This window comes from Amblyomma maculatum, chromosome 7 (genome assembly GCF_055883805.1).
Source record: "Amblyomma maculatum isolate TAMU_Amacu chromosome 7, ASM5588380v1, whole genome shotgun sequence".
NCBI classification, from domain to species: Eukaryota; Metazoa; Arthropoda; class Arachnida; order Ixodida; family Ixodidae; genus Amblyomma; species Amblyomma maculatum.
Genome location: NC_139350.1, coordinates 118,192,436 through 118,259,994, shown reverse-complemented (window position 1 = coordinate 118,259,994; position 67,559 = coordinate 118,192,436). Strand labels below are relative to the sequence as shown.

Here is a 67,559-nt window from a genome sequence, read left to right as displayed (position 1 = left end):
TCTCTCAACCTTTCAGAGCCGTTTTCTCAGAATCAATTTTTTGCACGGTGTGGCTGCTAGGGAAAGTCATATCTCAAGAACCGCTTATTGAATTTTCATGAAGTTTTTTTTTTAAATGCTTACGTAAATTTCTGAGGGCAAGACAATTCGTTTTTTCAAAATATTTCATGTGTAATTAGGGGCAGTCAATTAAAATATTGTTAAGTCAAGTGTAAATTTTAACACTAAATTTGGGGCTGTACTAAAACTTTTCAGAGAGGAAATTTGAAAAAAGGGAACTGTCTTGAAAAATTTGAAAAAGGGAAACTATCCAGGATTACCATAACAAATTTCACACTGCTAGCGCATTTAGCAAATTCTCCAGGCCTGCCCCTAAGGACCCATGTAAACTATCTTGATATACTCCTCTAACTTGAGAACCGATGAGCCCAGCTCCATAAAACTTGGCAGTTCTTCAAATGTGTGTACTATAAGCATACCCTGAAAATTTCCTTCAAATATCTCAAGAGATAAATAAGTTGGTGTTCAAGGGTAGCCTCCCCCCTTAACTACGAAGTTTCTGATAAAGATGTATAGCTTTCCTGTGTAGCTGTATGGCTGCGCTTGGGTTAATGAGTAATCATTCCCTTATTATAAATCTACCCCACCTTGGGAGTTTCCCCTATAACATACCAAACAAGTACCAACTCTGCAAAAGCAGGATCCTTCATGGGCACATGTGACATTAAGTATGGCTGCCAAAGGAAAGTAAAATGAGGTGCAGACAAACAAATGAGGACAATCCTCTTCCACACCTTTCTCTACTGGAGTGCACAGCCATTAGGCAACCAGGAATCAGCTCTGGTACAGCCTACCTGTGTGCAATTCCCAGTGTGTAGTCCTGTTCTTCACACACTAATTAGTGTTTTTCATGTCGCCCTTCTGCATTCAATCTCAGCCCTTTGTAACAGAAACAATGAGGAGTTGCTTACAACAGACAGTTTCAACCCTGAACCATTTGGACCAAATTTCATTCCCAAGTTGTTCCCTTGTTGCTACTTCTGTTGTCATTAGGTATTTTGTAATTGTCTGCCTACTTGGGCTATGAATACTGCCCTGTAGTAATAATTGATAAAATAAATAAATTAGGAGTCATTTCCCAGATCGTGCTTAGGTGTAAATTTGCAACCTGAGGATGCGACCCAATATGGAGTGAAAAGCACCAACCTGTACTTCTCCCTTCCATCCTTTAGGGGAGCCTCCCCTGCAGGCGCTGCTTCGAGGAGTGGTTCAGGAACTGGTGCTTCTTCAGGGACCGCTTTGGGGACCAGCTCAGGCACTGCAGCAGACTCTGAACAGCAGTGTGCACAGCAACATTAGTTCCAGCATAGCATTTACTTACTATCATTCAATAACTTAAAGTGCCAGCAGACATTAGAGTTCAGGATGGGGAGGAGCACTGCATACCCAAACAAAAAAGGCGATACAGGTGGTATAAGCAATTACAGGCATGCAACTAATCCCTCCGTCACTTTCATGTGCAGCCCAAGGAAGGCTGCACATGACAGCCCGTTTGATGTAAATGGCAAGTGAGTGGCTTCAAACACACGGCGAAGTGTCACCCTAATCAATTCAGAGCGGTCACCAGGAGCACTTTCTAAGATTATTTGGAAATTAAAGGGCTCAAGCATAGCTTTAAATTTGAGTTGACTGAAGTACTTGCAAGACTGCCTCTATAGATATATGTTGCATTAGAATATTATCACAATTATCATTTAAGGTTCCTTTAGGAAAACTAAAGTTGGCCTGTAATGAAATAACATTTTAACAACACAGACACCATTCTCGCCACCAATGCTGCTTTTGCAATCTGGAAGAGGGAAGAAATGAAATGCAGGGGCTGCCATCACCTGATGTTTTCACAAGTAAAGAGTTGCGCGTCAACACCATTCATTGGGAGATGAGTTTGTAGGCTAGTCTCCAATGGCGTTCCCTTCAAAACTGTGATAATGAATACTTTTCAGTGGAGCCATCGTATGTTGAGTTGAGGGGGGGAGGGGGGGGTTAGCATGAAAACACTACTTCCCACGGTCTAACTACCCAAGTATCTTTGGCCGACCACTTGCGTGTGGCCGACGTTCGGAAAATGTTCGGATAGTGACCCACGGCAAGTGGTCGGCCTGGAGGTGGCCACCAGCCATTTCGGCAAGTAGTTTGCAGCGGGCGGACTAAATGCCAGGCACGGCATCAGGTTAATGGCAAGAGTGTGGCAATGTGTCGGCCCGACCATTGAGGTGTTACACTGAAAAAAGTTACGAAGAGCACGATTGCTACTTTTTTTTTAATTTGCCTGTTACTTGGCTTCGATTTTTCGTGATGCTATGTAATCTGCGCTTAGTGTAGAACAAAATGATACATGCTATTTGGTGTAAATGTTTTGTTACATTAATTAATACTATTTTTTGTTTAACTTAATTTGTCGCTCACATTTTTAGTGAACCCTAGCTATTAGTAAAATTTTTACCAACTCTCCTGATAAACAGCAAGCCACGAGGTGACCGCGCTTTCATGTGTAGATCATGTCATTATAATGTTTGCTTGTTACGAAGCGCAGAGTAGATAATGTAGCATCCATTATATTCTGGTGCACACGCACCCGCACACCCCATTTAGCCCGTATCACTCACTGAAATTCGTCTGCTATATGGCAGGGCACTTGAGTAGACTCAAATTCGCATTGTAAGAGGAAAAAAGGCCATTGTGTAAAATAAAATAAGCGGAGAGAAGAGAAAAAGCACACGAGGGCAGACATTATGCGTAGGGCACTGGTTAGCCTTGGCCAGCGAACGTTCCGGCAGGCAAGCAAAGAGACAAACTAAAAACACAACTTCGCAGCTGGAGAAGAGAAATGCATACACGGAGGGAGACCCGGACGAAACAAACCAACCGCGCGTTCGGACGTTTTGAAGGCAGGGTGGAAAAGAGGGAGGAAATGGTGGGAAGTGCGGAGCAACTGTGTCACCCCCGCCGCTCGAAAGTTGGTGGTGAGCGTTCCTGACTGGGCGAGAGAAGAGAGTGTACACGCAGACTTTGAAGAGAGCATGCCGTTTTGTGGTACAGTCAAACCTCAACATAACGAACACGCATATTATGAATTATTGAATATATCGAACTCTTCCGAAATTATTTTGTCAAACACATGTATTTTAACTTCCCACAGCGAACGCGGTTCGGCATAAAACGGATATTACGAACTTCGCAACGCCAAGCACTACCCCATCTTTAATAGCAGGAGGCAGGTTTCGTTGCACTACATGTGTGTTGTGCGGCGCAGCAAACGTTCAGGACTACCTCGCAGGCGCTGACAGCGCCACAGATGCCACGACGGCATTGGGAATTGACAGCCAAAGAAATCTATGGCCTCCGAGATCATCGCGCGCCTGTTTGAGCGCGCGGAGGTGATCTCGGAGGCCATAAGAAAGTGTTCGAATCTTACAATCGCTGACAGCGCCGCTTCAGCAGCGGCGGCAGCGGCGCGATCGAATGTTGCTTTTGTTTTTTTTTTGGTTTTTGCGTCTTTCGCGTTTTTAGTGTTAAGGCCGTTTCACATGATGCGATTCTCGCCGCAGCAGTGTGCGATTTCAGCCACACAGCGACAGAAGGGCACGCGGCTGCGACACACTTCCAACATGTTGGCTGCACTACAGTGTTCTAGAATATTGTAGTGCGCTCACATGGCGGCGGCGAGTGACGCACTTCATGTCGACACCGGCAGATGGCGCGCTTCCCGGCGTAACCTGAAGCTAGACCGCGCACCGAAGTAGAACGGGTACCGTTCACTGCTGGATTTGCCGAACGAAATGCAATGTTCATGACGTCTGATGCACGATACATCTTTTGCTGCATCTTACCAGTATGCAGTGACCTATGGGGCCGGGTAATTTTTGCACCGCAGACAATGGCGAAGGGTGCCTTCAGGATGTGCAATATCTTGATAATTTTACGGTAATGGTCGCCGCATTCTCGCAGTGAGAATACCACAGGGCCAATTTCAACGTAACCTTTTTTTTTTAACAACTACCATCGGCTGCGGAAATGCATGTTATTAAGCAGTGTTCTTCCCAAACTATGCGCGCGAAATTCGACATCAACGCATTGCTGCTTCGAGAAGCTATTTATATGCATTGCGTCGCTCTTAACCCAACAGAACATGTAAAGGAAATAAACACAAGGCACTCTTATGTAATAATGTTTATTTTAAGACTTGGAACACGTGCAGTCGAAAAATCTGGCCGAATATTTACAAGTGGACATAATCCTACACCATGCAGACTAGGAAGTTTTCGCGATCTTCTTGTGCATGGTCCTCTTTCTTTTTTCATTTCTCTCTGAGTTAATGCCCTTTGTAAAAAAAATGAAGCCGCGTTGTAAGGTAAAAGCTGATCACATTCTTGGTGAGCTCAGCTGAATGCTCACTGCAACCAATGTTGCGCATGCATCTTGCTTTCAACAGGCTGAGCACATCTAAAATGCTATCGGTATGCAACTGTTTTTTGCTGAAGCATTCCGTGAACATATCCTCAAGAGTTTTCACAAAAGAAAACAGTGTGCTGTGCGGGTATAGAAGCCCGCCTCTGTCTCTGTATCGTAATAATGCAGCCAGCCCAAGACTCTCATCTTCAGATGACACGGTCAGAGCTTTCATGCATTCCTGGCACTTAGTTTTCATTATGCACTTCCTCGCGACGTATCCTGACACATAATAAGTTAAGCGAGAGTCGCTTCTCTTTATGTGTTCGTCATGATCCACTGAAGACAACATCGCTTCAGCATCTCTGGCAAGTTCCCCGAAGCAATGAGGGCATCCACCTGGTCCCACACATTGCTGGGAGGACCACCTGCACTGCTGTGCTCAGCATCAAGCAAAGCACTGAGTGCACATGGATCTGCATTGCCATATCTCACAGTTTTGACTAAACTATAGAATGACATGCAGTTCATTGTTATGAGAAACTGAGTGGGAGTTGGATGGTCATTACAGCCTAAGGCTTGTCTCACGATTCCAAACAAATTTTCAATAGGATCCTGACTAAGCCGAGATGTCATAAGATATGCATACCCTAAATTTTCTAGGTATGACAGTAGCTCTAGAGTGCTTGAGATTGTCACACGCAGACCAGTCGCTGTTGACTCGCTTGAGAACCCTCCTGCTCCACCAGCGTGCTGCTCCCAAGACGTGATATAATTCAGAAAATCCGAGAGTGCTTTCGCTGATGAAGAAATGGGTCGCAGAGCTTCTGCCGGGAACCTAGAAGTCATGATGCTGATGAGCTGGTTGATCCTGCTGTGAAAACAATTTTCTCATATTATGAGTTCAGGTCCCTTGAGATACATGCCTTATAGTTTAAGTGGCATTATAGCTGCAACGAATATTCAGAACATTCGCCACTGGTTAGATGCGAGTACTGCAAAAAGTGTCAACACGCTTTTAGGAAATAGAGGTTCACACGGCTGTAGCCAGTTCTGCACCCAGGAGCGAAGCAGTAATTTCGACGACGGCCAGGCATTTTTCACTGACATAGCACGCTAAAAAAGCGTGAGACACAAAAGGACCACACGGATTTAGCAGGCGATAGAGGACTAACTGATCAAAAGGGGCTGTGAAAAGCAAACCGTCGTCGCCGCTGCCGCGAAGCAAAAGAAGCGACTAGCGAGATCGTTCAGGTGACGCTGGCAGCAGCGCCCCTGGCGGGCGCCGGAGATATCGACACTGAGTGCTTCACGGCGGAGCGGCGCATGGATACGGCAGTGAGCCCACTGCCCCCTTCTAGAACACTGTAGCTGCATGCCGCTCCCGTCGCAGCAAGACGGCCGCCAGTGTATGGAATTCAGCCTGATGTGACAGTTGTACGTAGTTGCGTACAAAACGAAAAATTTTAAAATGTCTATTTTGCTTTGTGTTTTATATTTTGATAAAAACCATAAATTAAATACTACATTTAATTTTACACGTGTTCTACCTTTATTGTTGGTAAAATATGATGGTGCCGCCGCTCGTGCCGCACCGACAGAAATCGCTGGTGCCGCAAGCAAGGGCTGTTGCGATTTGCGCCGCAACGACACTGCGACTGGACCGAAATTTTTCGTGCGCGTCGCATCATGTGAAACAGCCTTTAGCAGCGACGTCGCGGCATGGCCGTCGTAGCGTTGGCAGCGTTGGGCTGGCAGCGTTGGGCGGAGGCTGCGTCGGTCGTCGTGTCGAGTGTGGTGCGCGGGTGTGCGTAGTGCTGTGATGGCAGTGAACGTGAAAAAAAGACCAAGCTCAAGATAAAATTAGGGCCTTCAAGGCAGTTTACAAGAGGAGACTGATTGACACTCTTCTCGTGAAGCTTCTTATGAAGCAGGACTTGAAGATCAACTTGCTGGGAGCATTGAAGCGGCATTGGACAGCGTGAAAGGCAAAATGATTGCCAACTGCTTTGGCACGCAGGTTTTGTTCCAGCAGAGGCCCGTGCATCAAGTGACGATGGGGACGATCCCGACGAAGCAGAAGCAGAGCTCCGCGAGCTCGATGAGCCTGGAACGATTTTTCGCGTTTTGTTGGTGACATGCCCGCAGCAATGACTGTAGAGGAGTTAGTAGGCGGCGACGACAACGCGGCGACCACGGCTGTACTGACGGACGCCGAAATCGCTGTGGAAGTTTCTGAACATCCGGCAGACGAAGCTCAGGCTGACCCTGCAGACGATGAGAACATTCCGACTACACAAGAAGCGCTTGCTGCATTGGATTTACTGCACTGCCACTGCAGTGCTATTGAGAGCAGTGGGTTTACCCTTGTTGAGTGTTTGCAAACTGTGGAACAGGGCGTGATACGGAACGCGATCAACACAAAAAAGCAGGCCGCGATAACACAGTTCTTTGCGCGTAAATAAATGGACGTGACCCAAGTAGGCACCCTCCAAGTTGCTGTGCCTTCTGATTGAATTTCGCTGCTCTTGTATTTTCTACGAAATTTTATATTACGAATTATGGATAGAGCGAACTATTTTTCGATTTTTTAACTGTTTGTTATAACGAGGTTTCACTGTATTTGTATACTATTTTTGGGAGAGCTCTTTTCGAACAAAGTTGTCTTATGATCAAATACATGAAGAAAAAAATGAAGGAAAATGATTGTTGACCAGAATGTTAATCACATACTTTTCCTCAAAACAGTCTGGTAAAGCTAAGAGCCGCGAGAAAATGGGCCAGCGTCTTTGCCATTTGGTTTTTGTTTCTTTGCGTGTGGCCCATTCGTCCTCTTTTACGACCTGCTGCGGTGGGACGGGCGGCTCTTTTTTTTTTTTGGAAGTCGGAGGGGCGCATTTTCGCAGCGAGTGGTCCGATTCTACAATGGACCGGAAACTACCCCTCCTCTCCTCCCCTGCTTCTTGTCAACAGTTCTTGGAAGACTAGGCAGCTCGTGCTCGTGGGTGCGTGCTTTCAAGTTCGCTGAAAAAGCGTAGAGCCATGGTAGAGCGCGAACCAAGAGACGATCTCGAGCGCACGAGGACGCTGTACGTGCGAACGAAATGTTGGGAATATAAGCGCGTTTTCCAAAGTTGCGCGCTATTAGTGAAAATTACGAGACAGTCAAATTTGTTACTTCCAATACCTAGGCGCTGGACAACCAGACCTCTTTTTCATTTGCATTTACATATTGTCAGGACAAGTGACTGTGGTAGTTTTCAACTGCTGTATCCTTTCATTATTTCCGCTAAGCCATCCTGAAGTAACGCGCGGTGCATTTGGACACAAAAAATTGAAGATGCTCTGCTTTTCCTGTTTCTTTTTTTGCTCAAATAATGGAAGTGTGGTTTCATAGGAACAAAACAGTTGATTTTTATTTATTTTATTACTATTTTGTTTTTGTTTTACATATTATTTTGATTTATAGCTTCTATTTTGTTTGCTTGTTATTGTCCACTCCTGGTCCGCGAGAGACATATTTTCTCAACGCTTCCTGCATACCAATATAAGTTTGAGACCCCTATCCCCCTATGTTGTACAGCGTGATTGAAAATTAACAATATTTATTGACAGCTACATGAGGTACGTACAAGTAAGAAAAAGCTAATTGAAAAGAATTCTTTTCTGAAGCAGCTGCCGCAATTTCAGGTTTTTGCTGTGGCTTGCAGACCAATAATACGGAGAACTTTTAGTTAGTTTTAAGGCATGAACATGTATCGGAAGTGATTAAAGCGAATTATCTGTCGTACGTACTAAGCCGAGAGATCACTTGTAGAATAGCCCTGCATATGGAAGGAATGCTGCATAAGTCTAGAAAGTTAAGACTTCTGCCTGAAAGGTACCGGGATAAGAGAGTAGAAATGATCATGACGTCATAGGTGCTAACTTGCAACTGTTTACATAGAAGGGAACCAAAGAAATTTTATTGATAAACATGGAAATAGCAAAGCACACTGAGACAATAAATAATGTTTCAGTGAAACAGCAAACAGTACCAAACATATAAGGTAGCGGCAAGAAATATATGATGCAGTGGGTTTCTGGTCACACATTATATATCAATAGACCTTATGCAAAATTGCTGCTATCTATCGGCCGCCGCGCACGTTTCCGACATGTTCAAGGGTATACCTACATTGACAAGCGGCAAGCGGCATAGGAGGTTGCGCAGCCGGCTGCGTTAGTGCTCGTTGTTGCCGATAATATCGACATACTGTTGTGCCCCTTGATGTACGCAAAATTAAAATAAGGGTGTAGAAGAAAAGAAGCAATAAGTTACATCCCTTGAGCTTTTTTTTTTTTTCTTGAAGCTTGTGTTAATCTGCTCTCGCGTGGTTGTCGCGCTAGGTGCACTTTCGATCCACGGCGCACCTGAATTGTTAAATATCTTATTTAGCGTGCATAGGAAGATTGCAAATCAGTACCCGGTGCTAAGGCAGACGAAATATATCGCCCAGGGTATGTTAAATTTGCTATCATTTGTAGCGAGCCTTACTGCGCTTAGCAGTGAGGTTTTCTACTGCGGCTATCGCAGTAGAAGTAAGAATGAGTGCACACATGTTTTCCAACTTTATTTTGTCTAATAGTACCCAGCCCTATCCATGTATGCATCACAATTACTGTATGCCCATTGCTTGGTACATTCTACTACTTCCCTGAATTGCTGCTGGCAAATAATGTTTGTTGTTTTGCAATATGGCAAGAAACAAAAACATGCATCACAGCTCCACACTAACATTTGTGTTCTTTCTGGTGTCAACTGACTGCACGCCCCATAAATTCAGACTCTGCAAAATATGTTCGGCAGTTATAAGCTGCCATTTAAGGCGGGGGTCCCACGGTGGCCATCTTGGAATTAGTTCAAATTCTGCCACCAGGCTACACCACTGATTCAGGACTGAGAAAGTGCCTATCGCTTATCGGCCTTGCCCCCAGTTGGCCGAGGGACCCAACCGTTGCTTTGTAGAGAAGCTTTCTTTTGTTGGAGGGTGGGTTTTCAAAGCCCCATTCTTCTCCCCGCCGTGCGCAGGGGGAAGCGTTCACCTGTTCTTAGCTTGACTACTGCGGATAGCAGGACTGCGGGGTGCTAGCTTGCCTTACCACGGCTGAACTTGAGCGGCGACGCGGACCGCCGCCGCTCGATTCGGCCATGACCGAATGTGCGTAACGTAAATGAAAAGTACCACCTCGTTTTGTTGTTCACTGTTCTGGATAGAGTGGAAGCTTGAGCGAGTTGATGATACATCGTCGACATATGGTTGGTTGGTTGGTTTGTGGGGTTTAACGTCCCAAAGCAACTCAGGCTATGAGAGACATATGTCGACATATGTTCACGATAGCTAAAGTGTATACCAAAAATGGAAAGGTGCGATATGATGGAAGATATTTATTTGGCCCTTGTATACTATACTTTGACTCACAAGAGATTTGCACCACTGCTAAAGGCAGGGGCTCCCTGGCCCATTCAAATGCGCACTGTAATAGGTAATTGTGCTCCGACGCACCCCTCGAATCGGCAAGGGTGACAGTGGGAGCACAATTGCCTATTATAGGTGGTATGGATAGTGGTTATTCAAACAAAAGTAAGGAAAAGAGTGCTGCTGGCCGCTTCAACTGCTATCTAAAATCTGAAGCGCCCAAGCTGCAGCCGGCGGGAAAGCAAAATGATGGGGAGAGGAAAGCGAGGGAAAGTGCAGAGGGGAGCTATAACAAGAAATTAGAGGGGGAGCTTTGTACATTAGTTACAAAGTACAAAAAAAAAAGGGAAACGGGTTTGCCTCGCTCGCGCGCAAGTGTCCAAGTGCTCTTGGTCCATGGCGCCCCGGCCTTTCGCAGTACTAAAAACATTTTGTGAGACGAAGTATACATCTTTGGTGGTTTCGTCATGAACTCTGGCTGAAATCGACACCTGTATTGTCTTTCCTTTGATACCCATCTTTTGAGCTGTTATCACTTTTGAAGTTATAGCATTTATAGTAGGATATTCTTGCGAGCTCTCTGGTGCAGAACTACTTTTATCAAACGTTATTGCACATAATAAAATTGCAATAAAGTCGCTTTCAATCAACAGTAATCATTTTCTTTTCTCTTTTTTTTTAGTTCGTGCTTTTCTAACCATAGAAACTGACGTTGGTAACCTAATGAGCTGAGAAAAGGGCGATGGCCAATTTCATTTTACCTTAGAGAGGAGAGTCGGCATTGCGAAATAGGTGTGAAATACCTACCAAAAGGGTAAGCACCACGCAGCTGCCGCAATGCATTCAGGCTAAATTTTGGGGGAAATGAATTGGAGAGGGGAGGGTAGCAGGCAGTTATGAGGCAACGTCGCCAGTAGAAGCGGGTTAGTTTCGCAAGCGCGTTAGACCGCTCCTTCTCGACCCTTCCCCTTTGAATCTCCTCTGTACTCTTCATTGGTTAGATGTACGTCTTTGCTGCATTGCGAATCCAATGTACTTTCTATATATTTATTTACTTATTTATTTATTCACTACCAGCATCACCTGCTTTCGTAACAAGCATAGAATGACAATCACTCGCGCTAACCACGGTAAAATGCATAACTGGCTGCCATAAAGGCATTCTTTGGAGTCAAAGGATTCGTTTCTGTCGTTGTATGTGTAACAAAAGAATAATGCAAGACGCCCTTCGGTTACTTACAGCCCCTAGAATTTTTCCGGACATGTACATCCTTGCGCTGCCCTGATGTGGCCATTTTGCGTGCTGAACAGCTTTCTTTTTGTTTTTTTGTTTTAGAGCCCAGCTCCTTGGCGCCCGTTCCTGCGTTTCGCGTCGCCGTCTGCGTTGTCCCTCGTAACCAGCTCCGCAGCCAGGGCAGCGCACGCTCCTGCCACCATTCGCCTGTGCGTGTCCCCCCCCTCCCCCTACCTTTTTCCTTTGTGGCGGCGACGGTGTTTTCCGGCGTAAGTGGATCGCGGTGCATACATCCTAAGCCGAAACGCAGAGCCACGTTGACTTGACTCGCTAGCGGCGTCAGCGGCATCAGTCAGTCGCTGCTGTCTCTTCGCTGCGCAACGCTCCTACAGGTCCACACGCTGCCTTACGCGAACTCCTGATCCACAAAGCTTTCTTCATGACAGTCAAGAACTGTTAGTGGAGTGTTTTTTGAAGAAATACGTGTGAAAAATAAAATAAAAAAGTTGTCTGTAACTGTACATACATGTCTTGCTCGAAATCTTTGCCTCAATCTATCGAAAAGCTGGAACAGCCAATGAGATACGCTCAAATTTCACATTAGGAAGTAACGTAATCGTCGGTAATTTTTCTGTTGTAATAAAAGTAGAAAAAAAAATGCGCGCGCTGATATATGTGGGTGTGCGTACTTTCCTTTTCATAACGCGCTGACCGCTTTCTTTTTTCCCTGGTGGGGGTGGGGGGGGGGGGGGTGGAGGCATTTCCATTGAAACACACGAGGCTATACAGTGTTGACGGTAAGCTAACCGCCCCTCCCCCATTTTTGTTTTCATTTAGAATAGCAGCTTGGGCGTGTTGCTTATGCATCTTGAGGTGACAGCGCGGAACGTGGACGGGAGCACAAGGTCAGAAGACGACACAACGAATAGATTGATGTTTTAGATTGAGCTCCTTGTGCTATATACAGCAACATGAGCAGGTGGGCTGAAGGCGAATGCACCAGCGCTGGTAGTAAGCGTACATTGGTAATGGTACTCCAGCTATGATAACTACCGCGAGCTCTAGTTTCAAGTCGGTCTGCGCTCTTGTTGCGACATTTTTAGCTATAAGGTGCGTTGAGAAAGCGGACTGCCATACTAGCAGCACTCGAGAGCGTGAGTGCAACATGATATTTCTGAAATATATTCAAAATATATGTAATGCCTCCCTGAGGGGTAATGTATATAAAATAAATAAATAAACATATTCTGAGCAATAACACGACCAGAAAAGTGAAACATCACGAGCAGTTATCTAAATATGCGCCGCTTTGCAACTAGCACATGTTTCTTGACAATGATTTCATAATTTGAAATTTACCAGCCCTGGAATTCTTTTTACATGTCTGGGGATCGTACAATAAGATACTATTGTTGATTCATCTGCGGTTCCAATGAAGAAGGGGGGGGGGGGGAATCGCCCCATTTATACAAGTACTGGCGAACCTACACCGTTTGCAAACATTGTCCCCGCGAATGTGTGAAGGGTTTGTTTCATCATTGATGGAAAAAAGAAAAACAGCCGGAGGAAACAGTACGGAAAATCGAAGAACTGACAAACATGGCTGTCAATCCTCCCATTCCTTCTGCACGTAAACCCTCGTAACTGCCATAAATAAAGCGGGTACTCCAAAGCACTATCCATGCGCCGCGACGTCAACGCCGCCGTCACGGCAGGCGTTGCAAAAGGCGAATGCACCTGCATGTTCGTGGTGCTGGCTAGCTCACCCTCTCGCGCGGACTGAGAAAATTTGAAAACCGTGAAGAAAACTATTCTGTGAAGAAAAGAAGCAGGGGGAGCTAAGTGGACTTCAGGACGAGAAGAACGGAGTAGGGGACAGTCGCGCGGTCCCAACCCCTCGCTAGTTTTCGATGTGTGTAGCACGCGCCAGATATCTGGCAGGGACAGATCACAGCATCAGAGCTCGTGATGCATGCAGGCGCTGCGCGCATGTGCAGACCGGCTTTGGCTGACGCGTGCGACGACGTTAGCGCGGCAGTGCATGACGCATGTGTGTTTGGAGTCGGGGCTTATGTATTCCAGTAGTTCCCTTCACCCCACGCCACTTCTACCCCCAACATGAAGCAATTTTGGATGTACTTTGGGGAAGTGGTATGCCTTTATACTTTCTTCAATCGCCACACTGAGAGAAAAAACTTGACGAATGCTAAGCAGCTCAGGCATCGGAATGTATTCATTTTCATGTTAGACAAAACATTTTCCCAGTGCATGCCCAGATTATTGTGGTCAATTTTGGTCAATCTAGTCTGAATTTACTAGCTTTTGTAGGCTTACAAAAAGCGGCTGTGAGCTTTAGGCACACTGTCTCTCTGCAATGCTGTTTCTTGGGCTAGTTGGTGGAGTTTGCTCATTTTGACAAAGCGCAAAAAAGAGGCAGGGATGGTCGAGAGACATGGGACAAAGCACTTTGCCTGTCCCTCGTGCCTGTATATTTTTAGCCCTTGCTTAAAATGACCAGTCCCTGTCCTTCTCTCTTCCTCTATCTTGAGATCAATCATGGTGGCAATTCGTTGACCTCACCCCAATGTTTTGTTGTTTCACTATGCCACGCAGCGTTTCAGCAGGATTAGAGTTGAACAATGGCAGAGCTGGTTCAGGGCCACTTGTTGCACCTAACCCTTATCCTCCTGCTCTTTTTGTCCTTACAAGAACTCCTTAGAATGACTTTCCAATCAGTCGGCTGAAGTATGCTCGTGAACGCTCAAGATGCAAGTCGATAGACCCTTGAAGCAATTTCTCTAAACCAAGAAAATGGCAGATGCTGCGAATATTTATGCAGTTTCTTCTGCGGCGATGCTGTTTCAAGTCATTTTGTTTTTTGAACATTATGTTTCCATTCCCTCCCATTTATTTCCGATTTTATCATTGCAAAGGAGTGGAAATTTGCCTTCCTATCACTAAAAAAAAAAAAAAGTAGTCTGCAAGGCGTGGTCGCCATTTGTTATCTGTGCACAGCAAAAATGGGTGATGTTCGCTACACGTGGGAACGAAGCTATAGCGATAACTCGACGCGGTCAACTGTGGGTTTCACCGCAAGGTCTCGACATATAGCTGTCTACATCGAATTGACGTGGTATTGTTATCAAAAATCATTTCGAAACGGATTGAACAGGTTCAGCCCAGTTCGTGAATGTGCCTTCGTACAAGACTCGGGCTCCTATCTCCTGAGGGAAGCAACAACTGCTGCCTTGGTAGATCTTGCCGCGTGTCTTCTGCGTGTTTGCTTGGAATTGCTTTCGCACTGCTAGCTGTGCTACTACACTTATATTTCTGAATCTTTTTGAGTAAGACCACGTGGCTCCTTATGCTAAGCAGTAAGGATTACAACTAGCGTTAGTCTTTGGTTTTATTTTCTTTTACTGCTTTGCATGTTTGTTATCGGAAATGCTTTCAGTAAAAAAAGAAAAATGCCGCTGGTGACCTCGACGTCAAAACTGCGCGCCGAATCAGACTGTCATGTGATTTCCGCTCCACACATCGTCGCATATTTCATTTCGGTGGTGTCAATCGACATTCAGCCATTCGGAGGCAAAAATTCTGAGCCTCCTCTACTTACTTTACTAAAACCAATTGACGTGTTCGAAGGTGTGAAGAAAACGATGTCCTATGTCAAAACCAAACGCGACGTTTATTTACTTTTTTTTTCGGTACAAAACCGAAATGAGGTGCAAGAAACACCCAAAAAGCTTGGAATTTCACCGCGATGACTACCGTATTTACTCGCGTAATGAACCCACTCGCGTAATGAACCCACCCCCCACTTTTGTCGTCGAAAATTGAATTTTTTTTTTTTTACGTCGCGTAAATAACGCGCACCCGCCCGCAGGGTCGGTGTTCAGCATGTTCGCGTTATCTCGGCTCAATTGGCCGGCGCTGTCGACTGTCGACGATCATAAAATTGTCTGATCGCGCAGTGATAAAATAAACATCATTTGAAGCCAACGATGCTGAACACCGGCGACGCGAACGCGGGTGACGCGGGCGTCGACTGCACGCTTTCGTTGATCGTTCATTGACCTTGCATGATTCGTTGGTGGATGCGCAAAGGGCTTTACTGGGGCGTCCTCTTTGAAATGGGGTGACGGCAGTTTCCACCACGCTCGGCTATTTTCTTTGTATTTCTCGAACCAATTTGTCAAACTTCTCTAGATTTTTTTTTTACAATGATGATGATGATGCAGGTTGCCGAGTGCCATCTATTAAATGCAAAGCAAACCTCTGCTTATAGCGCCATGCATGCGCGGCGGCGGCAGAACGAAGTAAAGACAACGCACTTGGACAGCGTCGGTCGCCATTTCGCCATTCCTATTTTGTTGCTGTTTAAGTGCTTCGCTACGACCTTTGCATTATTTCGTGCGTGCTGTGCATTTTCTGCGCGTTGTGCGATGGGGCGTTGCGCTAGCTACACGGCCGGTTTTAAGCTCAAAGTCGTGGAGCATGCTTTGGAGCATGGCAATCGCGCGGCTGGACGGCATTTTAGTGTAGACCCCGTGCGTGTGCGCTACTGGAGGAATCAACAAGAGGAACTCAGAGCGACGAAGAAAGATCGCCGGGCCTTTCGCGGGCCGAAGCAGGGCAAGTTTCCTCGCGTCGAGGAAGAAGTTCTGAGCTATGTGAAGAGGCTCCGCAACGAAGGATGTGCCGTATCCCACGAGCTGATACAGAATCACGCGCGGGCCACTGCAAGAAGTCACGGCATTGCCGCGAGTGAATTTAAGGCGAGCAGTGGTTGGACGACTCGTTTCATGCGCCGGAACGGGTTGTGCCTCAGAAGGCGTACTACGTTATGCCAGCGGCTGCCGGCAGACTGTGGGGACAAAGTGCGTGATTTCCACCGCTTTGTCATTCGGATCCGTGAGGACAAAAAGTTCCTGCTGTCGCAAATCGGGAACGCGGGCCAGACGTGGATTCAGATAGCGGACCAGTTGAAGCGTGGATTCAGATAGCGAGCCCGAGTGAGACAGACCATAAGCAGCCAGCAGCATGAAAATAAAAATGAATTTTTAATTCACATTCATCGCGTATGTGTTTTTACTATAAAGGTAAGGTTGGGATTGCGATTTTCCTATCTTCATTGTGACATGAAATTTCGACCTAAAAAATATCTAAATTTTTTTTCCCCGCGTAATGAACCCTCCCCCCAAATTTATGTCAACTTATCTGGAAAAAAGGTGGGTTCATTACGCGAGTAAATACGGTAATCGGGGATGACCATGTGCGCTCGTAAAGGGAGGCTGTCATTGTGCTAATAAATACGTTCGATTTTTTTCATTGCGGCAGTCTAAAAACAGTGGCGATGTGCGTGTGCCGCGATGGATATCAGTACTATCGGGTCTTGAATATTTGGGGGCTGGGATTTAAAAAATTCCTATGCAAAATCTACTACCCCATTCGAGCTGAAATAACGTTCACAAAGTAGCAAAAGATAGTCTACGTTATCTGATAAGTGATTCAACATCGGTACTTGCCTAAATTTTCCGAAATCGAGAAAAAACTGCTCTCGGCGGCGTGCACAATTTTTGCAGAAGAGAGTCGAAAAGCTATTTTAACATGACGCGTCATCTGTCGGGCAGCGAGGCAAGCGCGCCAACGGCCGGGATGGAACTTGTCTCACTGCTCGACAGATGGCGCATCATGTTAAAATAGCTTTTCGACTGTCTTCTGCGAAAATTGTGCACGCCACCGAGAGCAGTTTTTTCTCGATTTCGAGAAATCTAGGGAAGTACCGATGTTGACTCACTTATCAGATAACGTAGACGATATTTTGCTACTTTGTGAACGTTATTTCAGCTCGAATGGTGTAGTAGATTTTGCATAGGAATGTTTTAAATCCCAGCCCCTAAATATTCAAAACCCTGTATAGTGCCTCTGTTCTGCACCCGATACAGACACGCGCTTCATTCCGTCAACCCACCACATGCACTAAATGTCCGCGAAAGCGTTTACGGTGCATTGAATAATAATAATAATAATAATAATTATAAAACAGACCCCTGGCCTTGAAACATGAATCCACGGCTTCGAGGCTTACTATTTTGAGCATAGCGTAGACGCACAGAGAAGTAGAGAGTGCCGGCTGCGCACGCGCATTAGCCCTACTTGGCCCCACTAATACCACTGCGTGTGCGCTGAAGGAATCCGGTAATTCGGTTTACATGTAGGCAAGCACTTTTCTCTTGTCACAGTGAAATGCGCCCAGCTGCCCTCTCGGTGTCACTTTGTTTATGTTACGCTGTCTGCAGTTGAAACTTCTCTCTTTCCACGCAGCGTAGTGCGGTCAACTGTCCCACCTTTGCAAAGATGTCCATACACGCTTTGTAAGTGACTAAATACAATTAGACAGACGTACAACGGCTGTTACGTTTCATTATCGTTTCATTACGACGATTATCGGTGATGACGTCTGGTTTTTGATTATCTATGAGCACATATTTATAATGTTTATAAGCATGAAAAGCACTGAACCAAAACAGTGTATATTCTCATTTCAGCTAACGCTCGACATTCGGTTCAGCAGCGTCGAATTCCTTCGTTTCTTTTTTTTTTTTTTTTCATCTGTACTCCGTTTGCAACGTCGTCCTTTTGCAGTTGTATTTCTTGTAGCGGTTGCGAAGCTACATTCAAAACGGTGCTTTCCGAGAGGACAGGTGCACCTAAGCACACGTGTGCCACTGAAAGCTCTAGGGAACAGAGCGCGCACCAACAAAGATGTGAAGGAGACAACCACTCGATACCGCCGGCCGAAACTATTTCTTTTGGTCTACTGTCCTATTCCTTTTTCGACCAATATTTGAGAGTCGCATGACGCACATAGCATCTAAACGGTGGATCATACGCGTGGTACGCCAGCTGGCGTATCGTGATGTCACGTGCGAGCATTTTGCCAGCACACCATGCAGCATAACGTGGCGATATTCGTAGCACTCGCTGTCAAATACATAATGTCTAGATTTTGCGAGAAATACCACTGGACCAACTGCGCGCACGGATGAAGAACCTCGTCCAAGCAACCTGCAATCTGTCAAGGCATGTCTTAATTTTGATAAATTTTCACTTTTGTCGCCAGCCGAAAAGCAAGCCCGATACATGTAAATTTACCGGAAGATTCTGCGCATTCTGTTTGGTTTTTGCTAGCCGTGTCACTTGCTATCCGAGCCTGAAGCGCCTGGCGAAATACGAATGCATGAGGGAAAAAGTACAGGGCCAGAAGCATATTCAGAAAAGCACAAAATAGCGCAAAGCCCCTCAGCGATTGGGCGTGAAGGTTAGCGGCTTAGCACTGCAGGCGAGCGTCCACTGTTCGCACACAATGCAGGGGTGCAAATTGTGATGCGGTGACCATGTGCAGGTTCTTCGTGCGAGCGAATAGCCCCCGCATAAACCACAGTGTATGCGCGGAAAACATGTGCACGCACGCAGTGTGTGTGTCATATGTCTTGTCACCTAAAAAAAACTTTCACTCCGCGGTCCTTCCCTAATGAACTGTTTGTGTTTCCACTTTGAGTAGATGCGTCTCCTTGTGCTAAGAACCAGTGGTGTCTCGCACCACGTTCTCAATCGAGTGGTGCCTCCAGGTATCCATTCATTCCTTTCACTCCACTGACCCTCTCTGCTTTCCTCTAGATCACGAATTGTAGCCTCTGCATCAGGTGAGAGAGTTGTCGAAATTCTTCCTCTATGGAATGTTTGAAACCGGATCTGCTGCAGAAAGAAGTTGTTTCGACAGGCAATGAATTTTTGAAAAGTGTGACACTCACCTCACAAACAGCAATGCAAATAGCAACAAGCAAAACACTTCACAGCACAAAAGTAGTATAAGTGGGTTGCAGAAACCTAGAAGTCAGCAGAGCAAAACCCCTTCACCATGGCAGCCAAACCTGTTTTGAGGGCAGAAGTTGGGTGCAGCGCAGAATACTTCTATGTCCAGCCTGATGTCATGTGCAAACGTGTTGAGCAGAATTCCTTCACTATTCATAGCCTGGAGGAGGTAGGGGCAGGGGAGGTGTTATGAATGGCACTCACAAACGGAGGGGTTCTTAATCCCATAATTGCGACAAGAAGAAGAGGGGTGCAGGAAATGGACGTGGCCATTATTGCAACAATAGACGTCTCCTGCACTGCACCTGATTTCTGCCCCCAAAACAGGTTTGGCCGCCATGGTGAAGGGGTTTTTGCACTGCAGAAAAGCTGACTTCTAGGTTTCTTGACTAGCTTCAATACTTTGAAGGAGTGTAGTCACGCGCACCTCTCCTGGCAATTGAATGAACTCACACTTTTGCTGCTTTTACCTAGATGGCGCTAGCAGTAAAAAACCTTTAATGACCGAATACAGGTGCAAATACTAATTATCACCATGGTTCGTGCTTCTTATTTTAACTTTATTTTACAGTTATACAATATTAAAAAAAAGCCAACTCAAAAAAGGCTCACGTTGTTGAGTATGACGACCTTCTCGATTGAATGCCGTGTAGGAAAAATTGATTATATTTGAAGGCTCAGTATAATCGTGCTAATTGTATAAAGCGCAATTTCCGATCATTTTCACAAATAACTACTATTCTAGTTTCGCCATGCATGATTCCTAGGCTGTAGAATGAGCGGTTTTTCTGGTCAAGCTATGCGATGTGAGGCAGTATTACGGAAATCTTCAAATTGGAAAGGTAATTAAAAACGAACTAGCGAATAAATTTCGATCAAACTTCGTACAGTCAACTATTATAATGTGCGCCCGAAGTGGTAAACATTTTACTGCTGTGCACGTTGATAAAGCTCAGATATTTGTGCCCAAAATAGCCAAACTTTACTATGTTGAAAAGGCTGCCGATCAAATACTGATTAAATTAAAACTAATTACGCGCCATGTTCCCTAATATATATACCCATTCTATGTGTAGGCCAAAGGAAACTGTTCTAAGTGCAGCAGTTTCTTCAGCAAATTAATCCGAAGTAGGGTATATCAATGACGCTAGCGAATTTGTCATCTGCAATACCACCTCTCATGCAGTTGATAACGTTGGCACACTAAAGCAGTGCACATCATTTGACAGAGCGTATATTAAGCTTTCGAATGATGCCTACATTGTGATGTTCGAAAAAGAACAACGCGCAGAATGCTCACGCAAACATTGCCTAAAATGGCACATTCGCGCTGCCGGAGTGGGACCCCCGCCTTAACATTAGACAGCCCGTATACGTTCGCTACTTTTCTGCAAAACGATTGTGAAGAATGTTGCTAGTGTCGAATATTGCATGAGAATGCAGTGCAATCAGTTTTTTCATTCAATATCTTCCCAAACAATTGGCATATTTAAATTCCGTCAAGAATTACGGACAGAAAAAGAAAAAATGCGGTATTGGAGAGGAGAAAGCCTTTGCTGCAAAAACTGCGCATTGCACAAAGCACTGCTTGAATACGCGTCCACGAAGGAGCTTGCGTCTGGGTGTAAGGCAGACCTCTGCTATGTGACTTCGCAGGCAGCAGTATCTGCTGTATATTTTCACGAAATAGAAGCACAATGTGACGGCAACAGGAGCTCCATATCTGAGGAGGATCAGCGCGCATGGAATCACGTCATTGACCTGTCGCGTTTCGCCGGTAAACTCACGTGGTTGGGGGTTTTAGCCAGTATAGAATATGGGATCTGCTATATGGTTGATTACACAATAACGAGATACATCAGCTGCTTAACGTTCAAACAGAGGATGGGAGCAGTAGTGCACGCTCTTCACTGGGAACTGTAAAGGTCCATCAGAGCACAGTGTTTATTAGGCATCAGTCCTATATTAAAGAAAAAAAAAACAAGAAACAACATTAAGCTCCTTCGTGTACGTGCAATGACATCGCAGACATATTTTACACCCGGAAGCAATATCAATATGTTTTGCACTTTCATGGATGCATATTTGAGTAGTGTATCAAGGAATGCCCCGGAGCAACAACGAAGAATTTGCCATTTGTAGCTACACTGTTACCACCGTACGCAAGAAGTTTTGGCAGTGCAGTATTGCTTCACGAAGTAAAATTGGAATGTAGGCAGCGTGGACAAGTCAATCGTCTATTATTCCGTCATTTTTTGCTTTGAATGCGAACAAATACATGGAAATCACAGCACAAAGCAGACGCAGCTAACGCGATGGCAGCAGCCGTAAGCACAGCCGACGCACTCAACCCTTGAACATGGCGTCACGTAGCGCAGTTCGCTGAAGGTCCGATAGATGACAGCAATTTTGCATAAAGTCTATAATGCAGCTGCAACAGGATTCCCTCGGGAGCTCTGACCACCTAACAAATTTCCAGGCAGTCGGTTGCTCGATCCTTTGGGCTCACACATATACGCGTGAGCCGCAGGCTTGCGTTTTTCAAGACAAGAACCTAGTTCAAATCACTTCGATGTACAAGTGACCTTCCTGAGGTGGTTGCGCCGCGTCAACAACCTCCGGAAAAAGCTTTGCTCTCCAAGAGCTAGCAGCTGGCTATATCTAGGTGAGACGCACTAGCATGGGGAACAGTAGACGACGGGGTCGCTGAAAGAATACGATCGACCGTGTTCCTACTCTGCCAAATGATCAATCCCACGGACCTTCACTAAACGTTGTTTGAACACTTCGCACGCCTTTCCTCTGTGCGACGAAAAAGCTCGCGGCGCTGGACAGCGGAATGTCCAAGCTGTGATGCAGTCCTTAAGGACACATGTGTAAGGTCTCGACCTGACCAAAGTGAATACCTCAATATGCCAGCTGTAAAGCCTGTCTTAATTTGGTGGGGATCGAGTACGCCACACTCAGTGAGCCACCGAAAGTCTCTTATAGCTTGGGTGCTTATAGCTTATAGCTTGGAGATTGGGTGCAACAGGCATCTCCCACTTCGCATACCTTTGGCACATATGTCTAGGGGCGCAGAATAGCAGAGCGCTTCGCAGAGATTAGATACGCCTATAGCTATCCATGCTCCGTCTACAAACATCTCCTTTAACTGTGCAATGTGCGTCTGTCTTTCCCCTGACCATGCACTAGAAACATCCGCCTTCTACTTCTAATCCAGTATAAAAGTGAAGGCAGCCCAACGTAACCTATGTGATCCACTAACTTGGATACCCATTAGTGCACAACAAAGGGCAAAATGAAGACAAGGTGGAACCCGAATAGACACCACCACTTAGCTATAGTGAAAATATAATCAAAGTACATTGATAGTCATAGCTATGCTTTTAAAACTCGACACTAAAAAACCTTCTGATCCTGATGGTATACCAAATTCTTTTCTACGATGGTACGTGGTACAACTATCTCCGTTCTTGACAGATATCTTTAACTTATTACTTGCCACAGGGGAAATAGCACACGACCGGAGGGAAGCATGTGCCGCTCCTGTTTACAAAAACGGTGATCGTTTGTCTGCACAAAATTACCGCCCCATTTCAATCAACAGTGCATGCTGTAAGCTCTTAGAGCATGTCATTGCCACCTACACCTGGGAATTCTTAGAAAGACGCAAACTGCTATCACAGTATCAGCATGGTTTCAGGAAGGAAGCACATATGTCAACTGTTACCAAACTTGTTTGTACTGTTCATGAATTCGCACAAGTTCTTGATATGAATGGGCAGCTAGATGTGCTGTTTCTAGACTTCTCGAAGGCCTTCGATAAAGTGCCGCATGGATAGTTATTGTACGAATAGGATTGTGTTGGTCTTCCCTCTTCTATCTTGCAGTGGATTTGTGCCTACTTTAGAGATAGCAGTTTGTTGAAATTATGAATTACTCATCTATACATAAGCTGCACTCTCGATAGACGATACTAGGGGATATTGCCGACATGAGGATAAATGGAACAGCTTGGGAAAAATATTTGCCCGCCTCAGTTAAAACACAGGGATTAGAAAAGCTTTATTCCTGAAATATCAATATGCGGAGGCCGACTGTCTTTATCCAAAACACAAATGTGGTCCTGATAGTTTCCAAATAAAAATGAAAGGCACGCAAAAAGCCGATCACCCGGACGATTCGCCTGTCGAACATAACTTCCTGCGAACACAAGCACTGTGCAAGAATTACAAATTAAAGAAGCTGACAGTCTCCGAGTCTTAGGCAAACATTGGGGATTTTTTTTTTGTATGTTTGGTTGTTAGTATTTGACTACTCTGATTCGAGTTACTATGGGAATCGGTTGTGTACCGAGTGCCAGAGTGATAGGTGGGCTATCAATATGTGTGAATTTGGGTAACCTTTGGTTCTTTTGAGAAAATTCAAAGGAATTGCGTTTTGAGAATCCCGCACAACATGACGAGGATCGATCGGCTCCTGCACCAGTGGCGGTTTACATTGTGTTAAATTCTTCAACGTCAGCCTCACACGCAGAAATATGGCATGAAATACCAGAATATATATAAAGTTCCTCAAATCCCTTTTCCCCAGCCGCGTATCACTGCTGCTAAATATATCATTAAATAGCATTGTGCATATCAAAGTAAAGTTTCCTGCAATACAGCAGGTTTCCCCTCTAAGTTCCATGAGGCAGTCGCAAAGCAGGAGAAAAGTGGAAAATTCGTACCATTGAAACAGCTAATTTTATGTAGCATTGAATTATACCGCGTGCATGATCTATATCGACCCTATATCATTTGAGCCTGCTGATATAATTATACATTCTGCAAAAAAAGTGAAATTAACTGTTATTTATACATATTTTGAAATAAAGCTTTAAGGGCGCACTAATTGAGCCGTGGCAGGGATGGTACACTGTAGTTTATCGCGAGTTGTTATGAGCTTATGCTTGAATTTGTGAACTGGTAGGCACTGATTGTCTGTTTGAAGCATACTTATTATTAAGTGCCTAGAATTTGCACGGTAAACTGCTATGAACCTACGAATGTAATTGTTCATTTTTTTACAGTTAAATGGTAACCTCTGCATTAAAACAACCTCATCATAAAGTTAACCTATAACCTAACCCTAAGCAAACTCACGGTAAACCGAAGAGATCACGTGCCTCTAAGGACTAGATGCTAACCGTCAATTACTTTTGTCAGTGCCCTCAAAACCTATCAATCCTAGACGCCCATAAATTTGTTTCACAAGTGTAAGCCTCAGTGAGTTTACCTTTAGTACGGGGTCAAGAAAAGAGCCGGTGAGCTTTTGTGAGCTTTCATCCGGATCCAGTGAACTTTGCCCTGTGACCCTCTACTGCTTTTCATGCATCCCTAGAACAAATGGACAAAATATGTTTATGAGAAACTTGCAGCAGTTGCTATGTTGTTTAACTGGTATTTACCAGCTTGAGCTCGAGGTCACGGGCTTTAGTCAAGCTGCAAGCTACATTATGATGCATGAAACCAAACGCAAAAACAGAAATGTGCTTTGCGATCAATATGACAGCCCGAGGTGCTCTAAATAACCCACATACTGTTTTGGGAAGTATAAATCCACATGGACTATATAACCTCTACAAAAGCAGTCATAATATACAGTGTTCTGCAACTTTATCGGAACCGTCTTGGAAAAATTTCCCACCTCAACCGGAGGGAAAATTTTCCTCAACCGGAGGGAAAATTTTCCAACGAGACGATTAATTCCAATGCAAAATGAAACTGCAGGTGTTCTACTGCCCCACATTTGCTTTGTGTGGAAGATATTCGGTTAAAATAAACTTACATGCATTCACTCCAAGGCATTTTTTTTTTCATGCAAAGGACAACGCCCGCTGAGTATCAAGACGAGGGCTCCACAGAAGCCGCAGAAAAAGAAAAAGAAATGATCTCGATGCTTCTTGAACACCAGGAACGAAAAGAGGAGAAAGAAAACTGCTTCTCGTTGCGCGGGACCCGCTGCCCCCCCCGAGTTAATTGGTTTATCTCTTCTCCCTGCGGCAAAGCGGAAAGAATCACGAGGAGGCAAACGGCATCGAGGCACCCCAAAGCCCCCCTACCGCGAGGGCGACAGGAAAGCCGAAGCGAAGAGAAATAGCGGCGAAAAAAAAAGAATCACATGCACCGCACAGAGAAAGATACTCGCTGCTTTGCAGCTTCCCCCCGCCCGTAGAGGTCACGCGTCGAAATGACGGGAAAACACCCCCTACAGGAGCTAAGATGCGCGGCGCCATTCAGTCGACGGCCAGCCTCCGTGTGGGTGCGATGCCTATTGCCTAGTTTTATCATCCGCTTTTATTTCGTGCAAATTCGATTGGTCTCTACCTCCTGCAGCAATCAGCGTTTGAAAAGAACAGCACATATGCAGCTGATGATTGCAGCCTCTTTTACAGATTCTCTGTGCCGAAGTTCACCAAAACATGCGTAAGTACATGATCTTTTGGTCTTGATCAGGGGAGCTTTTGCTCGATACGATATTATACTGCACATATTAAAGGGGTCGTGAAACGTTTTCCGGAAATTTTGCACGGCTTGGTTAAATGGAATCCTTGTCCTGCATCATATAATATACCTCGATTCGTTTCATCGCCCGTGTTGATTTAATAGCGACAAAAACAGAATTTCGGTTTCCTAGCGCGCGTCCTCCTCAACTCAACAGATACGTCATAGCGCTAAGCCAATGAGAAGCTCCAGTTGCCGGAGCCTGCTGAGCCAAAGTTGACCAAGCTCGGTGTATTTTAGAGGTTCTAATTGTGCCCTACTCTACGCTTACATAAGGTTTTTTAATATGGCCGACGCCTAGGTTCCTCCGTGGGTTCCAGCGTCGCTGTGCTGCTATAGTGAACTAGAATATAGTCGCTACTGTTAAAACATGGTTACATCGTGGGCTTTGAGCCTTACGGCGACGCAACTTTTCGGGTGCCAGGTCGGCGAAGATGGACCCTGCGAGTGACCGGTACAGTAACACTTGTGTCGAGAGGCCGCGGTAACCGCGGCACAACTTCGGCTAGCAGAAGCCCCGACCGTCAGCCTCCCGATCCCAGCCGTTTCGGAACTACGCATTGGTATGTATGTCCGAGTCTTGCAGCCTAGCCTACGTTTGACCGTTGCGAGAGTGCGCAATCGCTAACCGAAGCTTTCGAACAGGTGCAGCTGCGGGCGGTGCGTGCCGATGCCGACTGCTCTTGAGAGCATCTGGCGAGATCCCGGCGGCGACTACGTAGTTGAAGCAGCCGTCTGGGTGTTACAGATCATCCGCATTTACTCCAAATGCTTCTTGATCATGGACTGCTAGCTGAGAACACAAGGTAGAACATTGAGCGAAAGGCGACATAACTTGAACAAGCGGCCACCTCTCGCGGCCACCTTTCAACAACAACACCGCCACCGAACAAGCGGCCACCTTTCATTTTATCGAGCAAGAAATGCTGTAATGAAATCTATTGCGGAAGGCAGTGTTAATAAAAGAAAGCTTCCCCTTTAACGTTACTTACTTGCGATCATCTACACTGTCTACAGTGTCGATATTGCGCCAGGTTAGCGCGAACACAACATCGCTGGTTTTCATATTTTTTTTGTTTTCCGTAGAAGGTGCGCATGAGCATGATGTTTCAGCATGCAAATTACTGGTTTGCTTAATTCCATGCACGAGTAAATGAGAAAACACGCATCATCTGATAGTGTGAACTTGCTAAATGGAAAGGGCATGCACACTGATGTGAAGTAACTGAAAAAAAAAAACGCTGTCCGGACACATTTGCTTGTTTTATTAGCCAGGTATGACCTTCAGCAAGTGCAGCACTTCAAAACATAAATACATAAGGAATGCCACAAGAAATGCAGTAAATAAGTACAAAAGCAATCTCATTTCGGAGGACTCTGTGCTAAGTGAAATTGCATGCAATGAAGTAGCCTGTCTCCTGCAGAAGCCGTGGGAAAATGCACTAAAAAAACGACACAGAAGAGAAAAACACACAGAGCAGGACTGGCTTCTGCAGACGATCACTAACTAGCCCGACCCCACTTGCTGCCAGAACAATCACCATACCGGCACTCAAAGTTTTATTTGCTAGTTTTTTTTACCCAGTTGCATTAGGTGAGTGTTGTATAGTGCAAATATAATTAAAAAAATTGACTTCACTGATACCATCATCAACACCTCCACACAGTAAACTCCTCCAAAATGCTTTGACACTGACATTTTACATGTGCTGATATGTGACAACCAAAAAATAAAAAAAAGAAAGACGTTCTTCCAAAGGCCAGTACACGGAAACTTCCACAGTTTGAGTAAGTGTTCGAAATTTTACAGTTAGCAAATGAAGTTATAGAGTAGTTTTGCGGCACTTGCAGAAAGTTTGGCACGTGGCGTGTTGTGGGAAAACAACTGAGAGCCGTTGACAGAAGTGGACTTGTAGTTTATGGCTTCTTCGAATAGAATGACTCCATGCACAGAGCTGCTTAATGCATAAGTCGCATACTTAACATCTTCGTGCTATGCGGATGATATCAGCGTGGACATTGACATCGGCCACAGCACTAGTATAGAGGGTGTAAGACGACTACCAGGTTTTGTCAGTCAAAAGCTGCATTGCCTTCAGGCATTATTTTGCTGCAGTAGCAAATTGTGATTACACTGGAGTTCTAATATTGGGTGGGTCTCATTCTCTCTCAATCACCTGCAGCAGAATTCAAAGTTTGCCATACTTCCAGGGAGAATAAATTGAAAGTGAAAGTTACACTGTACAGCTTCTGTTAGATGGGAATTAATTGTACAGATGCATGAATAACTTTCAAATTTGTAAAATACCTAAATCATATTTTCATTTTGCTATGCTGAAAAGTCAATATTGCTTTTTCTCTTGTCAACAGGAGGCACCGCTACATCTGCTACAGCCAGCTTGCGCACTGGCTTTGGGGATGCCTCGGCAGACATCACAGTAAAGTCCTCCCTATTTGTGATGCAAGCCAAATAAGGGAAAGGTTTCCATCTGACAGTTACACTGGTTTCCAGAGTCATCACCTTATTCATTCTGAAACAAGCCAGAAAACATGAGAAGAGAGAATTGCAGGACAGCTGGACAAATAACTGGAATTTTACTAAAGGATAGAGGTAAAAGAAGACTTGCACAGAGATGCACATGTAAAAAAGGCCCCAAAAGACTGTTGACTGATTTCTTAGCCACACACACGTCCTTAGCCTTTGCAGTATAGTGTGCCTTTGGATTTGGATCTGTGGCTTCCCTTTTGTAACGAGTGGTTCTTGACCATAAGGAATTTGCTTTTTTTAGATGATTTTTTAGACCCTTTCTGCTTTCCACGCTTTCACTGCTTTGGGGGTTTTTCGTGCACATGCATTTCTGTGCGAATCTTCTTTTGCCTCTTTCCTTCAGTAACATTTCAGTTGTTAGTCAAACTTTGTCTTGTGCTCCTCTCACGTGTTTCGTCTTCTGGCTGGTTTTAAGATGAATCAGTACCAACTCATCCAGTTGTTAGTCTTGTTGATATCACTAGCCTGGCTGCACCCACTGCTGGGCAAATGCTTCTCCCATATCCATCCGAATAACCCGATCCTGTGCCAGGTGCATGATTCTCGCAAACTTCCTAATTTCATCTGCTTGCCCGAGTTTCTGCCGCCCCCTGCTAAACTTGCCTTCCCTTGGAATCTAAAAGACATATATAGGCTCACTTAGAATGAATTTTGTGTACTCACTCCCTTCCTTTACCTTTGATGGGTATAATTTTTCTTTTTTTGGAACTGACCGCAGATACATCATAATGGGGAAGGGAACATAATAGATGCCTCTCCCATATCCATTCAAATAACCCGATCCTCTGTTAGCTGCATCCATATGATCCCCGCAGACTTCCTAATCTCATCTGTCTGCCCGAATTTCTGCCGCCCCCTGCTACGCTTGCCTTCCCTTGGAATCTACGAGACATATATAGGCTCACTTTGAATGAATTTTGTGTACTCACTCCCCACCTATACCTTTGATGGGTGGAATTTTTTTTAGCACTGACCGCAAATGCATCATAATTGTGCAGTTGTGTATATACCTGCATGTATAGATGCCTCTCCCATAGCTATCCAAATAACCCGATCCTCTGTCAGCTGCATTCATCTGATCCCCGCAAACTTATTAATCTCATCTGCCTGCCTGTGTTTCTATATTTCTACAAGACATAGTTTCTACAAGACATATATAGGCTCACTTAGAATGAATTTTGTGTACTCAATCTCTAACTATACCTTTGTCGGATGCATTTTTTTTTATTTAGCACTGACCTCAACACATCATGATTGTGAAGCTGTATATACACATTGTATATTTAGGAGAGAGGAAGACAGCAAAGAAGCATGAATAAAAGATGTCTTGCTCTAGGTCAACTTCCTTCTAGCCTAAAAATTTTGTATGCACTGATGAACCTGCGGCCAACCAATAAATTATTTTGAAAGCAACATGTCTCTCTTTACCACTCATTTGGTAACATTAGATAATGCCCAAATGTACTACAAAGTGGTGGTCCTTGTGGCACTGACAAACCTAGATTTTCTAGTTGCCGCGTTCACCTTTACACGGCCTCAAAAAATAGTGGCTCATGGGGAATAGAGAAATCAAACGCTTTTCTGCAAAAGCTGCTTTGAAAGGTGACCACTGTTTTCAGCATTTTGCAGTCTCATCAGAAGCAAGCCAACATAATCTGCAATCTGCAGACATGCATACAATAATATGTGCCTTATACTTTGAAATGTACCAGACTTTAACCAGTCATAAAACAGCGTGCTGAAAAGGTATGTATAGTAAAGCCTCCTTCGTTGATGATAACCATAGTTTGCATGGAAACATCTGCACTAGAACCTGCATGACGTTGAGTTAATTGGCCTGCTGGTTGAATATGCCACCAAAATGCTGGTAATACAATGAACTTTCTCGGTGCTGGGGTCAAGTCTAGAAATATAAAGTTGGGATGGTTTAATTGTGAAATCTTTTGCTGCCGAATTCACTGCAGGCTAGAATGTAACAGGATTAAAGGGCAGCTGTAGACGTAAAGGCAGCCCACATTGTCACGGCATCTTATGCGTCCTAGTGCACATATCTACATACCGTGCATGTTTTGCTAGTAAACAATGCAAGCACAGATTTGCGAAGCTCCAAGAATGCTACACTGATGCTGTCTGAGTAGCTGCTTGTGTCGCTGAATATTGTGAAAGCCTTTTGATGGAAAGAAAACTGCTTGGTGAATACTTATGCAGAGTGAGATTGGTCAGGAGAGCAGGTGATATGTACACCTTTGCAATTTAACCATACAAGCACAGACTGTATGATACTCATACAAATTGAAAAATATAAGGGAAGGAATTGAACTGAAGACTTCGCGGTTCGACAGTCCAAACTTCTACTACATGTGCTTTGGGCTGTGTGTGCTAGCCCGCCTGCAATCTGATCGCCCGAGCCAGGAAAATGGTATACACCCATATGAGCACCACTCCCAGTACTCTTTAACATGTACATAGAAGTGCAGGTGCTTGGGATAAACCTTGGCTGCTGCAATGCGCCTCAAACAATGGCATGTTAGCCAGAATAGCAGGTTGGGCTTGTTGGTTTTCCATCCTGAGGTAACAGCGCAAAATGTGGACGGGAGCACAAGACGAGAAGACGATGAGACATTGTGTCGTCTTCTTGTCTTGTGCTCCCATCCACGTTTTGCGCTGTTACTTCAGATGTTACGTGCCTGCCCAATATCTACATAATTGTCGCACGAACCACTTTGTGTGTATTTATGACTACTTGCACAACACCGTTGCCACCCACTGATGACGAGCAGCTGAACAGCAGTTTACAAATGCTATCACGCTACGACTTCCCATACCACCCCACCCAACCTCTGTGTGTAATGACTCAACCTTTGGTGCGTTTGCATGTTCTCGGGATACTGAAGAAATCCAAGGTATCAATTAGTAGATTCAAGCAACTTAATCTGACATACATCTGGTGAGAATATTACAACTCTATCCATGTATACACAGATCTGTATCACCACAAGCGTCGCCTACAATTGTGGTGATGCCGCTCAGAACATGACTAATTTTTTTTTTTTTTAGGGCATAATTCTCCACAAACCGCTGCTGAGCTTGTGGCCCCTTGGTAAGAGGCTTTCCACATCTGTGGGAAACCACTTTAGAAGTGGTGTGCATTCACAGTTTCAAAGCCTGTATTACAAATTTTTTGAAGTTTTCAACACCACACCCTTACCAGCCTTTGGCCTTTGGCACTACACATCACTGAGTTCCTTATATCTACTTGTGCTCAAGGCCACAAGGTAGTGATTTAGTGGATCCGTACCCACTTGCCAATTATATGCATTATGCATGCTTTCTCCATAGACTGCATCTAAATGTGGTTTCACACACAAATATTTATACTTAATTGGACAGGCGGACTGCCCAGAATATTCCACATGTGACATTACGGAGACTGTGGAGCGTGTACTAGTGGTGTGTCCCAGTATATGCGTGCAAAACAATAACTCGAGTTACTTCTTTGAAGTGTTTTGGCAACAGGCCTCTCTCAGAGGACTTATTGGCCGGTTGGCCAGAAATGAAAAGCTCTACAGGCAGTGCAGGCTTTCTGCTGCTTCTTGCATGACACAGGACTTGACTCGTGACTGTGGTGCAAGTTACTATTCCTGTATATATTTTAATCAAGTCATGACCCTCTTTGTTCTTCTCTTTCTGTAGCAGGTCAGATATTAAACTTTTAAGCCAATCTATCCACCTTTCCAATCAATAACACTTGCGTGAACGCGTTTCTCCTGGGTGGTTGATCTGGTAATCACACCATCATAATGCAAGGACATGGGGCGTATGAGCTTTTGAGGTGAACAATTTTTACCCTAGAAATGTCTTTTAAATGATGTGAAGGATTCTGAGCTCTGCTCAACATGATCCTCCTCTTTGGAGTCTTCATCAGGTTCTATGGGACTAGATGAGTGCTGTGGAAAGAACGTGATCAAAGTGGAACCAAGGGGCCTGTTCTGGGTGGTACGATATGCTGGTGGGGCACCTGTTGTGCTGGCCTCACGGTATCGTTCAAAATAATAGAAAAATCCAAAATGCGCATATTACTGCTATGAGGGCAGTCTGGCAGGAAACAATCAAATAGAACTGGTGGCTTCTGCGAGTCGAGTAGTTCTCAAATAGGCATATCTGTAAGGCTACAAATCGCAACTACTTTTACTGCCTTTATCACACGACCTACATTTTTTTTGCCAATGCACCGGGACAGCGGTTTTGCGTCGGTACGACGCATCGTTTGAGGTGAGCTTTCTTCGTTTCCGGTCCATGCCGAGGCTTCGAATGACGCCGAGGTTCATTTAGGACTTCCAGTAGAAAGTAGTACGAACACATGAACCCAATCGGTGTGCCAAAACTTGTGAAAGCGAACGTTACTTCCACTAGGAGAAGCCGTGCTGCAATCTCGCGACGCACACGGCTGGCATAGTGAGCACTCAAACCCGCACAACACGCCTAAACCCAGAACCTAACGGTGACAGGAAAAATAGGCGAAGTCTGAGCATTGTAGACGTTGTAGGAAGTATGCTTCCTCCTCTTTTTTTTTTTTTTTAGAAAGGTTACGAAAGAGGCGTCGGGAAGGTGGGGGAGCAAAGCTGCGACAACGCGTTGGGTGAAAGGGCCACCCAAGTACATTGTACCACAGCCGGTCTCGAGGGAGAGCGTGCGCTCTCTCCCTCGAGACCGACCGTGATTGTACCAACCTTTTTTTTTTTTTTCTGTTTCTGGCTTTCCGTGTAGTGCCATAGTTCAGGTCATCCAGCCGAAATAAAGGAAGCGAAGCTCGACACGCTATTCTCAGTGACGGAGCGCGGAGGCGAGCAACTAATATACGAGTACGCGCCGCGGCGCCCGCTCCTGAAACACTCCAACAACCAATCGGATTGAACATACTTGTCGATTTCTTTGACCTGAAACCGTATTTACATCGTATCTTTAATGACGCCAAGAATAAAAAAAATATTACAACAGCGGCCGCACAACCAAGTTGTACCAGTGGTATGAGACTGCTCAAGACGTTGTGCTCTATCACGAATGTTCACAAAAAAAAAGAAAAAGAAAACAACAACAACAAATAAGATTGGAACCATTGTCATTTGGAGTACCCGGCGGAGCGACGTCGTCGTTACCGAAAACCTGAACTTGAGCGTCACCTCTCGCTCTGTTCCAGAGCGCAGCGCGAAGCAGACACCACCCGTCCTCCTCCGCCGCCGCCACCGACCGCGCGTCACGTGACAGTAACGAGGGATTGCCCTGGTACAGATTGTTGAAGAAATGCGTTAGCGTGAGCGAATAATTGATATACTATATTTTTATTTGCTAACTTTAACAGGAACCTATTATTTTATGGGAAATAATGATTATATCTGCGTTTCCAAACGGCTAAACATGACGTAGGCGAGTACTTCTAATTCCGGCCTACAGGGTCGCATGGTCGCTTCAGGAACGCAAAAATGCTTTGATTTCAGAATGGTATTATTAAATGCAGAAGCAATATTTCAACGAGATATTTTGGAATCGGCATGCCTAATGTTTACTGAAGCAAGGAAAATTGCAACTGGGCAGCTACATTTTCGTTTCACGACCCCTTTAATGTATTGTTTTGGAGCCTATGCTCATCTTGTTACTTCTTGCATCTTTTTTTATATATATATAATTGGTGTGTGCACTGATCACGCAGGAAGATGTGCTGAGCAGTTTAGAGTCTGGGTCCTTGGGTACCTCCTGCCCCAAAATGCTCGCCTTTCACTTCTTAATATATGGAGGGATACTCACTATACCGACCAGGTAAGTCCAATTAGCACAGATTTTGTTTGATACGAGAATATACTGCAAATACCAATTGTTTCTGGAGCACGTATACATATGCGCATCTTGTTACTACGTACATTTTTTTTTATATAATCAATGTGTGCGCATTTTGCTTTGATTGCGCAGGAAGACGTGCTGAGCCGATATGGAAACGAGCTGCGGCAGTGGAATTAGCACTTTTCGCTGCAGTCCGAGGTCCGGTCTCCTCTGCCCCAAAACGCTCGTCTTTCACTTCTTCATATCGAGGTACATGCACTTATATACATGTATACCGATCAATTAAGAAATTAGCGCTGATTTTCTTAGATACGACAACGTACTGCAACTAATTATGCATTGCTTTGAGACTTATGCGCATCTTGTTACCGTAAATGCATATTTTGTAATTAGTAAGCGCGCCTTGCGCTGGTCGTGCAGGAAAACAGTATCAGCCGATCTGGAAACTGGCTGTGACAGTGGAAGCTCGTTTCGCCGAAGCCTGAGGTGCTTGGTCTCCTCTACACTAAAACGCTGGCTTTCACTTCTTCATGGCGGTGCACTTGCTAGACAGGTATCAGCGATGATTTTGTTTGGGAAATTTGATTATCTGACTCACATCGATTGGACGCACGCAACCCAGTTAAATGCCAAATGTTATCACTGATATAAATATTGCAGCATCCCTCGCCATATGCGATCAGAAGCTGTACAAGCATCATCGCTGCTGCCAAGCCAAAGCTCGTGCCAGGACTGAGTACAAGACTTATGCGAAGTGTAATTTTTATTTTTTTGCTGCTGTAATGATGCCTATATGTGAAAATTGATGATTGAGTGATGCGGTGTGCTGGCAAGGTAAGAGCGCCAATGCATTCATTTTGTGGATTTTGGAATTATATATGTGGTGCACACAGAATGAGCCGTTCACACTGCAATATGATTGATTTTGCTCTGTGCGCTTCCTTTCTGGGCAAGCAGTTGTATTTTCGTCGAACGGATTAATTCATGCTGCTAACATGCTCATGAGGTGTTCAGCTAACTTGCACTAAGCTTCAAAAATTTATAACGGGTTCTATAAGCTTCTGCGAGCTGGGATGCCTAGATAGTCGTCTTGGCTGATAAGATTATTTTTTAAATAATGCTGGGTTCTTAAATAACGAAGATAAAGCATATGACTTATCGTTAAATATCCGGTCGCTTTTGCTGTAAAAGTTGCATCTAGTTTGAGAAAATTAAGCTTTATTTTGCGGAATAAACTTATTGTAGGTTTTATTTAAATATCACGGGAACTGTTTGTTCTGCCGCGTTGGAATCCCTCATACGTGCTCTATGACAAGTGCGTCGGGAGGATAAGGTTTGAGTGCGCTACAGTTGCAAATTGCAACATCATGACTCAAGCTAGCAAAACGAAGTGCCCGCGCCTTTCTCGCGGCTTCACGGATCCTGATAATCTACTGCGGCTTTGCACTAATGCGTTTTCAGTCAGGTCACATGAAAGTCAGGCGCATAAAATATATTGATGTGATCGAAGCTAATGCAGCATGAGTGAAATCTTCATTCTTTTAAAAAGCTTAGTACTGTTGGTGCCAGTGAGCAAAGACATTATTCATTCTACCTTTCAACCCTATATTTTCCTGCAATGTAAAAGCCTAGGCGAAAATGAAATATTTAATTAAAAAAAACTTGTCTTCGTGGAGCTGACCAAGATGGAACCCGCCGCAGATTCTACCAGTCGCAAACATCAAGTGATTGACAGGCTGCCAAAAGAAGACGACCGAGCCTCAAGCCCATCTTCCACATGTGGCACATGCGTGTTCTATAGTCAGTCATATATCTATGCTTATTAAAAAAGCAAATCGCGAGCTTTTTCCGAATGCTGTTGACAAATAAAATTTTCACCAAATACTGCAGCTTCTTTTGTTTCTTCATGACATCAGAAAAGCTACTGCTTTTCTTGATGTATTTATATCCGCTACTCCGTTATATATGCATGGGCCACGGTATATTAAATGCATAGCATGAATACTGTAAAAGAAGGCTAGGTCGAGACGGCGAGGTCGTAACGGCAAGGACAGCCAAGCCTTGCATAGCGTTTTAATCCGATCACGTACCCAGGCGCGCGCCGGAGCTGGCGCCGCGGGACGAACGAAGATCATGGCATGTACAAATGAAAGAAGGTCCACAGAAGGCTCACACAATCTGCCCGGGGGGTCGGAAGCGGCCAGCCGGGTCGCTCCTAATTAACCGATGTACAGCGGCGCACAAACGGTTTCAAGCGAGAAACATGAACGATTTCAGTTCCACGGTGGCGTCGATCGGCTGGGGGATCAACAGGCGTGACTTTGTAGTTAACTGGAGAAGTTTGGCTGATAATCTCGTAGGGACCAAGGTAGCGGTGGTGGAATTTGTCACTAAGGCCAGGGGTGCGCAGTGGTGTATACAGCAGTACTTCGTCACCGGGACGATAAGAGACCACGCGATGCGTAGAATCGTAGCGACTCTTGCGGTCTTCCTGGCACGCTGCTGTGTTGACGCGGGCAAGATGACGGCATCTGGCCACACGAGATAAGAACTGGGTAGGTACTGATGTGGAGTAGTCGGGCGTAGAGAAGAAGGAAGCATCGAGAATTGTAGTGGGAGGACGGCCATAAACGAGGAAAAATGGAGAATAACCGGTAGTTCGCTGTACTGCTGTGTTATAGGCGAAAGTGACGAATGGTAGAATAGTGTCCCAATTTCGATGATCCGGTGTGATGTACATGGAGATCATATCCGATAAGGTGCGGTGAAATCGCTCAGTCAGCCCGTTAGTCTGGGGATGGTAGCTTGAGGTTGTCTTATGAAGGGTGGATGACGCGTGAAGAACTTCGGCAACGACTGCCGATAAGAAGGCCGTCCCGCGGTCACTTAGGAGCACCCGAGGAGCGCCATGACGCAATACAATTGATTGCAAAAAGAAATTTGCTACTTCTTGAGCGGAACCGGTCGGTACAGGTGCTGCCTCAGCGTAGCGTGTAAGGTGGTCGACAGCTGTTATAATCCAATGGTTATAAGTCAATGCCGACTACGTCGAATGGCATGGCGGGACAGGGAACAGGTTGTAGAAGACCAGCGGGCGAAGACGTCGGCCGTTTGCGACGTTGGCACAGAGGGCAGGATGCGACGTATTTGGCAACGCAGGAAGATAGGCCAGGCCAAAAGAATCGTTTTTTCACTCGGTCGTAGGTTTTGTCAACACCAAGGTGACCTGCAGTAGCGTCATCGTGGAGAGCCGCCAGTATACGTGGACGAAGCACACGCGGCACGACTGGGATCCAGCGAGTTCCATCAGGGCAATACACGAAGCGGAGTAGGATGCCATCTTCGAGCTTAAAATTGCGAAGTTGTCGGCGAAGCCGCGCATTGGGTGGGTCCGAAGCGCCAATAAGGTGGTCGATGATGGGTCGGCAGTAGGCATCGGCTAATTGCTGTGAGCGGAGAGCGTGTTTGTTTTCAGAGTCATCAAATGAAACTGTTGTGATATACGTCGGAGAAAGAGATGGTCATAGGTGGAAATGCATTGGGAAGAAAAACAGCAAGCCGATTCCGAAAGTGGACAGCGAGAAAGAGCGTCGGCGTCTTGGTGTTGGCGACCCGATTTATAAGTGCCGTCGAAATTGTATTCTTGCAGGCGTAGAATCCAACGGCCAAGTCGGCCTGTCAAATTTTTGAGCGAAGAAAACCAGCAAAGAGCATGGTGATCGGTAACAACTGTGAAATGCCGACCATATAGGTAAGGGCGAAATTTTTGGACAGCCCAGACGACGGCAAGGCACTCCTGCTCGGTAATGGTGTAGTTTTTCTCAGCTGGAGTCATAGTCCGACTGGCGAAGGCAATCACTTTCTCACGCGAAGTTGCATCGCGCTGCAGGAGTACAGCTCCAAGACCGAGACCACTAGCATCAGTGTGCAGGATGGTTGGAGCACTGTCACTGAAGTGGCCAAGAACAGGGTCTGATGTGAGGGCGTGCTTCAGATTATTAAAAGCGGCTTCGCACTGTTCAGTCCACACGAAAGTGCTGCGTGCTTTAAGTAGTTCATGAAGTGGAGCAGCAATACTTGCAAAATGCCTTATAAAACGCCGGAAGTAAGATGCCAGGCCGAGAAAACTGCGCAATGCTGTAATCCGTTGTGGACGAGCAAAGTTCAAAACCGCGATGATTTTTGCAGGGTCTGGACGAATGCCGTCATGGCTAACTAGATGTCCCAATATTTTAATTTCCTTCTGTGCAAAGTGGCACTTCTTGGTGTTGAGCTGAAGGCCCGCTGAAGCGAGACACGTGAGGACCTCATTCAGGCGCGTGAGATGGTCGTTAAAAGTTGACGAAAAGATGACAATGTCATCCAAGTAACATAAACAGGTTCTCCATTTTAGGCCACGAAGCACAGTATCGATCATTCTTTCAAATGTCGCTGGTGCGTTACAAAGTCCGAAAGGCATAACATTAAATTCGTAAAGGCCATTGGGAGTTGAGAAAGCGGTTTTTTCTTTATTGTCCTCGTGCATAGGTATTTGCCAATAACCTGAGCGGAGGTCCAAAGTCGAGAAATATTCGGCGCCTTGGAGAGAGTCAAGGGCGTCATCAATTCTTGGCATTGGGTATACATCTTTGCAGGTAATTTTGTTGAGTGCCCGGTAATCAACACAAAAGCGTACCGAGCCGTCCTTTTTTTTAACTAACACTACTGGGGAGGACCATGGGCTTGTCGAGGGACGAATAATATTGCGATGGAGCATGCCATTTACATTTTCTTCAATTACTTTTCGTTCAGAGAGGGAAACCCGATAAGGCCGTCGGCGAACGATAGAGTTACCTTCAGTAATGATGCGATGGTGCGCAACACTAGTCCGTCCGAGTGGTGGGGAAGTGGCATCAAAAATGGCTTGGTGGTGTCGAAGCAATGTCAGCAGTTCTTGGCGTTGGTTCGGCGTGAGGTTAGGATTAACAGTCTTTGTGAGAACAGAAAGAGAGACGTCTGGCGAAACACGGCGCTAAGGCAGAGGGGCGGTGAGCACCATCAAGGACAAAGGTTGAACATCCACCATGCAGGGGAGAGAAGTTCCTTTTTGGAGCACAAGGGATTCACGTGAAGTGTTAGTGGCCGCTACTGTCGCTGAGCCGTTGCAGAACCTCACAAGACTTGACGGGAAGGCGATACCGCGTGCAAGATGACGATGAGATGGTGCGATGAGTACGTCCCTGTCAGTGATTTGGTCAGAAACAACGGTACGCAGTTTTTCGCACTGAGGAGGCAAAACAGTATCAGCGGCGGCAACTAGGGGATGATGTCGTTCAGAAACTTCAGATGAAAAATCGCTGTCTGTCATATGGATAACACGGTCGCCACAAGAAATTAACGCCGAAGCGGTTGACGAAAAATCCCATCCTAAAATCATCAGATGCGCACATGGTGAGAGCACAGCAAACTGCACATGATGGCGGACGCCGTCAATAACAATTCGTGCGGTGCACTTTGCTAAAGGGCGCAAAGGGACGTCATTGGCTCCACAGAGTTCAGGCCCATCATATGGTGTCGTCACTTTTCGCAAACGGTAGCACAAATCAGCGTGAATGACAGAAATTGCAGCTCCTGTATCAATCAATGCTTCGACCGGTAATCCTTCAGCGAAAACAGAAATCACGTTATACGGGCGATCTGGAGGACTTTTGGTAAGTTCGCAGAGTGCAGTTTGACCTCCGGAAACTGCAACGCTTAGTTTTCCGGATGGCGGACAGGGATAGTTGTTGCGGGTCGAAGAGGGGAAACTGAGCGACAGTATGGGGATAGGGACCGACGTCGGGATGCATGGGTTCCACGAGGCTCAGACGAGGATTCTGGAGGTGGGGATGACCTTCAAGGTGGGCTTGGAGTAAACCGGCGTTGATAATATGACGTTGGAGGGATGTCACTTTCAAAGGTATCGTAACCACGGCGCTCGTTCTGGAGGCGGCGACGACAGACGCGAGATATATGTCCTCTGATGCCACAGTAATAGCAAATTGGTCGGGAGGGGCGCCAAGGTGCGTAATAGGGTGGTGCAGGTTGAGCCGTCGTTATTGCATTGACGTGATTGTAGTTTGGTGCCGGTCGAGGCGGGGGAACTAAAGGAGGGGGGGATGCTGCGACGTGCGCGTAAGTCGGTACTGAGCGGGGTGCCGGAGGGCCAGATGTTATAGGTTCGGTGATTGTTGCCAGCTCTTCTTTGATGATGCTGCGAAGACCTGCGTCATTAGATGTTGCGGAAGAGTGTTCGCACCCGTGTTGACAGACAGGCTTGAGCGCCTGGAGCTCCTCGCGGATGATGGCTCGAATAAGTGCCCGCAGGTCGAGATCAGCATAGGTCGGGCCAGTAGCGTTGGCGGGCTGCAATCGGGAGGACTGCAGCTGGTCGATGCGTTGGCAGGTCGTAATAATGGAATCAATAGTTGAAGGATTCTGAGCAACTAGGATGTTATACGCCGTAGAATTGATTCCTTTCAAGACGTGGTGTACTCGTTCATGTTCCGCCATGGTGGGGCTAATACGCCGGCAGAGTGCAAGTATGGCCTCTATGTAAGACGCATATGACTCATCAGGACCTTGATGGCGTGAAGCGAGCTTGGTCTTCGCGATCTCAGTCTGAACTGCCGGGTCAGCGAAGTACTGTCGGAACTGCTGTTTGAAGGTGGTCCAGTTAGTTGTGTGGGGCTCGCGGTTGATGAACCAAGTCCTGGCGACCTCAATAAGGTAGAACGAGATGTTGAGAAATTTCAGAGCATCGTCCCATCGGTTGTAGGCACTGCAGCGTTCGTAGGTGTCAAGCCAGTCATCGACGTCTTCATCGCGACGACCAGCGAACAGCGGCGGGTTGCGCTGTCATGTGGGCACAGTCGGAGGGGGTGGTGCAGCCGAGGTAGAGGGTCTGGCTTGTTCGTGGGTACTGTCGGTAGACATAGCGATGGTGGCAGTTGCCAAACGGTGACCGGAACGCAGCTCCAGCGAGAGGCAGGGCTCAAGGCAGCAAGGGGATCAAATTTCGCCTCCACCACTTGTAAAAGAAGGCTAGGTCGAGACGGCGAGGTCGTGACGGCAAGGACAGCCAAGCCTTGTCTAGCGTTTTAATCCGATCACGTACCCAGGCGCGCGCCGGAGCCGGCGCCGCGGGACGATGATGATGGTATGTACAAATGAACGAAGAAGATCATGGCATGTACAAATGAAAGAAGGTCCACAGAAGGCTCACAATACCTACACGAGGGGCGATGCCGGACGCTATGCTGTAGTTTTGAGCCGTCTGCCGGCTACTAACCGGTGTCGGGAAGCAACCGGCCGACCATTCAGTAATGCTGGCAGGTGGTCGGTCACGTCGGGCGAAGAGGTAGGGCCGTAGTCGATTGCAAAAAATCGGCTGACGTTAGGTCAGTGTCAATACCCGACGCCGGCCCTCAGTCGGATGCCGAAGATCGGCTGGCCATTTCTTGGTCGGCGAGAGAGGTCGGCTTTACCTTTTGCAACACATTTTTGCTTGAGTAGCTCAACGATACAGTGTGTAGTCAAATTGGCACAACAGCAGTGCCTACATTGACTTCGCAATAAGTTGGGAGGGTGAGATCAGAACCTTGGCAGAACCCTCGAAACCCGAGTACCACATGCTCCCCAAGGCCATGCAGGCACGTTCGTGTGGCTATGTAAAATCAGGGTATCGCATCTACGTTGCTCCTGGCGACTTGCACAATATACATCATGGTCTTCCTTCTTATGAGTGTTCCTTCAGCTTGTGATGGCAAGACAGCGACATCAAAAACATCTACCAAGATAAGGTATGCCAAATTAGTTTACACATCATACTAGGCTTAGCCGTATTTACTTATTTCTGATACCCTCAAGGCCTGGGTCTGGCATTACAAAGGGGAGTGGTATACAAGGCAAACAATTGATGAAGAAGAGAAAAAGCACTGAAAAATATATAAGGGTACAAATAAAAAAATAATGAACAGTGCAAAATGAATTAATTGAGAACACCATAATATGCAGTAAGAGCATTTTTGAGCAGTTATATATCAGTTATAGATACTAGCCCCACAGGAAGGTGGTTCTAATCATTCATTGAACGTGAGAGGGATGAACTGTGAAAAGCATTTGTTCGATATGTTGAGGATCCAATTTTATTAAGATGGTCCACACGAGGTGATATGTAGGAGGAATGCTAAAGAAAATGACCGTGAAGTGTATTATGGTAGTATATTTTATGTAGCAGAGATAGCCGGAGTATCTGACCTCTCAGTGAGAGAGCAAGGAGGTGTAAGGTTTTTGTCATGTTAGTTGTACTGGCAGTACGATGGTAATTACTGAATATGTAACGAACAGATCGACTCTGAATGGCTTCAACTAAGGTTATACAAAATCAAGGCCGGGATCCTATACAGAGGCTGCATATTCAAGATTTGGACGGACAAAGGTTTTGTAAAGCTGAAGTTTAAGAGATGAAGGAATGTTTGGAAAATTACGTTTCAGATAGGTACTAGCGCCACAGGAAGGTGGTTCTAATCATTCATTGAACGTGAGAGGGATGAACTGTGAAAAGCTTTTGTTCAATATGTTGAGGATCCAATTTTATTAAGATGGTCCACACGAGGTGATATGTAGGAGGAATGCTGAAGAAAATGACCGTGAAGTGTATTATGGTAGTATATTTTATGTAGCAGAGATAGCCGGAGTATCTGACCTCTCAGTGAGAGAGCAAGGAGGTGTAAGGTTTTTGTCATGTTAGTTGTACTGGCAGTACGATGGTAATTACTGAATATGTAACGAACAGATCGACTCTGAATGGCTTCAACTAAGGTTATACAAAATCAAGGCCGGGATCCTATACAGAGGCTGCATATTCAAGATTTGGACGGACAAAGGTTTTGTAAAGCTGAAGTTTAAGAGATGAAGGAATGTTTGGAAAATTACGTTTCAGATAGCCTAATGAGAGATTAGCAATGTTAGTTATGTAGTTGATGTGAAGTTCCCATGATGGGTTAGAAGAGATAAAGATACCTAAATATTTGTAGGCTGCTACCTGATCCAGTAGGGAATTCTGTACATGATAAAATGAAACCTGAGAATTAGTATGTGACACATGCATTCCCTTACATTTTTCAGAGTTAAGATTCATTACACAGTCTTGACACCATCAGTTATTACATTAAGGTCGAATTGAAGTATTTCTTTATCTTCAGAATTGGTTATTTAACGATAACTTACACAGTCGTCTGCAAAAAGGCTAATGCGTGATTGAACTCTGTTTGGTAAGTCATTTATATAGATTAGAAAACGTACAGGAGCAGGAACGGAGCCTTGTGGCACACCAGAATAAACTGGGATACAATTTGAGTAGCTTTCGTTAACCATTACATATTGGTAGCAATTAGTAAGAAAACTTCTCAACCATGCAATGACATTATGATCTAGGTTTAGTTTAATTTGTAACGCAGTAGACTGAGATGCCTTGTCAAAAGCATTAGAGAAATCTAGAAAAATACTGTCAACATTACCACATCGGTCGAGGACACTGTGAAGGAAATGGGTGAATGATGCCAGCTGCTTTTCACATGAGTAGTGGTTTCTAAGGCCATGTTGGGAACTATGGAAGAACGAATGATAATTGAGGTGGCCAGCAATTTTAGGACGATATGATATTTTCAATAATATTGCGAGGGATGCTGGTTAAAGGGGCACAGTGATGTTCGTCAGGCCGCTAATTCCAGCCAACCTCTAGGTTCTTTGCACTGTGCCGACATCCATTCAAAAAGAATTACAGAAATCGGCACACAGAAACGAGAGTTATTCGGTTTATAAAATTCTAAATACAAGAAAAAAGAACAGCACATCTGAGCTGGTGTGAAAGGGAGCCCCACTCTCATTTCGCTCGTCCAGCACCTGACTTGGGCGGAACTTATGAGAAACGCAGCTTTCTGCTGACGTATCGGAAGCTTTCCACCATGGTTGCCTGTTAAACTCAACCTGTCCCCAAACTATTTTGGCAGCATCGTTGCCATGGTAACAGCGATCCCGTGTATTGCATGACTGCTGAGGTGTCAGGTTTTGCATTCCAGCCCTTGATTATGCAGACAAATTTACCATTATGACAAAACTGGCCGGAATGCCATTTCAGGGTTCGTACAGGTGGCAAAGAAAAAAATTCAAGGATATTCAAGGAATTTCAAGCCCCCATAGGAGGATTTTCGAGGCCCCCTTCGAGGGCTTAATTTTTTTTTCCATGTCAAAGATCTTCAAACAGTGCTCTCAAAACGTCTGAAATATTTATTCCACAAAGAAAAAAAACATCACTACGCAGATTTGCTTCTATTCCACAGAAAAAAAATTAAATATAGCTTCATAAAATATCACAGTGAAAGTTTGGTCATATCCCGCAGAAAAGTAAAAAATTAGTTTTATAAAATTGTTGGTTATTTCCTATACCCTCACAAAATATTGTCCACTGCTTCAACTGCACAAAAAAAAAATCCTCAGGAAGCAGCTCCTCAGGGCTACTTCAGGGGAGCTCCAGCAGCTTTTGTTGAATTTGGAGCTTGATGGCGTGTAGCTCCTCACTCTTGCCTTTGACCGTCTTTCTGAGGCTATTGGACTTTACAATGTGTGTCACATTGTTTTCTGCCTCTGCTTTATCAGCATAGGCATTTGCAGATGCCATGAGATCATCAATTGTCAATTCCAGCTTCTTTTTCTTTCTTTTCATTGCATCAAGCTCTTCCTCAATGCAGTGCTTTTTTCTCTGCTTTGAAGCTTCAAGGTCCTGCTTTTTCTGGGCTTCCAAGTATGCTCCATACTTTTGCCTTGCAGCTGACACAGCGATCCTCGGTTCCTTGGTGATTGGAATGTTTAGAACACCACCTGCTTTCTCAACCGCATCGCACACGATCCGTTGTGAAACATATGAAAGGTCCTTCAGATTCTCAACGCACACCTGTCGGTTTACACTGAATCCATGCTCGACAGTTGCCTGGTCATGACTGAGGACAAGCAAAAGTTTCACAATGCTCCACAACTTCGAGTAGGTTGAACTGAACTTCAAGAGATCAGGGTAAAATTCATCCAGTCTGTCAGCGCACTTGTCAAATTGTCTAAGCTGATGTTTCTGCTCGTGCAGGACCTCCGTGTACTCGGCCAGCACCGTGTCTCGAAGGTGATCAGCCATTCTACCTGCAGTGATGAGGGTGTCCAACACTTTTCTGAAACCTGCAAGGCATTCCTCTGGCTTCGAGCACATCTGTCGTGGGTATAGTGAAGAAAGGCCCCTAACAAATGCAAACTTCAAGGGGCTTCTGTCTAGAACTTTCTTTGTGGCACTGATGAAAAACTGTTTACATTCCATCCGGAATCGAAACACGTCCTTTGAGCTCACTTTAGAATTCTTGAGAACTTGCTCTGCTTTGTAGCCTATATCCACCTTTTCAAGTGGCACATGGTTCTCGGCATTATCAATGCCGATCTTCAGCAGACCCATTATCCCTTTGGCAGACAGGATCGAACATTTCAAAAACTTCGTCAGCAGCTTTCTGAGAACAGTTTCTAAATCCCTTGCAAGGAAAAAAACCATTGGTTTGTCTGTCTGGTACTCTACCAGAAAAGGGTTCAGTGCCATCGCCACACATAAGGCAAAATTCCACTTTGCTGGCAGCAAAGCATCACAGCAGAACTCCCACAAGTTATTGAACGATGCACATTTTGGCAGGTTGACTTCTTTTTTTCTAGCAGCCTCAATGTACTTTTTCATGTCACACCACAACAGCAACGCTCTCTCAATTACAGGAACATTTTCCACCCACCGGTGGGCAACAAACTTAAGAGGAAAGGTATCTTGGCCTGTAACTGCCGAAAAGTCCTGTCTCCGTGCTGGAGCACCTTCAAAAATTGCACTCAGACTAGACAACAAGCAGTCAAGTCCCCATTTAGTCGCTGAAACTCCAGCCCTATAAGCATTGTGCACTGTGTGTAGCCAACAAGTGCCTACGTCCACACACAGAACTTGGTGGTTTTGTTGCAAGTGCTCTTGAAGACCTTTGAAGAACTTCAGATTGACATTGGGCCCATCCATCGATAGCTGAAGAATCTTGGCAAGAGGCAAAGGCTCGAGGGCGCTTAGCAACTTTTCCTGAATGTCATCGGCTGTGGAATGCCCCATAAAAACGGAGGTGTAATACCTGGTCGTCACTTGGTGAGCAGAGTCCCAACACCTCACGTGCACATCCATTTGCTTACTTTGCCGAAAGTCATTTGCCGACTCGTCAAACAGTACGACATAGAATTCACACTGTTCTATTTCTCGCTGCAATGCTGAAAGAAAGAAAAGCCTGAGACCGTGACACGTCATATAGGCGCATTTCTTCTCACCACAAGAAAACGCCTTTGCCACTTCACTGTCTGGAAACATGCGCTGAAATAGCTCCCCTGCTTGGGATGACGACCGGTACGAAAAGAGGGATGTCACAACTTTCAGAGTCCAAAAAATTTCAGCGTCAGTGACAAGCTCGTGCGCTTTGCAAGCATCGTTTAGGCTTGGCGACTGCTGCGAGGAACACGCTCTAGTAGACTGCTCTACCGCGACCGGCGTCAGGTACCTTTTCAACGCGCTCCCTTGCGCTACCTTCATTGCACCAATATGCTTGCTGCTTTTCATGTGACTTTTTAAAGCGGATTCACCCATGGCAGTCACATCCACAGTTTTACCGCAAAGCTTGCACTTAGCCCGATGCGGACTCGTTGTATCAGGCGCAATCCACTGCTTGTATTCGTCATGGTGGAGCCACGTAGCCTGAAACTTGCTCTTTCCGGGCATTGTGTCACATATGAAAATATCACGTGCGCTGACAGGCAGAAGCCACGCTCATTCCAAAAATGCAAGCACTAGGGCAACGCCAGCATAGACACGGCCGCACGGCTCGGTAAACCTATCTAAAAACGTTGGGCTCGGTGAGTGATGGCGATGCGATAGCGATGGGACGACGCAGCCGCGCGCCCACTGCAGTGTTGCCAGCCGCCTAACGAGAATGCGCTAAATAGGCTAAAAATCGATACGTTTCCTTCCCCGCAGTTCATTCAGAACTCAGTCAAGAATAAAAGTTTAGCAACAAAAACGTTTTCATGACGAAAAACACCAGTTCAAATTTAGTATTCAAGGAATTCAAGAACCTTCAAGGACCAGTCATAAATTCAAGGTTTTTAAGGGCCTTGAAAACAGACTTCCGTAATTCAATGGTATTCAAGGTTTTCAAGCACCTGTGCGCACCCTGCATTTTGGCATTCTGCCAGCGTTCATTGCTGGTGCTGCTGCGGATCACTCGAGCGCTACTTGTGCGAAAGTTCGAGGACAAATGGGAAGGTGGAGGCAGAGGAGTGATGTACAGGAGCTAAGGCGAAGCCTACCATGTATATAGATGTACAGGGCCAGCAAGGAGCTCATCTGCTGGTAACGACTATATGACAACTCCATAGGCAGTGGGCTGCTGGTGAAAGCCTGCAGTGGAGTGCTGCAAACTCAGCTGTGGCGAGCGCGCTTCACGAGCGATCTCGACACAACTTGGCCATCTGTGGAGCATCGGAAGAAACGATCAGCCCTGTGATTTTGGACTATCCAGCAATCCGCCTTTTCCGGGAGGATGTGGCGCCATCATGCGAAAGCGGTGGGAAACACACTGGACGGCAGTGTAGCAGGCAACACGAAAACGCACCATGCGAAATGGTCACGCCAATGCAGGTAGAAAGCGAAAGCTCCCCCCTTTTTTTTTTTTGACTTCGGGACGGAAAGTAGTAACAGTAATTGCAGTTTCATGTTCACGGAGCATATGGGGGAATGTTTCACCATTTTCACAATCCACTCATAGTGCATGCATATACTATCTTCTTACTGTAAGAGCAAGTAGCACGGGCCATGGCGCGGGCTCTCTCAGCGGGCAGATTCACGACCAACTTAAATTTATTGTAAAAACAAAATCGAAAGGAGAGCGCGGAGGCAGAGAGAGAGAGGGGGATTTCAAAAGGCAAAGCAGCCAGGGGTTTGTTGATGCTGCAGAGCTAGGTAGAATAGTCTCCTGTGACTTACGAGCGGCGCATATGCGCAAGGCGTTGAGTTACCAAGCACAACGCGGGTACCGCGGTGCCGGCATGGTGCAATGGGCGTCGCTTTCTCCTTGCGTCATCTACAAGCGTGCAGCTATAGGATTTCATCTATGAAGCTCGGCAGAGAGGCACTTATCCATATCCCCTGAACAGGGCATTGTCCCAACCGGAATGCACACCTGCAGAAAACGCGAGGCATTTTTCTGGCAATGGATGATTCAGCGCTGTAGACGGTTTCTGCCTTAAGAACGGATGTGGTCGCTGTTGTGAAAAGGTTCTCGATGAACAGAGAATGGTTATTCTGTTTAGAATCCACAACCTTTCTGCCTTCGCAGCGATTTCTGCAGAATCAACGACTGCATGGTGACATGTCCGCATCTTCTATACATCGGATGCGCATGTCGGTCAGGAACCAACGCTGTTCTACGTCCAGAGCGCTCCACTCCGCAAGTGAACGAGCATGAACACTCCAGGAGACTCATTTGTGCCCAGCGGTTTCCGTGCCGTTGCAGACGTTTGGACAAGGACGATGACTTTCAAGCTCTCTAACAAAGTGCAGCTGATTGCGTACATCGAAGGAACAAAATCCGAATGCTTTGGCAAGACGAGCTTGTATGGTAAAACAAAAAAAATAACACTGTGCGTCGTGCAAGAGTGTCAAGTGCGTCATATGCTCCGAGCGGCAAAAACACAGATACTACAGGTATGTATGCATCTAAAGGAAATATGCATGATAAAAAGTACCTACTGAAGTTTGCACGCAGCCTGTAACGCACCAGTGATAGCTGCAATGAGGATTTGTTAGGTGCATGTTTGCTTTATGTGCGACGGGGCCTGATGGCGATGTATTTTGTCGTTTGCTTTCTTTATGTGCGAAAGAGCCAGATAGCGCAGCTATCACAGGCGGCTGTGTGCGCTAGACCATAATATTTAGCATGATTTATCGTGACTGCCACCTGACTAACAAGAAAAAAAATACGGTGTTTGTTGTGATGCGCCGCCGTTCGCAAGCCTCATGACCAGCTCAACCAGATCGGCTCGCGAACGGCGACAGTAGCAGGGGGCAGCAGAAAGTTAGGTGGGTGGATGAGGTTAAGAAGTTTGCGGGGGTCAGGTGGATGCAGCTAGCACAGAACCGGGTTAAGTGGAGAAATATGGGAGAGGCCTTCGCCCTGCAGTGGGTATAGTCAGGCTGATGATGATGATGATGATGATGAAGCCCGTTAGCTTTATTAGCACACAGCTGGGGCAGGTGCCATCCACTGCCTCAAATTCATTGGAATGAATGATGTCAGTAAATGCCTTTCGAAGCAATCATGATAGCGGTCAGTGCTTTCATTGATTGGCGGGTGAATCGATGAATGACTCTCGCAAAAAAAAAAAAAAACAGCTTTTTCCATGTAATGAACCCTCTCTACTGACTGATATCAATTATTTATTGAAAAAAAACAGAGAGTTCATTATGCGAATAAATACAGTATTTCCGGTTAGTGCTTTCCCGTTGTGACTGACCAGGGTTAGGGTGTCACCATAGCGTGGCACGTCCTAAAACTTCCACACTGCAGACATGATAGATGACACAGCAGTGTGTTCCTATCATCATTTTGCTTCTCTTGCAAATTCCAGACTGCCAGCAAATTGGCGGGTAAAAGGGCAAATACAAAATGCAGTCTGTCTTGGCTAAAGTTTTAGTTTGCATCTGATTATCAAGGTGGCCCCTGGTGCATGCATGCGATGCGCAAGGGCTTGTTAAATCGAAGTTTGGCATAAAATTGCTTCTAGACATCGCGAAAAAAATACATTGTTTTCAATTGGAAAGAGAATGGGTAAATTTAGAAACGAATTACATCACAAATTTCATTATACTGAGGTTCGAATGTTATGATGGTTGTCCAACCTTATCGTTTGAGCAGGGGCAGAGAAATGTTGACATTTCTAATAGGATTCAAATTTAAATAAGAAAAAAGGCTGGCTTGAAACTGAAATGTGTGTTTAGTGTGAAAAGAAATAACCAAATGTTGTTGCCTTTATTTTAGTTATAACACTGTTTGCAGCTGAAATAAATAAAACTAGACAGACTCAGTGAAAAGTGCTGAAATGTATACTACTTCAACAGAAATACCGTAAAACCTGGAATATAATACTGATCTCAATATACAGTTAAATCTCATTACAAAAGACACTGGGTTATAAGAGGCATTTGAAAATAGTTTGGTTGGTTTCCCTGTCTGCCATGTTAACAACATTGCATACAAGGGACATGGCTACAAGAAACACTCGGTTACTAAGGACAACTTTTTCAGGTCTCTGGAGTACATTCTTCATTATTTAGAAGACACAACCCAGGTGTGCTCGTGCAATGCAGCTGAAGCGTACCAACTCGTACACGATGCACTTCAAATTCCCTTAGTTAAATTCTGTTCCATATTAGCATTCTTTTTGTTGTATATGTGATATGTAAGGAATTAAAAAGGAGTGCTTCCTAATGATTGGAAAGTCAAAACGACCCCTTTGTTTCAGCCACTGACATCGCATTATTGCCACCTACGAAACAAATCAAAATGCATGAATGACATCCAGCATTTTTAAAGGGACACTAAATACACCCAAAGATGCTATGAAAATCTAATAAACTACATTTTGTAAACAGCCCGAAAACTTTTGCAAGCACTGCAGATTTATTAGAAAGCACCAGGGCTGTAATATTTAGCATAACTGCTGTCAGGCATCTTCTTGCACCTTTGCCTCTTTGTCTGGTGCAATTTGGATGCCCTCTTCAAACGTTCTTGAACCTTTTTTTAAGCCCTCTGAACGGCAAGAGCACCAGGGCGCACACCCAAGGTAGCACACATTTCTGAGTAGGCTCTTTGGCTACCCGATTGTACCTCATAACTGCTTGGGCACAAAGTTTTAGCAAGCAAAGAGTGCACCGTGGAAACCTGCACAAGAATTAACTCGCTGTCACAAGGAGCCAAAATTTGTTCTTCGCCTTGCTGGTCCATCAAACTCAACTTCCCTTCAGCTGCGGACACTGCGCGAAGGGAGTCGCGAACACCACTGCCGTCATCACTGATATAAAATGCGGCTTATGGCGTGTGCCTGAATGGTGTGACAGTCGGCTGACAATTCGTCCGGTGAATTTTTGGTCATCACATTGTAGCTTGTCGACAGCTGGGGCTCATTCGCAGGCTGCGTGTCCATGTCTCATGATGCATCTCTGCCGGCGATGGTGACCTTCAACCAGCGTCACCTGCACTGACGCGATCTTGGCTACTGATTTGCGCGGCCGTGCGAGAGCTTTCACTGGTGCGTCTTTCGTCAACTGGGTTATCGGCGTTGATGGCACAAGGCGATTATCGGCTTCGCTATGGCTGTCACACGGTGCAAGATAGCCCGGAACGTTCTCATGTTCAGTCGGGTGCTCCGCTTCTCGTGCCGGCCGCCATCTTTTTCTCACTGTAGGAGGCTTGCGGTTTCGTTTTACGAAGGCGTGCTTCGTCGAAAATTTCTTTTCAAACGAGCGACGATCCATCCGTATCGTGGCAGTAGCAAAAAGTCCGAATTCATGTGCCAAATAAAAACGCTGACGTGGTTTGTGAAGCAGACACCAGCGTGACAGCGTCCCGCTGCGGTTGCCAGCCTGCCCAGTGCCGCAGCAGCAGCCAATAGGTAGACTCCTTTCAACACGGCAACCAATCGGAGGCACGCTTTCATCGTAGAGCCCGTGACCACCTCTGGCAGACCCGCGCTTCTTTTGTGTTTGTGTGATTGTTACAAGATGGCGACGACTGAAGAATTCAGAAACAGAGCTTTCGAACAATACCAAGATGGCGGCGCTCGGCGGTGGGAAAGACGATATGGCTCTGCGAACTGCTGTGATTTTGCGCGATTTAAAGCTGTTTTCTCGCTCTGTGCATTGACAAGTTATTTTTTTTTCGGGCACTTTTAATGCGTTTTCAGCCAAATCATTTTGATACAACGTAGATTAGGTGTTGCAGATACCGAAACGGGTGGTTTCTGAAAATCGATTTTTTTCGCGATTTTTGCAATCTGATCCCCGCGTCCCCCCTTAAAAGGTATTAGAGCAACAGGAAAGCTTGCAAAGTGAAGTGCTTTACCTCCAGAATTTGGGAAGGAATACACTGTGCACTCACAAAAATACACACTAGTATGAATAACTTCTTTAAGCTTTCCTGAACAATTTCCTGTCAATGCATGTGAATGCAGTTATATGCTGATGTGCAGTAAACTGATCAATACAGTACTTTTAGAATTATTGGTTACAAGAGACCTTGCTTAGAAGAGAAGTCTTTTTCGGGTCCCTTGAGTGTCTCTTGCAACGAGGTTTTACTGAATATAAGGTGTAATTTTGGGATAGCACAAATGAAAAAAAAAAAAAAAGGGTTTTCAAATGTGTACAATGCGAGTGAGGAACGCCCAGCGATAGCATTTTATTTCCACTGCATTTTGCAGTCGCCCCATGAGGAAAATGCATTCTGTGCTCGCGCGTCCAACACCACCTCACGTCAGGAGCCAAAAAGGGATACACCTTCCATGTGCCTCGAGTTGACTTGTGCTCCCCTTTTCCCACTGCAATGTTTGATCAGAGAATTTCCCGCAGCGAAGGAAAGGACAGCTCAAATTGGCCCCATCAACCACGGAAGCCACATGGTCCCACGGCTGTTGTAAACTGGTATGGTGCTTTTAGCTTGTGCAGGAAGTGGTAATGCACGAGCTGCTGGCTAGCATTTATCATATGCAACCAGAGCCATACAGTGTACACCTGCTGAGAGTCCCTTGCCAGACAGCTTTATGTAGAAAATCTTCTTCAGTACCTCAAAACGCGTTCTGTATCCAGCATTTCTAGAAAGCATGACTGACAAGCTTCTTGAGAATGCTGATCCGAAACCCCACTATAGGATGCGCCTAGCATAGCTGGAGAAACCCATTTCAGCCGTCCAGTGACTGCAGGCTTTCCCTGCCATATGCAGTCCAGCAGTGCTATCAAGTTGCAGGTACTTTTAGAAGCTATGATACTTTCGTAGCCTCAATCATAGTTATGACACTGTGCGAACTGTGCTCACCCTTCCAAATGCGTGTACGTCATGAGCACAGTCATGAGGCCAGTGTGGTGAAATTGCAATCGGAACTGAAATCACTGAACAGACAACTGACGTCACCGTTAGACAGCGGCTCCTTTTGATGAAAGCACAACAATGACAGCGCAAAATAACAAAATCTGAGCTACAAATTTGGACTGAAAAATGTTCGGATCTGCATATAATTTGAGGTGGCAATCTGGCATGCTAAACATGGGGTTAAAACTTCATGTTATATGTGGCTTTTTACAGCAACAGTAGGTAAGCTGTAATGTGGTCAAGCAGAATGAAATAAATCAATCTGGTCACATGTAGCAACTAAAAACAGCACGATGGGTAGTAAAGCTTAATTCACAATTCGAGGGACCTGCAGAAGTGAACAAGTTGTCCCAGGATCAAGTTAGAATAAAGTGCACCCTTTTACCATAAAAAAAAAACAAAGAAAAGAGACTACAAAATATACAAAAATGCTATAGTGAGGTGCCTCCACTGCATGAACAGGAAAAGCCTGCAACGAGTATGCATAGTTGCCATGCTGAAAGAACATAAAGGGACCAACCACTGGCACAGTTAGAGCGAGGCTGCTTCAAAGAAAAAAAAAAATGACTGGCAACATACGAGTCAGTATCTGAGAGTAGCAGACAGCTCGGTCTGGATGGCTGATAAATGCATAGTCAATAGCCAGTGTCTCTGGGGCCTGGCTGCAATGCTCAGAAAGCAGTTATACAGCCAGGCTATTACATATATCCCCTTCAGGTGCCAATTAAAGTTTTTGAAAGGAAAATTTTTTTTTTGCACCAGGCGTGATCAGAAGGCCATGCAGAATTCAAATATAAAAAATTATGCAAAAATATTTATATTTTTTTCGCGTCTACGCATGTGGACATGGCGCCTCAAGGCTGCTACAGGAATGAAAACATTTTAGCATTTTCTGCATTTTATAACTAATTATTAGGCATGAATAAATGTTTTCCTCTCAGAATACCTTGCGCTTTCAAGACTATGACACCTGCACGCAAATAAGCGTATTACGTACTGCTCTGCACGAAATAACGAAGTGCCGCGGCCACTTTAACAATTTCGGCATTAAGACACCGTGTCCACATTTGTGGACGCGAAACTTTGAGTCCACTGAAGCACTTTTTCATTGTCTAAGATTACGAAATCTGGCACGTAACATCTACATTCCCTTATTGACACCTTCATTACAAGAAATAGTATTATTAGGCATCGGTTTAGAAAGAGGCATGCAATAATTAGAGCTGCTGATTCGTCCTGGCGTGAAACGCTGCGACGTCCATCTTTGCTTGCTGTTTACAAAAACATTTCGCTGTAGCAACAAGATATGGCGCCGTGTACTCGACAGGGCGGTTCCAAATGTTACGGGTGCCAAATTCAAAAACAGAAATTCGCACTCCATGGAAAGATATAGGGAAATTTGGGTCACGTCCACATATGTGGACACAGCGCCTGAAGGGGATATACACAGTCAAACCCAGATATGTCAAACTCCAAAAGAATGGTAAAATTGTTCGATACAATGATAATTCGATATACCGAAATCATCTTGACAATTCTCGTGATCGTGACAAATGATCATATTTGCCCGTGTAATAAATCCATTTCTCTTTAATCCACACAGAACTTTTAAAAATAAATTGTAGTATTTACTCGCTTCTAAGCAACCCTTTTTTCACAATCAAGATGCCCAGAGTAAGAGACGGACTGCTTAGATCAGCAAAATTTAAAGACCTTCCTCACCTCCATTTTCATGTGAACATTTTGACAGGACAGGTGCAAGAAATAAATAATTGGGAAAAAAACATGACAAACATCTGCTGCAAAGGCCATTGTAGTGTGCTTGAAATTTAAGCTGTAACAGCCCTTTTCAAACTCATTCCTTCTCCCACTATGAACGCCAAACAGCTGATACCAACCAAAGCAACGCAGGTGCTGCTCAGATCTGCTGAATTGCCGCTGATGCCTGGACTACATGACAACATGATGATAGAGTTATAGGGGTCGCTTCTGGCCGGCTTTTGCTCTTCTGCACCGCCAGCTATTATGCAGTGTCGAAACGCAGCGACACAAGAAATGGAGATCCCACCGCAACACCACACCCCCTCAAGTCTTTAACTGCTTCTGCTCGACTGAGTGAGCAAGCACACTGGAAGCCTTATCTAGGCTCTCTTCCTCGAAAAAGCAGGGGTGCTTAGAATCGCATGTGTGAGATAACTTTTGAGCTTGGGTTCGACATTAGACAAAAGTGAAGAGACAACTACGTTTTTTGAGGAAAACAAAACAGAGGACTATATTACGCACGAGTACATGGCACGTCTGAAAAGGAGGGGTACAAAAAGCTTCTGGCTTGTGTCGCCGACTTGAAATCCTTGGTCGTCGTCTTCCTCCTTTCCCTGTTACTGCCGGCGCTCGCCTCTTCAGCTCCGACAGCCCTGCGCCAGCGCCGCGGCCTCACAATTTATGAGCGCGGCTGTTTTCAGAGCGGCGTTGGCGAGTAGCCTTCATGGAAGGCGCTCCCGTTGCTCCCTACGACTGGGAACGCCCTTTTCATATTCGAGGCTCCCTGTAGGCTTCGCATCTTCTGAGAAGGTCGCTGCTGGCTGGAAAGATGGAGGCCTGCAGCCGTTACATGTGTGTTTCACAACACACTCCCCCCCCCCAAATGAGTATACTCATTTTACATTCGTCTCTAGAGGCTAAAGAAGTTGCACAGGTCACCATAGCTGCATTCCCGATGGCATCTTTATGGCGCAAGAACGCACATGGCCATCTCGACCTTTAAAAAGTTCCACGACACGAGCGGTGTGCCACATGTGCTTTGGTGCGTTATCGTCGTGGACAACGACAATGTCATCTACTTGCAGGGTGTTGGCCGGACTTGCTGCCGCTGTGTGAGCTGACCGTAGTTGCAAGAGGCACTCTCTTCGCCATCGCTTCCAAAGAGTTGATGATAGATTGTCGGTACTTGAAGCGACGAGTAATGTCCGAAGGAGTGGCCGACGGAACACGGGCTGAGTGTGTTTCAGGGAGAGAAGTCAGCCTCCTGCCAGTCAACAAATGTGACGGCGTCAGAATAGATGGCTCACCTGGATCATCTGTCGTGTAAGTTAGCGGTCGGGAGTTTATGGTGGCTTCTACATCGGTCAGTATGGTAGCAAGCTCTTCAAAGGAGAGGCTCTGACGATCGAGGATTTTCCGTAGGGGGATTTCTACGGATTTAAACATCCATTCCCACCAGCCTCCCCACCAGGCTGCTTTTTCAATTATGAACTTCCAACTGATTTGACATGAACTGCAGTAGTAATGCATTTCTCTACTGCGAGCAATGTTCCACAGTGTCTTGACGTCCTTTGATGCCTTCTTAAATGTCAATGCGTTGTCGCTATAAATGACCAATGGCATTCCTCTCCGAGCAACAAACCGTCTTAAGGCCAGCAGAAAACACTCTGTAGATAAATTGGAGACAAGCTCCAAATGAATGGCCCTTGTTGTAGCGCAGGTAAAAAGGGGCAATGTAGCTTTTGGAGCTAACTTTCTTGGTCGTTGTGTATAACGGTCCTGCAGTCAATGCCAGTGACATCGAAAGCATGGCCACCACTCACTCTATCACTTGGGAGAGGCGCTGTGGAGCAGTCGCCAGCTTTATTCGGTCTCGGAGGCAAACAGGACATCTGGCTATTATCTTCTTTGCTACTTGTCGGCAGCTTTGGATCTAAAACTTTTCGCGAAGTTCCGTCATTGTTGTATGTAGCCCACCGTCGAGGGTGCGCAGGTGAGCTGCTTGTATGACAAGTTTTGTGATCGCATGGTGTCTTGGAAGGAGCATTGGGTGTTTGGTATCTTCAGGAAATTATGAAAACTGAAGTCTGCCAGTTACACGTATCAAACCGTCTGCGTCAAGGAAGAGCTTGAATTGTATTATCCGCGATGATGTCGGTAGGTTCTCCCCAAGAGACAGAGCATTCATCTCTAACTGGAAACACTCCAACTGAGCCAGCCTTATCCAGTATTTTTCAGCGTCACGTATCTCCGCTATTGTGAGGTATGCATGAGTGGTTTTGTTTTCAGTGCAGCAGTTTTTCACAAAACTCATGACCCATGCACTGACCCTCAGCAAGCGAGTGTATTTGCTGAAAGTGTCTGCCTGTAACAAAGGTGGCAGATGCGATGCCTCAATCAGGAGCTGGCTCAACTACTTCTTTCTTTCGTCATCTACGAGTACGTTGTCGCACTTGAGCAGACATTTCGATGGCCAGTTACCTGCTGATTTCGCGAGCCAATCAGGACCGTTCCACCGATATCTGCTTGTCAAGAGTGTCTCTGCTTTCATTCCTCGAGTGAGGCAGTCGGCTGGATTGTCCGCACCCGGGCAGTGGATCCATTGTTCTGGGTGGCTGGCACTTTGCATCTCTTCAACTTGATTCCGCACGAAAGGCTTCCAGTTTTTGGCCGAGCTCTTGATCCAATGTAGACAAATTGTTGAATCAGACCAAAAATATGTTTCCCCTTTCTGAGGGACTATATCTTGCAAATATGTTGCCATTCTTGTTCCAATCAAGGCTGCCATTAATTCGAGTCGAGGTAAAGACAGAGCTTTCAGAGGTGCTACTCTTGACTTTGCAAAAAGAAGGCTGACGCTCACCTTCCCATTGTCGTCCTGAATCCTCAAGTAGGCGCAGGAGCCGTAAGCCTGTGGGCTTGCATCGCAGGAAATGTGCAACTGCCAGAAAATTCTATTATTGGGCACGATGCAGCGTGGGAAATGTAGTTGCTTGAGCTTCACGAGATCTGAGCACCAATGTGTCCACTCAGCTTCCAAATCAAGGGGCAAAGTCTCGTCCCAACTTAAACCCTTTTCCCACATTCTCTGAAATAATATCTTTGCCCGGACGACAAATGGAGACCAAGACCCAATGGGTCAAACATTCTTGATGATGCCTACAATACCGCACGTTTAGTTTTGTTGCCTGTGCTCACGTTAGCACGCTTGTGAGCGATATTGTCATGCTGTCATTCGCGGGCACCCAGTGAAGGCCAAGTACCTTTTGTGTCTCGTCAGAGGCAACGCAGTCCTCACTGCTCAGGGCACTTCGTACTGCGGCCGAATTTGAGGTCCACTTCCGCAGGCGCATTCCAGCATTCTTCATTTTGTCAGCTGCTTTCGTTGCTATCTTGAGTGCCTCGCCGTCTGATTTCGTTCCCGTTACCAAGTCGTCTACATAGAATGACTCCTTCAGTATGTTTGCTGTTCCTTTCAGAGCGCCCGTTTCCTTCTCGAAGTGATGGAGAAGTGTGGCTGTGAGAAGGTAGGGGCTTGCTGTAGTGCCAAACGGCACTACACATTCTCCATTCTTCTACGTTGGGCAATAGTTCTCTGGCAATAGGTAGGCTGCTGTACCAAAGGAATCTCAATGCATCTCGGTCTTCAGGTTGCACACTGATTTGCAGAAACGCCTTCTCTATATCGGCAACAAGTGCTACCTCATGCAGGCGGAATCGCACTAATATGCTCACCAAGTCACTGATCAGTTTCGGCCCTTTTTCTAGATGATCGTTCAGTGACTCTTTGCCGGGAACGTGCGACGAGTCATCGAACACTACGCGCAGTTTGGTAGTGGTCGATTCATTTCTGAAAACTGGTTGGTGTGGCATATAATACACATGGCCGGTCTTTGTTCCCTGAGGAACCCTTTCCGCGTGTCCGGCTTCCATGTAACTTCTAATTGCTGAGTCGTACTTTTCCATCATTTCCTTGCTGCGACTAAGGCGCTTTGTTAAACTGCTTAGTCGATGCACCGCCATAGCTTTGTTATCCGCCAGCTCGGCACAGTCTTCTTTCCATGGCAGCGCAACCTCGTAGCGGTAGCCTGTCCGTGCGATATCTAAAACTAAAGGTTCACATGTTTGCTTCTCGGGCTTGTCATTAATGCCGATTGTATCCAACTCCAAAAATTTCTGTGGTGTAATTTGGTCTGCGGATTCAATTCCAATTTTTAGCACACACACGTTGGTTACCAAAGTGAATGCGCTGGTGAAGCTGAAAGGACCTTGGAAAGTCCACCCTAAGGTGGTGTTCATGGCAGTCAATCCTTCGTCCTCTTTGGAACGGCGAAGTTCTCCTGTTACGAATCTCCACAGGTGGTCTGACCCGATTAGTATGCCAATGCCAGGCACTGCTGGCATGCCGGTGCATAGAAATTTGTCGGCTATCAATGCCCCATTTTTCTCCATCTCTTATACGAAGTTGTGCTCCACTGGGACCTGCATAATATCGCTGCATATAAATGGTACTTCGACAGCATCCACCTTTGTTTCTTTTTGGTCTTATTGTCCCCGTAGGCGAAGCTCGACAACTCTGTATTTTCGGACATCTGCGTTAGCACCGCCGAATATGTTTAGTTGGAAGTCCTTCTCTCCCAAGACTCTCAGTTTCAGCATTCGTGAGAAGTCTTCTAGGATAAAGGTGCGCTGGCTTCCTCCATCCAACACTCTGCGTATGTATCCCTGCATACTGTCCCCAACAGCCCATGCGCGAAACGTCTGCAGAGCCACTTCTTTATTTTCTTCGCCAATAGCAGCATGTACGTTGGCTGTGGTATGAGCAGGTGCCATATTTGTCTCTCCTGCTTTCGTTATGCTGCTTCTCGATATCCAATTGGGATTGCGAACTGACAACGCGTGCCGCTTTTTGCAGTGCATGCAACTAATCTGTCGTCTGCAGTCTTTCGCTTGGTGGCCCCACTTTGTGCAGCGAAAGCATCGTCTTGCCTTGGCTAGTTTGTTCCTCTTTTCACCGATGGAGAGGGCTGATGGGCAGCCTTCAGTATTGTGCTCTTGAGATGCACAAAAGAAACAGTTTTCGGCCTTGGAAGAACTAGCATGCAGCACCACGGCACTTGCAGTCGGGGAGAATTTTCGTACGCAGGTTTGGCGGTCGTCTAGGGCACTGCGCTTGGGTTTGTGACTTTCATGCACAACATTGGCATTTCCCATACATCTCTCTCTACTCTCTGTTTCCAATAGGAGAAATTCTAACACTTCTTTAAGTCTTTCCTCGCTTTTCTCGCTTGTCGTAGCTGAGGAATCAGTGGTCAATTCGAGCTCAACATTTTTCCTTGTCGCTCGGCTAGCCTGCCGATGAAATTCGACCACTAGCTCTATCAGCAGAACCGACAAAATGATTTCAGTCAGCATTGCTGCGTATGTTGATGGGCTGACTCCTAGTCCTTTGAGTCCGCTAACGTGAGCTTGCCCGTGATCATGCAGACGGCGGAGCCCCGGTACATCACTTGATGACAAAACAGCTGGCAATGCTCTTAATCTTGATAGGTGCTCCTGCTCAATCCTGCTCTTGTCGCCGAACCTTCTTGCGAGTATTTCTACAGCATCGCTGTAGCATGCTTCTGTGGCCTGCAGACCCTTGATGGCTGCCAAGGCAAATCCGGAAAGCAACATTCTCAAATAGTGCATTTTCTCAGCTTTGGAGAGGCCCTCATTTTCATGCACAGCGCTCCTGTAGCATTCCCAAAATGGTTGCCAATTGGACAGCTCACCGTTAAATGTCTGCAGTTGCAGCTTTGGAAGCTTGATCCCGGTTTGTGACGGCGCTGATGGTATCACTTGTGTCGTGGCCACGTCGCGCGATGAAGCTGTAGTCGTCTCCACTGCAGCTATTCTTCCTTTCAGCTGTTCGATGGCGTGAATCGCTCTGTCGTCGTATTGGATGGTCTCGATGCATTCCGACTCGAACGTTTCTTCTGGGATAGAATCCTCTAACTCTGCGTTGATTCTTCGCAGTTCGTTACTATTGCATTCCAGTAAGTACAACAAAGTTGTCAGGGTCTCGACGCTGGCATCCCGGCTCTGGGCTGCTGTTGCGACCTCCTTGATCAGGACTGCATTCTGTTCACGCCGCGCTCTCCTCTTCACTTTAAGTTTCTCCATGGTTCTCGGTCACTTCACCGTTGTCTTCGTTAAGGCTTTTCCTAGGGGCAGCTGGTACGATGTCGTCTGCTCACACACAATGATGAAAAGCTCACAAGAAACTTTGATCTAATTCCCTGGTTTCGACACCAATATGTGAGATAACTTTTGAGCTTGGGTTCGACATTAGACAAAAGTGAAGAGACTACGTTTTCTGAGGAAAACAAAACAGAGGACTATTACGCACGAATACATGGCACGTCCGAAAAGGACGGGGTACAAAAAGCTTCTGGCTTCAGTCGCCGACTTGAAACGCTTGGCCGCCGTCTTCCTCCTTTCCCTGTTACTGCCGGCGCTCGCCTCTTCAGCTCCGACAGCCCTGCGCCGGCGCCACGGTCTCACAATTTATGAGCGCGGCTGTTTTCAGAGTGGCGTTGGTGAGTAGCCTTCGTGGAAAGCGCTCCCGTTGCTCCCTACAACCGGGAACGCCCTTTTCGTGTTCGAGGCTCCCTGTCGGCTTCGCTTCTTCTGAGAAGGTCGCTGCTGGCTGGAAAGACTGAGGCCTGCAGCCGTTACATGTGTCTGTTTCACAACAACATGCAAACTTTTTTTCGAAATTTTTTTACTAAGCTAGGGGAGGGTGCTTAGACTCGGGAAAATACGGTTCCTAGGCTCCCTAGGCTTCTCCGGGAAAAAAAAAATTTTTTGTTTTTAGAAGCTGAGCAAGCTACTTTTTTCCCGCACGTGGCTTGCAAACATTACATGGTGCCGCATGCCAAACAATCATGGCAAATGTGTGTGTCTTTGGGGAAAATGTACTTTCGCGGGTGCGGCACTACTTGAGACTGGCCATTGCCAAACCAGTCTCATTCCTTCAACATGTGGCTTGCATATCCCATACAGTATCACGTGGCAAATAACCGAGGGTCATGCGATCGTCTTCAGGGAAGGCGCATCTTCCAGTGAACGGTGTGGAGTTCAATATATCGAACGACCAGTGAAACTGGAGTTCGATAGAACCAACATCTAAAATATACGGGTTCGATATATCCGGGTTTGACTGTATATACACAGCCACAACACAGCAGATTATCCCTTGAGTGAAGTTCAAAAGAGTTAAAGTAACTGTTCACTAAGATGAATATTCACAAAAACAGCATAACACAAGGCACACATCCAGTGAAAAAATCTGAAGTCCCATTGACAGATGTTACTCGTGTAATGAATCCCTTTATCCTTCAAAAAAACATCTGACATCAGGTTGTGGAGAAGGTACCGTATAAACCGGAATATAAGTCGAGGTCTTTTCTCAAAAAAGCAAGCTAAAATTGCCCCTCGTCTTATATAGCGGTCTTAACCAGAATTTGAGGCACAGTCTGGCAACAAAACAAAACAGCCCGCAACTACAAAGCGCCAATATTCCTTCTCATGTGTGCCCAAATGTGTCTGTAGTCACGTGGAAAAAGGGGTGGGGGGTGTTGGTGGCTAGTCATGTAGTTGGCTTACATAGCTCTATGCACTAAGGGACCATTGCAAACTGACGGTTTAGAGTGCGCTTTATATTTCTACTTTTGGTTTCCTTGGTCTGAGGCATAGTCTGGCAACAAAACAAAACAGCCTGCAACTACAAAGCACCAATATTCCTTCTCATGTGTGCCCAAATGTGTCTGTAGTCACGTGGAAAAAGGGGTGGGGGGTGATGGTGGCTAGTCATGTAGTTGGCTTACATAGCTCTATGCACTAAGGGACCATTGCAAACTGACGGTTTAGAGTGCGCTTTATATTTCTACTTTTGGTTTCCTTGGTCTATTACATGCTTGCACATATTCTCTAATCCTTTTTTCAAGTATGTAAAAAAAGTAAATAAATAAGTAAATAAGTTTGCTACTTCTGAAGGCTGCCGATCGTCATCTGCCTACCTTCTCTCCCTGTAACGAAGTCTTCGGCCGCTTTCCTGATCCAGCAGGGTAGAAAAGCGATGTCCTTAGTAGATGCATTTGTTCGGTGATAAACTTTCTTCATCAACTTTTCCTTTTGGCAAAACAATGAAAAGCCAAAGAATAAAAAAAGAGGCCCGGAGATAGGCCACATGTTACGGGTGCGAGTAAACCGTTCTTTAGACGCATCGAATTTCAAAATATCTTTACTTCAACTATAGCCTCAGAAAATAAAATATAAAGAGCGTCTGCCAATAATAACGTCATTTTTATTATGTCCGCCGTTGACTTAAAACAAGGCATTCGCCGACACAAGGAAACTGTAAAGATCCAAAGACGGGGGCTGGCGGCATGCAGACAGGGACAAGGGGGGTGGGAAGGAGGAGAAGGGCAGTGACTCCGCGATATGGAGAGGATTGAGGAAAGCGCATTCCTCGCTTCTGTACTTAGGCTGCAGTTCCTGCATTGTGAGTCTTCACCACAGACGTTCCGAATCCCAAGCCCAGGCACTGAAGTGCCGGGGTTGTTAGCACTTTCGAAGAGTAGAGGCTGCTGAGGTGCACCTAACTGCCACAGCTGGCACCAAAGTTTAACCCTGTGGAACTGGCACGGCCATGCATGATGCATACTTTCTCCTCTAGCAGCCTATTGAAATTCTCGCCCCTCAAATATCTTGCACTGCCTTCTCATGTCGGCAGCTGGCCTGGTTGGCAGGACCAGGGCATAGATGGAGGGGCGCAGAGAGGGTGGAGGTGTTATGTTGAGTTTGTACCATGCGCGCCCTTACCCACAACTGCACAACGACCCTAACCAGCTTGGGGAATGCGCTTTTCTCCTCTTCGTACAGCGTGGAGCCCATCCTTCACCCCTTGTTCCCATCTCCGCCTCCGCATTTGACCACCGTAAAAATTAAGGGAAGATGCTTTAGAATCGCACCGACAGGCGGTAGCAAAGGGTGTAGCACACTTTCCCTGATGGCGGTTTCCGCGTGTCGGGTGCAATGCGTCATTTCCCAGCAGTGCTGAAATCACATCAAGAGCCACACATGCGTTTTCCCGTGTACAGGCTCCCCCTGCTCACAATACACTCTCACCCCACCCTTCTTGTCAGCAGTGGCAAGAGATTTGGCAGTTCATCATCTTATCCCCTCCCAACCCCCACGGCGTCCTGACAACGAGCTTGTAGTCGTTTTTTTTTTTTTTCGCTACTGGAGATGGAGGGCGCATTCCAGAGGGTGGCTGGTCAAGCTATTAAATTTACTCCGTATTTCATGTGCTGTTACCAGAATAAAGTGATGTAATTACTCTCTACGCATTTAACGTCATGCGTAGTAGCAATACACAAAAAATTTTCTGTTTGAGTAAAACTATAGGCTCCTTTTTTACTCCGCACCTCTTAATTTTTGTCTCTTTCAAAATTTTGTTTTCAGTTCTGCAATGTCATTAACCCTTTCACTGTCAGCTGTTTCTGACCGGGACGCACCCCCAGTGTCGGCTTGGTTTCAGAGAACGAGCATATCAGGGAACGAGCATAGAGATTTATTTTGCATTATGATGGGTATACAAATAAATTAGTCAATGCAATTTGCACATTTCAGTGTTCTGCAGGTGTTTAAATAAACATCATCATCATCAGTCTGACTATAAATGATATATGATAAAATAAAAAAAAACACGCTCAATACTTCTTCAGAGTGTAGTAGATCCCGAGTCCGAATCCGAGCTTGGATGGTAATCAGAACCCGAATAGCCATCGCTCCAGTCAGCTGTCGAAGGTCCCGCGCGGTCCGCCATCCGAAAGTAAGCGCGTGCGGAGGGCGCACATTCAGTGGCCAGCACAAGGGAGAGAAACGGCGCATAGTGAAGTCGAAAGAGAAAAAGATGGAAAGAGACTAAAACACTCGTGTGCTGCTGCTGCTAACGGCAAGCTGTCCTCAAGCGAGGGCCCGTGGAGAGAGCGAATGCAGCAATCGAGTCATATGTTAGTCGGAGAGAGGCAACCGCGTGCGGCCCTGAACTTACTACGCCGTAGCGGAAGCGCGCCAAAGAATAAAAATAAAAACCTCCAAACCTGCCGCAGATGGCAGAACAAACTTTGAACCCATAACCGCACGCGCGCGCCGAAGGATCGTTCGCTCGAGAGAGTAGTGTCACGGAGCGACCACGCCCCCTCCCACGAGCAAAGAACGGGCGGGCGCGGTCGCACCATACTCTTCCATATATGTGTCATATCGGCGCGGAGCGAGCATATCAGCTTGTAGGAAGATTCAACAGATGGCGGAGCAAGTCCAAGCGCGGTAGCTTTACGGTGAGGCGCGAAGATTTGAACGCAAGATACAATACGTATGGGTACGTTATTGACACTGCGGGGAGGAAACGCGAATACATACCGGTACGTTCGTGACAGTGAAAGGGTTAATTCTTCAGTAGATCTACTTCTACCGGCCCAATTGTTTTCTCTCAGTACCACTCCCGGTGCACCTTATCTCCCAACGTTACAACAGATACAAGTTGGAGCCTAGACTACGCGGAGGGTTCACGAGGGTGACCCAGTGACGGATGTGCACAAAACATGTGGCGTCTAGACAAGTGTAAATAAACAGTTTTCTCGCTTTCGAAAAACCGCTGCTGTAAAGTCAATGGCTGATATAACAGTGGTGACAAGGAAGCAGATCCCAGTCCAGCATTAAAGATATACTAAATAAAAAAATTGCCGCCGAGATTTCCATTACAGATGGTAGCTATCGCATTGGGAGCGAACAAAACAATCCACTTATGAACAGATATGAGCGGAAAGTATTTTAATTAATATTACTCAAATCGCCGCACCTAGCAGACTCCTGTGAAAGCTCTGACGAAACCGAATAATGCGGCACATTTACCTCATAGAGTTAATACACATTAGCTCTATGATTTACCTGCCTCCCTCACGCCTCCCTAGCCAACTCCATCACGATCGGTCGCACCTGCTCATTTTTCCTTTCCCCTGTGGCACTCACAAAGCGCATAAACGGAAGTTTTTCTTTTTTTTTTAGCTGCTCATGTACCTGCGCACAATTCATCATTCTGTCCCAGCACCCAAACAATTGTAGCATCCTCTTCGACCTCCCTCATATGCGCATTTCACACTTCTCAGCACTGTGCACAGCGCGACGCGGGGGAACTGGCACTTAGCCGGTCAACCAACTTCAGGTGCCGGGGCAGCAGGATTGCGGGGCCATGACATTGCTGAAGGTAAATGTGAAGTCACACCTGCTGGCTCACAGTCTGGAGCGCACTGCCTCTGACCCAGCGGCCGCTCAGAAGTCAGAAAACGTCAAAAATACATCCATCTGCCCAAAACTAACCCGAATTATGTGTCTGTACTAGTGTAATCGTGTCTACAGATTGCAGTTGTGGTGCTTTCTCAATATTATTGAATATTTGCTCTGTGTACCTTTAAACTATGCCCATGCAACACCTTGGCTACGCTTGCTTATCCCGTACGGATACCGGAATTCAACGGATTTACTTCGGCTTCGGTGTCACAGAGAGCGCCCAGAAAAAAACCCGCACTTGCTCAAGCTGTGCGGGAAGGAGACGAACGACGCTGTCTGTGCTGTGGTCCAGCCAAGCCTGCCAGCTGCCGTTGTCTGCTAGAGTACTACATCATCGTATCGCAGCTGCACTGAAGAAGCATTTAAACCCGTGGCCATCTGAAGTCAGCAGCTGGCTCGCTTCCAATGACGAGACTAGTTGGAGAAAGAACTGTAAACTGGCTACATACTGCAAGTTTCGAGCAATGCCTATACGAACACAGCAGCCACTGAACAGTCAGCCAAAGCAGTGTCGTCGCTATCACTTGTTAACCCGACTATGTTCCCATGCATTGGTGGTCATGCTTCGTGACAAAGCCTTACAAGAGTGCAGGTTCGCTGGAAAGGACCTCGCATTCTAGAAAGCATGTGGCGACCCATCAAGGCTGCACCAGACAAGCCGTTCGCACAACCAGAGCCACAACACGAATGTAAGTTTGGAAAAACTTGCAAAAGTTCGCCGCTGTTGGCAATAGCTGTGATGTACAAAATACACAGACATGATGGTTTCAAGAAGTTACGTGCAACTTCTCATTGCTACTGGCGTGGACACCTAGAAAAGGCCTGCATCACTATAAGGAAGCAAGGTAAAGCAGCTACTGTAAGTAGCCACAACGCCGATGCTTCAATTACACAATTTGGGACGTAACAACGTGTCAGCTTCGTCAATGCTGTATGACCTTGACACCGTTGCTAACCTCTGCACATGGTCTAAGTAACAGCTCACTTGATCATGAACCACTATTTGATGCAGTTCGAGATGGACTCCGAACCGGAGCGGCGTGCACCCTCATCAGCGAGGACACCTTTCACACAATGTGGCTGGAACAACCACGATGACAAGTACCTGCTAGGTCGTGGTCAGGATAGATCGATCCTCTCACTAATGGGTAGCACCGGCACTGATGTTCCCAACAATGATGAGGTGAA

At 45.9% G+C, this 67,559-nt stretch overlaps 1 protein-coding gene across 1 annotated transcript; it reads right to left on the bottom strand.

Moving 5' to 3' along the window:
• Positions 1-44,303: 44,303 nt before the first annotated feature.
• On the bottom strand, positions 44,304-47,137 carry LOC146184537 (uncharacterized). The gene has a single exon (XM_084608807.1). The coding sequence runs from the start codon at positions 46,793-46,795 to the stop codon at positions 44,492-44,494; it is 2,304 nt and encodes a 767-aa protein (XP_084464933.1). The 5' UTR covers positions 46,796-47,137; the 3' UTR covers positions 44,304-44,491.
• Between the last annotated feature and the right edge of the window lie 20,422 nt (positions 47,138-67,559).

Excerpts from the sequence above, each read along its gene's own strand:
- LOC146184537 (XM_084608807.1), bottom strand. The coding sequence starts at position 46,795 with ATGCCCGGAAAGAGCAAGTTTCAGGCTACGTGGCTCCACCATGACGAA.